This window comes from Hippopotamus amphibius, chromosome 2 (assembly GCF_030028045.1).
Source record: "Hippopotamus amphibius kiboko isolate mHipAmp2 chromosome 2, mHipAmp2.hap2, whole genome shotgun sequence".
NCBI classification, from domain to species: Eukaryota; Metazoa; Chordata; class Mammalia; order Artiodactyla; family Hippopotamidae; genus Hippopotamus; species Hippopotamus amphibius.
In genome coordinates, this window is record NC_080187.1 from 64,315,724 (window position 1) to 64,387,812 (window position 72,089).

The 72,089-nt window shown below is 36.3% G+C and overlaps 1 protein-coding gene across 1 annotated transcript; it reads right to left on the bottom strand.

Moving 5' to 3' along the window:
• Window positions 1-13,840: 13,840 nt before the first annotated feature.
• LOC130845896 (serine/threonine-protein kinase MRCK alpha-like) lies at window positions 13,841-54,819 on the bottom strand. Its single transcript, XM_057723731.1, has 11 exons — window positions 54,749-54,819; window positions 51,839-51,932; window positions 51,333-51,463; window positions 48,158-48,222; window positions 45,460-45,536; window positions 32,213-32,323; window positions 25,028-25,111; window positions 23,595-23,700; window positions 21,893-22,029; window positions 21,116-21,255; window positions 13,841-13,898 (listed from the first exon to the last, which is right to left on the bottom strand). The coding sequence occupies exons 1-11, from the start codon at window positions 54,817-54,819 to the stop codon at window positions 13,841-13,843; spliced, it is 1,074 nt and encodes a 357-aa protein (XP_057579714.1).
• Between the last annotated feature and the right edge of the window lie 17,270 nt (window positions 54,820-72,089).

Consider the following 72,089-nt stretch of genomic DNA (forward strand, 5'->3'; position numbering starts at 1 on the left):
CTCCATCTATACGTATTTTGAAACAAACAAAACAATGGCATTCTGTAAACTATTAAGAGGCCTCCCATCTATTAATCTTACATTTTCTCATGTTAATTTCACAATTGTTAATGAACTGCACAAATATCAATCTGCTCTGATTTTTTAAAGTTAAAAGCGGATGAGTATGGCAAATTTCTCCAGAATATAAACAGAGCATTAATGAATAGAATTTAATGTTCAGTGTGAGCAATACTTAAAAGCAAATTTATTGTGACTTTCATCTATAAAATGACATCATTTCACTAGAAGGAGAGGGCAATCATGTTGGTGTCTTTCTACTTTGATTTGCCCTCACATTTGTATGCTATGTTTTTCTCCTATCAGATTTTTGTGGCTAAAGTGTATCAAAATAGTCTGCCAGGAGGCAGGGTCAAACATCAAGGGCAAGCCTTTCTGTAAATGAAAACAATTTCAATGATTGTAACTGAGCAAAGCGTTTCTGACCCCCACTGCAGGAGGAAGAGGTGCCGAGGTGGGGTAAGGCGACCCCACCTCTCCTCTGCTGGAAGTAAGAGTCAGTCTCTACTTGCTGCCTCTTCTGATCTTGAGGAAGGATGCACTCTTCTTTAGACCCCTATGAGTCCAAGACTTACTCTGTTTTAGTTCTTAATATCTAGAAGTCAACAGAACTGTCACCCAGAAACCTGCAAAATAGGTTAAATTGTCTCCCCCCAAAAGATGTTATCATCCTAAGTGCATGTGAATGTGACTTTATTTGGAACTGGAATCTCTGCAGATGATCAAGTTAAGATGCAATCATTGGAGTGGGCCCTAATCTCATAATGTTCTTACAAAAAGAGGAAATTTGGACACAGACATGCACAGGGAGTACACCATGTGAAGATAAAGGCTGAGATCAGGGGTATTGTTATCTATAAGCCAAGGGACACACAGATCACCAGCAAGTCACCGGAAGTTAGAAGAAAGTCCTAGAAAAGGTTCTCTCCCACAGCCCTCAAAAGGAAGCAACCCTGCTGACACCCTGATCTTGGACTTCTGGCCTCCAGGGCTGTGAGACAATACATTTCTGTGGTTTAAGACACCCAGCCCTGTGGCACATTTTAGCAGTTCTGGCAAACTAATTCTCTGCTGCGCTAGATACTCCATACTACAAATTAAATAAGAAAAAAAGAGAGTGAATCCCTGTGGCTTTTCTCACACTCCAAATCTGCTAGACTCTAAAATGTAGGCAGGAGAAGTTGGAGCAGGGCGATGGGATGGGCTGCGTCTGCTTCCCACACGTGCCCTGAAGCTTGGAGCACATCTGGACACAGAGCCTGCTGAGAAGTGAATGAATTTTCACAGTGTACAATCAGGTGGTTGATTAGTGTTTCCAGGTGCTTATGTCCAACCATCAGTCCTGCTTAAAAATAGCTGCAGTGTGCCACAAGTCAATGCTTTCATCTCTACTGCTATGAGAGGATGAAGGAGAACCACTTTGCCAGGAGCGCATCCTAGGGCTGTGGTAAAGGGCACAGGTATCCATGTCAGACCCTCTCCACTCACAAGCTCTGCAACCTTGGGCAGTCAGCTAGAGACATGGTCTCTCAGAAGTACTTCTACTAAGAAGAAGTCATTTCTTACTTGTCTTCTTATTTTCGAAATATATTAATCTAATTGTCTCCCAAAGTAAAATATTCAGGGATCCTTCACTATTCAAAGGTCTAACCTAAAATAAAGGAAAAACAAGATTACCATTTCAATGAATACTTTTTTAAAATTAAGTTATAAGGCTATTTGCTTACATATAAAGAATTAAGAATAAATATATTCTACTTGAACTCCCTCCTCAGAATAATGTAGTCTCAAAAAAGAAGCAAAAAAAAAAACCACAAAAAAACAATTAAAGAAAATAAATGGTGTTACAAACTCATATTGATAAAATTTCCAAAACACGAATATCATAGATTAAAGAAATCTGAACATTACTAACTTAAATAGAAATACATTTACTTTTTATATTAACTTTTAAAACATTGTTGGTAACTAAAAGATTATCCTGAGAAGATTCATGTGCCTTGTGAATTCATTTTATCAAACAGTAAATGTGACTGGTTCACATTTAGAATCCTACCCTTTCCTGTAGAAACTCCCTTCTCATGCTCCTGCTATGTCTACTTCACGTATGCCAGAATTAACTTTTCTTAAATCTTTAACAAAATAAGTCTTTTACTTCCAAATTTTATGTAAATTTTAAGTTTGTAGTAGAGATACAAAATTTTTATTTTATTATGAATCTGTGAAATTCTAATTGAGAATCCTAAATCCTTTGGCTATATACTTTTCCTTTTTTTTGCCAGTAAAATTTTCCTTCACAGGATGCAAAATTATACTAAGTGAAAATTAGTAATAAATACAAATAACTAAACTGAATGTGGGAATTAACATATTGTATGATATAAATATTCATATTATCTATATAAAAAAATAATACATTTGTTTATACCATGACAAACCTACTTTATATAGTGCAACTAAATATCATAAAATAGCTCTTGTACTAGTAATAAAATTAATCAATTTGGGTTTTGGTGGTTATTTTCACTCTTAGCTGAGCCTTCAAATTACCAACCATACATTAGTAAGTTCGGCAAATGCATAACTGAGTTTCCATTTTCAGTCAGTAATTCATCAGTCACATGATCTCAATGTCAAATCACCTTCTTGAGGGGGATGGTCTGGATCCATTCCATGGAGTTCACATCAAAGATGTCCACTGCGTTTTCACTGTACACTGAGAGATGCGGGGCATTGTAACCTGGGAGAAGGGGAGGAGGTGACAGCAAGCGTGGGCTTCATGATTCATTTTTAACTGGAATTTTTATTAGGATAATTATAGATTCACATGCAGTTGTGAGAAGTAACACAGAAAGATGTCTTGCACACTCTGCCCAGTTTTCCCCAATGTAACATTTTGCACGACTAGCATACTGACATTGATAAAGTTGACCTATCCATCTTAGGCAGATTTCCCCAGTTTTATTAGCACTCATGTGTGTGTGTGTGTGTCTATGTGTGTGTGAAGCTCTATACAATTTTATCACCTGTGTAGGCTCATGTGTCCACTGCCACAGTCAACATACAGAATAATTCCAAGGATCCCTCATGGTGCCCTTTTATAATCCCACTCACCTCCTTTCCATCCTCCCCTCCTTCCTTAATCACTGGGAATCAGTATAATCTGTACGCCATTTCTAAAACTTTGTCATTGCAAAAATGTTATATAAATGGAATCATATGGTATTCATGGTTACTTATATCTGTTAAGCCCAAAAACTATAAAAAAAAACCCTTCAGATTGGAAACTGAAGAGAATCCCATAATAATATTTTAATTATCATATGATGGCTGCCTCAAAATCTTTTTTTGTAGGCAGGGTTAACAAATTAAAATAGCACACAAATGATGCACATGGGTCAAATTATAGAGTACAACACGCATGTAAAATCTGACAAAAATCTTTCTAACACCTTCATCTAACAGCAGCTTTATTAAGAAATTTCATAACATTTCATAACATGGCTCCCAAACCAGGTCAGCTCACAAAAAGAGTATGGTATACGTGGGCAGTGAAATGAATGAACAAAGCAGAAAAAACTTCCAGCCAGTAACATTTTTGGAGCTTTCCACTTTATTAATAATAACCTCTTATGGTGAGTATTTACTCACCTCAATATGAACATATCTCCCCATTAAAGCAACGGCAATATAACCAACAAACCTTCCAACATTCATGCTGTACCAGCTCTTTCCTTTTTCCTATAGCCAGCTCTTCAAAGTGTCATTTACCTTTCACATCTTCCACTTCTCAGCCCTCCTGACACTTCAGTCCATGGCAATCTGACTTGTGTCTTAACCCCTCCATCAAAACTGCTCTCACTACAAGCCATCAACTGTCAATTATTCCTGAAACCAACAGACACGTTTCAGTCTTTCTTACTTGACAGCTCAGCAATACTTGCCTCCTGCAATTCTCCTTCTCAGTTTCCTTTGTGGGCTTCTTGCCCTCTGACCATCTCCCTAATATTTATGTTTCTTGGTCCTCTGACCTATGCCTTCTTCTATTCTCACTCTGTTTGTATGTGGGCAGTACAAACTCAGCATGTCCAAGGAACCAGGCTGATAATGCCAGAAACTAGTAATTAATTTTAGCTTTACCACAAGTGGGATGGCCGTTGTGTGCCCTGATGTTTTCAGTGTGACATACAAAACTGTTAAGAAAATATTCCTATTTGAAGCCTTTAATGCTCATTTTCAGTTGTAGGAAATTCAGGACATAGAGGAAGAAGTTAGAAAGCACCATAAGGAAACAGACAGATCCAGATTATAGAACATCATACAGCAGAACAAATCAGTAGCATGGAAAACCACTCAGGATTGAAGATACTTAAGAGATAACTACAACATGCAACATGGGAACCATTTTTGGATTCTGATTCCAAGAAATACACTGTCAAAAGAGAGGTCTTTGTGATAATCAGTGATATTTGAATATGGACTATTGGATGGTAGAAAAGAATCACTGGTAATTTCTTCAGAGATGATAATAGCAATGTAGTTTTACTAGAAAATGACCATATTTTTAGAGATGTATGTTAAGGCATGTAGAGGTGGAATGAAAATAATGTCTGGGATTTTATTTCAAATACTTCCACAACTCAACAAAAAAGAAAGAATTAAATTATCATACCCCTTCTGCCTCTGCCCATCTGAATCTGTGCCACCTTGTTTTTTATCTCAGTAAGTATCAGTGGCATCCACTCATTTGCTCAACTAGGAAATCTGAGAATCATTCATGATTCTCTGATCCCTGAGCTTCCACTTCTAATCAAAATTTTGTAAAGTAAAGTTTTGTCAATTATTTCTCCTCAGTATCCCTCAACTCGTCTCCTCTCCATCCCATGCATAATTTTAATCCACAATTTCTACAATGACCTCCTACTGGTCTCTGGGGCTCCAGTCTCACCTCTCATTATCTTTAATCTCACCATTGGAGCCTAGGGATTTTTCTGAAATGCACTCTAACCATGTCAGTGCATATGTCATGTGGCTCATGAGAGAACTCCTCTGGTTCCATCTCTTGAACTCTCATCTTGAACTCCATGCCAGAAACACTGAACTTATTATAGTTCCTCACAAAATGCAATGTGAATGGCCTTTTCCAGTTATCACGGAGTTATCTGGTATTGGAATGGCCCTTCCATCATCAATAATTATAAAATTGGACAAGACATATGAAATAACTGTTTTTAGGCATTAGTTAGTAGACAGCAGAGGACTGCCATTCCTAAAAGAAGATAAATACATAAGATGGGTCCCACATTCCCCTATTTTTATGTCTAAGGGAAATTTCCAAAACTGCTATGCAGGAAAATGGAGCCCAAACAGAGATCTGAAGTTTTGCCAAGCAGAGGAAACAGATTCTAACGTGTCCAGAATTTGCAAGGCAGAGTACACAGAGTAAAGAGCAACAAAGAAAGGTGTCCCAGAAATCTACACAGCCGTTCTCTCAAAGTTCCTGGCCAAACCCAAAATTGCACACAGACAGAGCAAGATTCCACAAGACCCACTTGGAGCATTAAGAGATGAACAGAAATTGCGCAGGTAGTACAGTACTGGAAAGATGTTAGATTCCTGAACCAGACAGAGTAGGGAGAGATTGGTGAAAACCCTCAGCATTCAGTTGAGACCCAGAAAGGCCATTCTTTACCATAAGGACAAAAAGAAAAGCCAAAATAGGCCCACCTTAACAAAGCCTAAATCTAAGCCTCAGCAAAATTAAAAAGGTCCATCAGTAGGTTCATTGTCTGTTATAACAAAACACACAGCACTCTCTAGAGAAATATATAATATAACCCAGAGTCCCTATATCATAGCATTCATAATGTACACCAAAGGATTAAAAAAATAATAATAAGACTTGTGAAAAGGCAGAAAAATAACATTTTTAATAAAAAAAAAGTTAATAGAAGCAGACCCATAGGTGCCATATGTTGGAATAATTATAAATAATTTTATAATAGTTCAAGATTTTGTGAAAGAGAGAAGTCCCGCAAAAAAGTGGAAATTCCAAAAACATACTTGAAATTATAGAACAGAGGAATATAATACCTGAAATGCATAACAATTCCTGGACAAAACAAGGGGAAAAGATCAGTGAAAGTGAAGACAGAATCAAAATAAATTATCCAAACTGAAGTAGAGAAGAAAAAAAAGGTTTTTAAAAAAGAGAGCCTCAACAACTTCTGGAACAAAATCAAGAGGCCTAAGATACATGTAATTGGATCTCCAGGAAAGCAAAAATAGGTTACATTTTTTTTTGGAAATACAATGCCTAAAAATTTTCCAAAATTAATGAAAGATGTCAATCTTCAGATCGAAAAAAGTTCTGAAAATCCCCAGCAGAATATATTCAAAGAAAATCACATGTAAACACATGACAGTCATATTGCTGAAAACCAAAGATAATGAGAAAATCTTAAAGGCTGCCAAACAGAAAAAAACACAGGAAACAACAATGAAAATGGTTGATTTTTCATTGGAAATGACGGACATCAGAAAACAATAGAATGACATTTTTAAAGTGTTGAAAGAAAAAAGCACCTCTTGTTTTTTAGCTGGTCTCTCCAGATTCACCAGTTCAGATTAAGTTTCCTTCCTATGTGCTTCTGTAGAATACTGTACTCCTCTATCACAGCACTTGCTTAATTATTGATCTCACATCATAATTATAATCTCCATAAGGATACAGACTGTCTTTTTTACCATGTTTAATATTGTGCCCTTAACTTTCAGCATAGCGAGTTGTTCATATTAAGTGCTCAATTACTATTCTCTAAGTGAATAAAAAAAGGCTGTATTAAATTCATAAAATGATGGTCTGCATCAAAAAAATATCAAATAGGCTGAAATTATTTAGGAACATTCGATGTAGACCTTACATAAACTAAACCTAAAAGACAAAAACTAATTGACTTAGTAACTATTTCTCATGGTTAATTAATACCTATGTGATTTTCAGTTACCATGAAGATATTTACTTAGGAGCTTACAAAAAGCAACAACTTGGATTAAGAATATATTCAAGGTAAATTATCCTATGAATATTGTAAAAAACAAAGGCTAAGTTATTTCACAAGTATGACTTAGATATAACTTCTTTAGAGCTATTCTACTTAAAAAGACATAGACAACAGAAAAACTCTTCAGTGATGTTATTTTCAAAAATAAAATCTGTCGTTAACAATATTTAGTCATAGGATATAGAAGTGTAATAACGAGGCTGGAAAGGTACAGAGAGACAAGGAAATAAATTGTAAGATAGTCTTACGGCAATAAGTTGGAGTTGCTGGCCACATCAGTTCAGCTGGCCTGGATCTGAGGCCCCTGCTGTCAGTGTAAATTCCAATGCTCTTAAAACATAACAGATACTCAGTACTAGAGATCTCAATTGCACAGAGAGCATCCACTGGTTGATGTGCGATAAAAGACAGTGTAGGGTCATGGGAGTGCAGCATCCTGTATGGAATTCCTTCTCTTCTCAAGGCATACCTCAGGAATCCTGATTGGAATCCTACACAGAGCTGCTCACTGAAAATGCCCATCCACTGGACATTGCTTGGGATTTGGAGCTCCTTAAATTTTCTGTGAGAAATTTTCTTGCTCTGAAACAGCTCGTAACAGAAGACTTGGCTTTTCCTAGCCACACAGAGGCATGTATGGGCCCCATGGCACACTGTTCCAGAAGTCATGGTCTGGCACCCTTTGGTTTCTGCCAGCTTGTGAATATCAGTCTTTCGTCCATCCAAAGCTGACATGGGAAACAGCTGCACATGGTGACTTCGCCCTGAGATCACTGCAACCAGCTGGCCATGGGGGATAAGCTCAATCTGGTGAATCTTCTTCATGTCACCAACGCGAATAATTTCTGCACAAACATATTGTAAGTCATTTTCAAATTCAGAATAACTTTTATGTATTTATTTCATCTGTTCTCCAAATTTTACCCAAAGGCAATTAAGAAATTTTACCCAATAACAATGATCTGATCAACCTTAATGTCATTAACTTGAGTACTTTCTCTACAAATAAAAACAGCAAGTCACCTTCAACTAGCAATGTTTTCTTACTTTTTAAATTTATTTATTGAGGTATATTTGATGTATAACATTATATTAGTTTCAGGTGTACAACATAATGATTCAATATTTATATGTATTGAGAAATGGTCACCACAATAAATCTAGTTAACATCCAAAACCATATACAATTACAATTTTTTCTTGTAATAAAAACTTTTAAGATCTACTCTCTTAGCAGCTTTCAAACATGCAGTGTAGTATTACTACCTATGGTCACTACACTGTACCTGACACACCAAGCACTTATTTATTTTATGATTGGAAGTTTATACCTTTCAAACCCCTTCACCCATTTTGCCCATGACCCCCAGCTCTGGCAACTACAGATTGTTCTCTGTATCTATGAACGTGTTTGTTTAGATTCCACATATAAGTGAGGTCATGTGGTATTTGTGTTTCTCTGCCTGACTTCTTTCACTTAGAGTAACACTCTTGAGGCCCATTCATACTGTCTCAAATGGGAAGATTTCTTCCTTTTTTATGGCTGAATAATACACATATATTTTTATGGCTCAATAATATATATCTATTATATATAGATACATACATATATATACACAACATATGTACATATAGTTCACATCTTTATCCATTCATCCATCGGTGGCGACCCTTAGGTTGTTTCCATGTCTCGACTATTACAAATAACGCTGCAAGGAACATGGAGGTGCAGATATCTTCTCAAGTTAGTGTTTTTGTTTTCTTCCAATAAACATCCAGAAGTGGAATTTTTGAATCATATGGTAGTTCTATTTTTAATTTTTAAGAGACTTCAATACTGTTTTCCATGTGGCTGCACCAATATACATTCCCATTAACAGTGCACAAGGGTTCTCTTTTCTCCACATCCTCACTAATGCTTTTTATTTCTTGGCTTTTTAATAATAGCCATTCTAACACGTGTGAGGTGATATCTTATTGTGGCTTTGGTTTGCATTCCCCTAGTGATCTTGAGCACCTTTCACATACCTGTTGGCCATCTGTATGTCTTCTTTGGGAAAATGTCTATTCACATCCTCTGCCCATCTTTTAATCAGATTGCTTAGTTTTTTTGCTATTGAGTTGTATGCGTTCTTTATGTATTTTGGATATTAACCCCTTATCAGCTATGATTTGCAAATATTTTCTCCCATTCGGTAGGTTGCCTTTGCCTTTTGTTGATGGTTTCCTTTGCTATGCATAAGACTTTCCTATTTTAAAATTCTTTCCAATTATTACTCCAATGGATTTAAGTCACCTTCTAATAAAATCACAGACATACACTCAAAGGGTAGGTTTGAGAAGGACAAAAAAAGGACAGGAAGAGGATAAGATATCAAAAGTTATATAGGTTAAAAAAAGATATTCAAGAGATAACATAATTACCTTAATTATAAAATTAGCATAATAAAGCATTAAACTTAGTCCTGAGATTCCAGACAGCAAGGAAAACACCTTTCAATGTCTGACAAGTGGAAATATACTGCTTTTTTCTTTTTTTTTTTTTTTTTTTGGCCTTGCTGCACAGCTTGTGGCATCTAGATTTGACCAGAGATTGAACCTGGGGCCCTGGCAATGAAAGCGCCAAGTCCTAACAACTGGATTGTCAGGAAATTCCCAATATACTGCTTCTTTAGGGAAAAAGCTGTCTTCTTTCTGTTACTAAATTAATTCCTTTATTACACAAATCTCTGTTATGTGACTACTATGTGCCAGGTACTATTTAAGTGCATGGTATACAGTGTTAAAAAAAAAGAGACAAGTCCCTGCTCTCATGCTGGCACCTGGTGGACTTTTCACGGGTCTCCTCACCAGGACTGAGTCACCCACACAGCATGGGAAGCCTTCAATGGAGAAGAGCTAATGTCCTTCAAATGCAGGTTCTCCTTTATCTAACTTACCATGAGAATGCAAGACATTCACGAGAACAGCTGTATTTGCATGACTCCTCTTCATTTCATCTACTCCCCTATTTCTCCCTCAAACAACCTTGAGAGCCAAATAAAAGCAAACAAAACAAAAACAGAAACAGAGACCTCTGCTGTCTTATCTGGGAAATATTCAATTTAAGGTGCCGATGTATTGTGGTGCCAAGGTGCTAGTGGGGGAAGGGGGATTCAAGCGCAGTGTTTCCTTTCACGCACCAACTTGAAGATGGTACACGAAGTTCTTACAGCACACTTATTAGATAAAATCACTTGTGAGATATTTGGACACACTACCATATATAAAATAGATAACCAACAAGGACGTACTAGATAGCATGGGGAACTCTACTCAATATTCTGTAATAACCTATAAGGGAAAAGAATCTGAAAAAGAATGAATACATGTATATGTATAACTGAATCATTTTGCTGTACACCCGAAACTAACACAACAATGTAAATCAACTATACTCCAATAAAATTTAAATATATATATATATATATATGTATTTGGACTCTGGAGGATTATGGATCTCTGAAAGTAGAGAAGTTATTATTTCACTTGAAAACAGATCAAACAGATGTGGAAATTTTCTTTTACAGAAAGAAGAGAACAAATCTGATATTATTATTATTATTAGAGTTCAAAGTTATTCCAGAACAGGAAAGACTCTCCTTACCATCTATGGTAACGTGGACAACAAATAACCCTTCTTCATTTCCCAGGGCGATTCTTTTGTGATCTATATTTGACACATAAATAAAAATGTCAAGGATTTGGGGGGGCAAACATTAAATGAAGCTAATAAGGTAAATTGGACAAGTTTATCAATGTTGAAAAAGTTTAGAAGTCAAATTAAGTATATATTTAGCAATATTACAATGAAAAGAAACATAAGAATAAATAATTTGCACTAAGATCTTTCAGATTACAGAAGTAAGCATAATAAAACATTACTTTTTTCAATAGAAAGATCATTTTATAAAGTCATCTTTATGAATCCTTGGAGAAAGTATAATATTTAAGTAATGATATACTTTCAAATTTGCTATAAATAAGTGATGTTTCATGAAAGGAAACATTTTATAAAATAATTTATCCGTGACCTTTACCTGAGCTGTAACAGCATGGGGGTGTGTGTCAGAACATAGAGAGAACTAAAAGAGTGCAAAGACAGCGCATTAAGTGAAGGCTTTGAATATAAAGCACAGAACTTTACATGTATAAGCTCATTTAATCCTCTCCATAACAGAAAAACTGGAATTATCTGCATTTAACACATAAAGTTTAGTAACTAGCTCCATGTCACCCAGGAGGAAATAGCTAAGTGGCTCTTACTGTCACCATCACCTAATGCAGAAGAAATGCTGTTCAAGAAACGCACGTATTCTTGTTTATTGCTACAACTTTCAGTATCATTTTTAGCAATTCATTCTCTGATTTGCTTGATTTATTGACTATTGGGCTTTGGCATTTGAAAGTCTCTGCCCTCAAGGTAGGTAGTTCACAGTTACACACAGAGTCATACTCCTTATGTCTTTGAGGCCAGATGTGTTTGGGAACTCTTAATTTTCCAGACTTAAAAGGGTATAACGATAGATCAAAGAAACACCCTTTTAGGCAGAGCCTGGGCAGCCATCGTATAATCAAATCTATTTTTGCAAAGAATCTAATGAGTAGCCGTGGGATAGAGGTGGAAGGACAACACGCTCCCCCTCCTCACCACCAACCCCCTCCCCCATCCCCCACCCCCGCCCCGCAAGGAGCCTCATTCAGTCAGGCCTTGCTGACAAATGAATTGTGGATAAAGTTAAGATTTTCAGATTTCAGTGTTGGGACTGTGGTGAGGGGTATGAACCTAGCGGGATAAATGCTGTAAATCCATACCTATGATTGCAGCTGTCTGGGTGGTTTTGATCAGGGGTAGATTGCTGTCATAAGCCTCTTTCAGAACATAGACTGCACGGTCTCTGGAATGACTTTTCCTCAATATCTTGTGCAATTCACTCAGCACACCCACCCACTCACTCTTCTCATTCTTGCTATCGGCTAAGATCGGGATTGAATATCTATTACTAGGTGCTGAGAGCTGGGAAGCTGTGACCTAGAACGATTTAAAGAATATCTAGGTTATAAGAATGCAGACATTCTTTATACCAGCCTGTCTAGCATTTTTCATTAAACTCACCATTGGTAAACAACACTTATAATAATATTACTCTCTTTCTGGTAGTAAAACAGATGATGTGAGTATCCGAAGCAGGCCAAAAGCAAAATGTCAGAATCACTTCTATTTCCATCCTCATAAAACCACCTGTGTTGTCTAAAATCTTCTACTTCATCAAGTGAAAATAGCTACTACTTATTGAATACTGACTCTGTACCAGAAACTGCTCCAAGAAACTGACATGTGTTAACTGATTAAATCCTCACAGAAACCCCAGTGGGTAGTTACTACTATTCTATTTTATCCCTGAGAGAACAGGAGCACAACAGGGCAGAAGGCAGGAAGTCTGATGCCAGAACCTCCTCTCTGAGTCTATTTCTTCAATTCTAACACACAGCTTTGCACTTTTAGATTATCCCTGAAATGGCAACATGTTTTGCAATTGCAATTGTCACAATCAATTGTGATATGACAGAATGCTCAGGAGTTTTGGGTTGTTAAGTTAGAAATACTCAGAAACACTTATGTTTTCCTGGTTGCTAAATGCCTATAACTTACATTACACTAGTAAATGGCAAATCAAACTTAAACTTTAAGACATATAATTAAGCTAGTAGAACTCTAAATTTATACATAAAACTTTCTTTTGTGAGCATCACGTAAGCAGCAATGACATAATAAATTCCCACTCTGTAGGTCAGCTCCAAATGGCCTTTGTATGTCTCTTGGTGGTTGGATAAAGTCTAAATAAATGTCTATCTTTGGACTAAAGAACTAACAATACTCCTGTCTGGCCTTTGTTAAACCAAAATTCCCAGATGACTGTAACTACATGGGTCTCGAGGGGATAACAGTCCTTTGCTTTCTCTGTCACTTTAAGCCATTCCAGAATCATTTTAATTTTTTACATGAATTTTAAAGAGCAGAGTGTCTGTTTTTTAGAGATTGCAAAATGACATCTTTCCCCAATTTTTCCATTTTGTACTCTCGGTTTGCATCTGAATTATGCCTTCAAAATGTTGCCTCAGAGTAGACTTATTTTTACAAAGTGCCTCTAGTTTTAGAAGCTGCACATTCATGTTACTGCAGGTCCATGAATCAACCTCCCTGCATGTCTGACCTGGAAGTATATGGTCTCTCTTTTCTCTGTCACTGTTTCCCCTCTTCTTTCACACCCTCTAACCCAGTACCATTCTGCTTTGTAAGCTTCCCCTGTTTTCAGCTATAATCATATCTATTCTGTTACCTTAGTGTGGAATGAATGGACACCCTCAGGAACATTTGCATTTTAACTCTCAGATTTAACTGTGGGATGAAAGATGTGACACCTGCAGAAAGCTATTTATAGTATTTTTGAATAAAAATAAAGGGTTAGATTTCTTGTGGCAAGTGGGAGAGAGGGGGAAACGATCCCGCAGCACTTCTAAAACCTCAACCTCCAGGTACCTTCACCAGCCCAAGGAGCTTTGACCGCTATGGACAGGCAAAAAGGGATGAAACAAAACACATAAGGGATCCAACGGCAGCATGCGCCTTTACCTTAAACATACGAGGCATTTCCTCTCTCCTCACAGGAATAAAATCAGAGGGCCAGACTGAACTGACAGAAAATGCTCCATCCCTGAAGGAAAAGCAAGACACTGGGAGTGAGCAGAATCAGCTGAAAGTGAAACAATACATAAACAGAATCCTCAATCTTAATTTCCCTGATTTTTAACATTCTTTTTTGTAGTAACTGACCGTGATCAAAATATTGTATCAGCAGTACCCAGCCAGCCACATACTATCAGAAAATCCAAGTTAACTCTGGGCTGTCCCTGACTCACCATTCACAGGGAACTAGGAAAGGAGCACCCGTCTGACTCCAAAGCCATGGCCCCTAGAATATGGGCCATGTACCTTCAGATCAGCTCATTTGTATATTTTTTCAAAGTTACTGAGATAGACTTGACATATGATAAACTTCACGTGTTTAAAGTGAACAATTAGATAAGTTTTGATTTATGTATACACCTGTGAAACCATCACCACACCGGAGATAATGAACACATCCATCACCCCCAAAAGTTTCCTGGTACAGCTTTGTAACCCCTACCCCCCACCCTCTTTCTCCTTAGCACTCCTACCCCCTGCCCCACTGATCTGCTTCCTGTCACTCTAGATTAATTTGCATTTTCTAGCATTTTAGAGAAATGAAATATACAACATGTAGTCTTTTTGTCTGGCTTTTTCTCAGCATAATATTTTTGAGATGCATTTGTGTTGCCACATGGATGAATACCTCATTTCTATTTATTGATGAGTAATATTTCATTGTATGGATATGCCCCAACATATCCATTCACTCATTAATGGGCATTTGAGTTGTTTCAAGTTTGGGGCTATTTTAAATGAAGTTGCTATGAATGTTCATGTATGTCTTTATGGATATATGCTTTCTCTGGGAGAAATACCTAGGAGTAAAATGATTAGATCATGCGTTCTTAGCTTTTTATGAAACTGCCAAACTCTTTTTGACAGTGGTTATATGGTTTACAAAGCAGTATATGAGAGAGCTAGGTCTTCCACATCCTCCCAATACTTGAAATAGACTTTTTAATTTTAGCCTTACGGATGTGAAGTGATTATCTCGTGGTTATTTTATTTGAATTTCCCTAATAATTAATAGTGTTGAGCATCTAAGTATCTGTTATGTGCTTATTTGACATGTGTATCTTCTCTACTGAAGTATCTTTTCAAACCTCTTGCCCATTTTTAAAAAAACTGGGCTATTTTCTTATTAAATTTTAAGAATTTTTTATATATTCTGGATATAAGTCCTTTGTCAGATAATTTGATTTGCCCACAGTCTGCAGCTTTTATTAACAGTGCATTTCAAGAAGTAGAAGTTTTAAATTTTGATGAAGTCCAATTTATCAATTTTTAAATTTTACCTGTTGTGCTTTGGTGTTGTATCTAAGAAATATTTGCCTTATCCAAGATCAGAAAGATTTCTCCCATGTTTAGTTCTAGGTGCTTTATAGTTTTAGGTTTTACATTGAGTTCTATGATCTATTTTGAGTTAAATTTTGTATATAGTAAAATGTATAGATCAAAGTTAATTTTTTTAAATTTGCATACCTAAAATTCCAATATCATTGGTCGCTAGCTTTTGCAACTTGTTGAAAATATTGTATATATTAAAGTAACAGAAAATTCAGAAATATATTTTAAAATGTTTTATTTATGAAAATATATTTTATATATTTTATGTGCATGTTATAAATATATTATATATGTAAATATATTTCATATGTATATTATAAATATTATATATATTTGTATATATATTTCTGGTTTTGTTCTTTTTTTCAAAGTTGTTTTGGCACTTCTTTTGCATTTTCCTATGACTTTCAGAATTGGCTTGTCAATTTCTACAAAAAGAATTAAGAAGTCTATTGGGATTTTGATTATGATCATGTTAAAACTATAAATTTTGAGAACACTTACATTTTTCAAATATTGAGTTTTCCAATGCATAAACACAGTCTCTCTCTCCATTTATTTAGATCTTTGTTAATTTCTGTCATCAATATTTTCAGTGTACAAGTCTTGTACCATCTTTTGTCAGATTTATTTCTAAGTATTTATCATGTTCTGATGTTATTGCAAATGGCATTACCTATTTAATTTTGATTTCTGATTATTCGTTGCTAGTATAAAGAAATGCAATTTATTTTATATATTAATCAAGTATCCTGGAAACTTGCTAAATTCAATTTATTAGTTCTGATAGCTTCTTTGTAGATCACACTGAATTTTCTACATAGATGTTCATTCTGCCTATGAATAATTTTGCTTCCTTCTTTCCAATCAGGATGTATCTTATTCCTTTTTCTTCCCTGGCCTGGATTTCCTATACAATGTTAAATAAGAGTGGTGAGACCAAACATCTTTGTCTTGTTCCTGATCTTAGGGAGAAAGCACCGAGTCTTTTGCCACTGATTATGATGTCAGCTGTGAAATTTTCATAGATGCCCTTTATCAGAATGAAGAAGCTTCCTTCTAAGTGTCCATCAAGAATACATGATTTTGTCAAATATGTTTACTGTATTTATTGACGTGATCTTCTTCATTTGTTGATATGGTAAAATACACTGATTTTTTAATGTAAACCAGCCTTCCTGAGATATACCACACTTGCTCAAGATGCAGTATAATTTTTACATAATGTTGGATTCAATTTGCTAACATTTTGTAGTTTTCCTCACATGCAGTGCTGATCAATAATCTGCTGAATCCTCAAGCTAGATCCTCTGTAGATCCATGCAGAGCTAGTGTGCACTCTCAATCTCTCTCTCTCACTCTCTCGCTCTCTCGCATTCTCGTCTCTAGCTCTGTATTCTGTCCTGTGAACTCTGGCTACTAGGTCTCTCTCAACTCTCAGCTCCATCTCTTCAACTCAGGGAGTTCACCTGGGTCTGCCCAGGGTTCCGCTTTCTGTGTTGTAAGTTGGAAACTCTCACAAGGCAGTAACCTGGGCCAAGTATAGAGCTCACCTCATTTATTTCCCTTCATTATCTGATTCCAGCACCTAAAATCAGGGTTTTTTTGTTATTTCAGGGGGAAGGTTAAATATAAATATGGCTCCTGTTACTCCATCTTGGTTGAAAGGAGAAGTCTGTTTCAGCTCATTTGATAATTTTCGGCTTCTCCAACACTTAGAAGAAACCCATTCCCTTCCCCCAATGCTATCATCTCCATTATATCCTTACAGCTGTCAATGTGACCCTCAATTTCTCAGTCTTGATGACTTAAAACCTCAGTACCATCTGGTGTTGTTACTCTTCATCTTCCTTTTTCTGTCATTCGCCTTGTCCCATGAAGTCACTTCAGTAATATTTCCTGCCCCTGTCTCTTCTGTTGTAATTCCCGCAGCCACCACTTTAATGCAGACACTCATCTGCTCTGAAGGATGGAAAATTGCAAGCTGGACTTCTTAGCTACAGCCCCACTTTAATTTTCCCTGTCCCCAACACCAAACACACACACACATATAGACACACACACAAACACACACTCCCAAACCAACTTATTATTAAAAATCCACATCCAGACTAACCTTTCTAAAGTCACCTTCAAGATTATCTAGTTTCCTGTATCAGTTATTCAAGGTAATACCAAATTTCTGACAAAGGTGACATTAGCTGAGGTGAGCAATATGGAACAAAGTTTGTGGGTAAGGAATCAAAATAAGATAGGATGAATATAGAGACCCACAGAACCTGTGACAAGGAGAAAGTTCAGGCTGAGCAAGCACACGGTCATCACAGTGCAGGTTACACCTGGAAAGGAAGTATAGGGGAATACTGTGAGTAAGTGACTCACTACCTGGAGCCACAGGGAGTGAAAGAACCACTCAGGGAGTGCGCAGAGAAGGAAGAAAAGAAGGCCAAGGACAGATGCTCAGAGACACTAAGAGAAAAGTGTAGAGGAGCCGAAACGTTACAGAAGAATCAGGAGGAACAGAGAACATACTGCCTTTCCCTCAACAGGACATATTTGCTATAAGTTCACTGATTTAAAATTCCTTATGAAACACTTAAGGAGTGTCTGGAGTGACATCAAAAATGGCAGAGTAAGGACTGCTGAAGATTCTCTCCTTCATAAAAAAAAAAAGAGAAAACTAGCAAAGTTCATCAGAAACAACATTGTTAGAACTCTATAAATTAATCAAAGTGTGTGGCAATCTGAGGAGGATTTATTTTTTAAAAAACAATAGCCGAATCTTGGTAACAAATATGAGCTTTGTGGTAGTTTAACTTGCCCTAGTACTACGCTCCATTTCCAGCTCCTCGATAGCCTTGAAAAATCGCAGCCTGCATACACAATGCATCCTAGAAGCCACTGGACACCGGAGGGAGCTGGAGAGAGGAGAAGGAAGGAGAAAGGAGCTGGTGTATTAGAATGGACTCAGAGTTCTCCCAGTGAAAAGTCTATTCCCCAAGGGGCAGTTATAGAAGACAATTTCATGCAAGCATTTTAACTGCACAGCTGCCTATGCAGTACTTAACAATTGGACATAAAAATAGATTAACCAAAAATCTTAAAAGGAAAATTTAGAAACTGAAATATCCATAGGGGTTTTGAAAAGGTCTGAGATATTGCTAAGAGTCTAGATCATCACGCACATGCATAAAACTGTGAACAAGCTTAGGGCCATGCATATGCTCAGAAAAGACCGGAGAAGGACGTAAGTTCTCACCCCTGGCTGACACTGGATGTGGAGACGAAAGTTTTTCATCAAATTTGGGATATTTTCTGCCATTATTTCTTCCAATATTCTTGAGACTTTACGCAAGTATAAAGTGTGGTCAACTGCCCGGCTGAGTGTTGAAGAAGTGCCCCCATGTGCACACAGAGCCCTTCAGCAAAGTCTGGGAGATTCACTGGTTCCAGACGTTTAAAGAAATCTCTGCAAAATAATTAGCTAACTACTAAGCTAATAAAGACTTCAGTAACTACACATGACTACGAATAAAGACTTCATACGTAAGTTCAGAAAAGTCACTGAACAAACAAACAACAGTTACAACACACAACAATAACAAATTCTGGGGAAGGGGTAGAATTTGATAACCAGAATTGACAACTATATTATTTGAAATGTCCAGTTTTCAAAAAAAAAAATATTATATGACTTGCAAGGAAGCACAAAATTATGACCAAAACACAGGAGAAAAGCAAACAATAGAAACTATCTCTGAGGAAGCCCAGATGTTGGATTTACCAGACAAAGATTTAAATCAGGTATTTTAAATATGTTTGAAGACCTAAACAAAACCATGCCTAAAGAACTAAATGGAAGTGTGAGAATGATATCTCCGCAAATAGGAAATAGAAATAAGGAAACAGAAACAATATAAAAGAACCAAACAGAAATTCTGAGGTTGAAGAATACAATAACAGAAATGAAAAATTCACTAGAAAAATTCACTAGAAAGGCTCAACAACAGATCTGAGTAGGCAGAAAGCATAATCACTGAACTTGAAGATAGGTCCATCAACATTATCCAGTCTGAGGAAAAGAAAGAAAAAAGAATGAAGAAAAACTGACAGAACCTCAGAGTCCTTTGGGACACCATGAAGAATACTAACATATATATGTATATATATATGTGTGTGTGTGAAATGGGAGTCCCAGAAGGAGAGGAGAGAGAAGAGGGGACAGAAAGGATAACTGAATGAAAACCTCAAATCAAAAATCAATATATAATCTAACTTTCCATCTTAAGAAACTAGGAAAAGAAGAGCAAACTAAACTCAGAACAAGCAGAAGGAAGGAAATAATAAAGTATACAGTGGAAATTAATAAAGCAGAGAATAGAAAAATAAGAGAAAATCAAGAAAACCAAAAGTAGGTTCTTTGAAAAGATCAACAAAAATGATAAACTTTTAGCTAAACTGACCAAGAAAAAATGAGAAAAACCTCAAATAACTAAAGTCAGAAATAAAGTAGGAACATTACTTGTGAACTTACAGAAAGTAAAAGAAGTATAAGGGAATACTATGAACGAACAAGTGTATGCCCCCCAAATTAGATAATCTAAACAAAATGGAAACATTCCTAGAAAAACACAAGGTACAAAAGCTGACTCAAGAAGATATAGAAAATCTCAATAGATTTATAGCAAGTAAAGAGATTGAACTAGCAATCAAAAAGTTCCCATAAAGGAAACTCTAGGACCAGATGACTTCACTAGTGAATTCTACCAAACATATTTAATACCAATCCTTCACAAACTCTTTAAAAAATAAAAGAGAGAGTACTTTCCAATTTATTCTGAGGTCAGTATTATCCTAATACGAAAACCAGGCAAAAATATCACAAGGCAAAAAAGCTATAGACCAATATCCTATATTAATATAGATGCAAATATCCTCAAAAATTCTATTGAACCCAATCCCAACAGAATATAAAAAGATCATACACCATGACCAAGTGGGATTTATCCCAGGACTATATGACCGGTTCTATATACAAATATCAATTGATGTAATACATCATGGGAATTAAGGGGAAAACAATTATATGATCTCAACAGAAGCAAAAAAAAAGTATTGGTCAAAATCCAACACTTTTACAGAAAAAAACACTCAACAAGCCAGGAAGAGAAGGCCATTTTCTCAACCTGATCATCAGCCATGAAAAATGGTGAAGTATTGATACATGCTACATGGGTGAGTCTTGAAAACATTATGCTTGGTGAAAGAAGCCAGTTAAAAAACTCCACATGTTGCATGATTCCATTTATATAAAAATTCAGAATAGGCAAATCCACAGAGGCAGAAACAGATTAATGGTTGCCAGGGGCTGGGGGCAGGGGTGAGTGTACAGTTACTGCTAATTAATGAGGGTTTCTTTTTGGTGTGATGAAAATGTTTTAAAATTAGATTGTGGTGATGATTTTACAACCTTGTGAATATACTAAAAACCAGTGGATTGAACATTTTTAAATGGTGAATTTTATAATATACGAATTGTATCTCAATATAAAGAATGTCTGTTTTTGAGACTGTATTTCCTTTTCTGCTACATACATACACACACACACACACACACACACACACACAAAGACAATAAACTTCTGACTAAAAAATAAAAATAAAAAAACTCATAAATATTGCACAATTATAATCCATACCTAAGAGGTAATGAAGCAAACTGTAGGCAAAAATCTTCTATTTTAAAGTTCACATGGCAATGAAGAAAATTATAAAATTAAGTTAAATGACAACACTATTTTAGAAAATTTCAGAAGCTTTTCTTATCTTCAGATTTTTTTTTGATAAAAATATTCACCCTTTCAACACTTACCTCATGTCAATCACTTGACTCACTACAACATTGGGTTTTGAGTCTTTTTCTTCATCTATATCATACAGGAAGAGTTTGAAGTCACACACTACAGCCAATGCCCTCTGCCATCCTTTTTTCATCCCTGCTTTCTTTGGGATCTTTAGTTTTTATGTTTCAAAAAACAAATAAAAGCAATCCAAGCTGAAACATCGAATACTACCCAATTATTATATATAAAATTAAAATAATAAAAACATGTTACAAATTTGTCACTTGGTAAAGGTTGGAACAGAACTATATAACATAATTCCTTTGAGGACTAAATGATTCCTGTGTTGTGAAGATAAGATTAATACTATTTCAATTAACACTAGCAATTCATTCAAATAACAGTCACAGCTTTACCTCTATACAACATTAAATTCAATTTTGGTAGCCTCAAATTCAACTCAGATTTTAAATATTTCTCAAGAAGATTTTTTTCACTAAAAGCCTCATAATTTATTATTACTGACTGGAAGTCAAAGTTACATCATTAGAAGGGATTTTAGCATTTGTTCATTGCAAGGTAAGGTCTAAACAGAAAACTTTGGGAAATTTGAAAATATCCTATTGGAGACACTAAACTTTGTTCTGAAGTCACATTCTTCAGGTGGAGAAAATATTTTCAATTGCAATATAATTAATATTATATAGCATATCATAAATATTTCTGACAAATATTGTGTACACATTGTGAAAAGTGATTAATAAACTCTTTAAGAGTTCATCCGAAACCAAAATATTGACACTTACCCAGACATGGCCTTCATAGGCTGTTCCCATGCCTTTCTGTGCGTCTAGACAGAAGGCACCTTTCTTCCGATGAAAAGGCACTGGACAAGCTTTTGGAGCTTTTTCTACACAGGTCGTGTGACATGAGAACCCACATGCTTTTTGAGGGAAATAAAGAGATAGGATTGTGGTGGATACAATAGTTTGACTCCCTCAACCCCACTGCAATTCTGTCTACTATTGTAGAGGTCAACATGCTCAAAACTGCATTTCCCAGACTTCCTTGGAACTAAGTTTTGGACCTGATGTAAACCCCACTAATAAGGCAACTTTCTGTGAGACTTTGAATTGAGTCAAGCTGGGAGAGATGCAGGATGCAGCACATCCATTTTACTGGCTTGGATCTTAACAGAGGGAGTGAGAGGTCACAGCTGCAGTGATGGCTTCCAAATTTGATGGAAGCTCTCTTAACTCTGCAACAGCAGGGTTTCCTGATTCTGACAGGAGCTGCAAGGTTCAAAGAGCCGCAGCAGTGGTGGCAGCTTCCAGATTCATCATCTTCTTGCGATACTGGTGGAGCTGTCCCAGGCTCAGCAGAGACTCAGTGCTACTGGCAGCAGGAAATGCTGCTGGGATCTCAGCTCAGAGCCTGCCTCTGCTACCCTAGGAGGATTGTATGAGCACATAACTCCCCGTTTAAAATCCCATTTTCTTTAATATGCTAGAACACGTTTATGGTTAAGGTATCTCTGACTGTCACAGTGCTGAGGACAGGAAAGTTGTCCAACTAAGCGCTATGTGTCCGGGTGGGCATTTGACAGACTGGCTGAGGAAAACAACCAGTACAGAGTCTGCTTCCTAAGGATGAGATATAAGGTGTCTGTGTGGCACTGTGATCCAGATATTTCCAAAAATGTATTTCTTTCTTTCAACCATATCTACTGTAATAAATTCAACACGTAAAATAAGAGGATTACAACTCAAGGATAGCATCCCATTTTCCTGTCACATAGTTTGTGAATGTGGTCCTCATACTCTACTAGTGCTACAGAGAACAGAATTTATCTAAATACATTTTCCTAATAAGTGCGGCCTTGCCTGCAGGCTACACAGCATGCCTCGCTGGGGTGCTGTTCACACAGGCTGTGAGGGCACGAGGCTATTTGGAGTTGCACAGTGTGAGGTCCCCCCCCAAATGCTCCCAATGACCACCCATTTATAGAAAACAGATTCAGAAGGATTTTTAGTAAAGTGATCAGTTCACTGTCATGCTTCTACAATTCACAGAAAACGAAATTTCTGCTTAACAACTAAATGCAATGACTGAGTGGTTGTGTTGCTTTCAAAACTGACATGTTGCAATCCTAATCCCCATGCAATGGTACTTGGAGGTGGAGCCTTGGAGAAGTCATGGGGATGGAGCTCTCATGAATGGGATTAGTGCCCTTAGCAAAGAGACCCCACAGAGCTCCCTGGCCCCTTCCACCACATGAGAATACAGCAAGTCAGCAGTCTGCAACCTGGAAGAGGGTCCTCACCAGAACTGGACCATACTGGTGTCCTGATCTCAGACTTCAAGCCAGTGAGGAATATATGACTGTGTTTAGAAGCCACCCAGTCTCTGTACTTTGTTATGGCAGCTGACTAAACTGCTGAGTTGACTAAAATGCTTAGGTACAAGTATTATGGCTCTGACTCCATGTGTCCCTTCCTCAGATCTTACCGTCACAGGTGCAGCCTTGTCTTATTAAACCCACCATCAGAGACGTGCACTGGTGACACTTGGTGGGAGCAGTAAAGGACGTGAGGAAAAACTGGTGGGTCTTATGCTACAAAACAAAGAGACCAAACACACATTGATGGTTAAATAATTTTGAAAAGGTGATTCTGGTGATTCCTTCAACCCACCCTGCCCAAAATATCATTTTATATGCCAAGAAAAGCAGTTCCATCTTTTCTCACCAGCATTTAAGATTCTTGTCCCTAATTACTTCATAATTGGAAAATACTGATTAAAAGATCTAAAAATTACCAAGAAGAGAAAGGGGAGGAGGAGAAGAAGAAGAGGGAGAAGAAGAAGGAGAATCATTTAGGTGGTGATCAAATGTTCATGACTATTATTTGGAACCAAATAAATAAAGCCTGGCCTTTATTTGAGATGATATATCCTGAACATTTAAAAATTCTAGATTGATAACTTCTTCAAATGATTCTTTAACAATGAATGGAGTCAGAATTGCCTATTGGGGAGGGTAACAAAAATAATATGGTTTTTATACCTTTTTTAGAAAAAAAAGAATAATCTTAAATTTTATCTCTATAGAAAAGTATGTGTTTCATTTTTTACTATCAATAAAAAAATAGTGTGCTCCAGAAATTGGAACGCTCCTATTAAGCAAGCCATATTACATTTTCAAGACAGAAGGTACTCTGAAATTTCTAGCTGAAATCCCAATAACTAAAACTGCAGATGTCTTCACAAAATTATCAACAGGTTGACAATCCACTATGGATTTTCCATTTCTGTATCATGCCTTTCTGACCTGAAATTATTGTCATCGTAAATTAGCAATATGTAAATTATAACAAAATCTTGTTTCTCCAAATACTAGTTGGCAAAATTTCTCACCTTCATTGTGTCTCTGTTTCCTGATTTGTGACATGGACAGGCTTGCAGTCCCACAGTGGGCCCTGTGTGTGTATAGGGGCTACCTGCTTTTTCTCAGATCTTCAATTTACTCCCCTCTTTTCAGCACTACATGTCAACCCTGCCTCCTGAAGGACCTGTTGTCCCTAATCTCTGAATCCTTCTAGGTTTCCAAAATATTAATTATCTTATGACTTTTGGGCAAGTCCTTTCTAAGCACCTGACATTCAGATTTCTCAGCCCTCCTAACTCCTCATTCAGGCTCTTCCATTTTTCAAAATGATGTTGACTTATTTGTCTACTCTCTTTCTCTTTTTAGTCAGTTTAACAAGTTTCATTAGAAAGCAAAAATGCGTTTTTGAACCTGCTTTGTTTAACCAGAAGTCTCCAGGAAAAAGGGAAGGAAAGGAGAAAGGGAGAGAAGGAGGGAGGGAGGCATGGGTTAGAGACCAAAACTAACTTACTCTCATTTTTCAAAGACCTGCTAAGTTTATAAATAAATCAAGTACCTTGGTTGGAAAGAGGATTCTACTATGATATTCCTTTCTCTTTATTGTTGGTGTGTGAACTGGAAGGTGAGCAGAATCAGTGATCTGAGTCAAAGATATAAAAATTAATATAGGCATTACCCATATCACCAAAATTAGAATTAAATTATTTCTCAAGTAAGGCAAAAGAATTATACTTGTTAGACAAACACAGTAAACTAAACACAGTAAAACTAAAATTCTCACAGTGTTGAAAATATATTTTAAGTAATTTAAATCTATGCTTTTATTTAGTTTCTACAAATAAAATATATATATTCATATACTTTATATCAATTTGGCTATTTTAAAATGTGTGTCATAGCATGTGCATGTAGACTACATTAAGAGGAGAATATTAATCATAAACATATTTGAAAGATACTTTCAGTAAGTAGATATATGAGCAGAATCTTCAAAAGATTCCCTGAACTACTTGTCTAATAAATGTAGAAGGGATATATGGCTGTAAATATGTAGAAATATATGATATCAATTACAGAGGGTTCAGCAAAATTTTGTGAATACTAATAATCTAAAAACGGGCTCAGGTAATTTAGATTACATTTCTTAAATTAGACTTCAAAACCTTATAATATTTGGCTGTCTATATGACAGAAAATTTTTCTTTCCTAGGAAATAGTAGAAAATACATTCTGAAATGGAAGGAATTGATGCTTATGGATGTTACTGGGGAATAAAGTTTGATTGTAAGTGAAGATGCTGCACAGTTGAGCTGAGCTTATACGTATATAGACTTGAAGAATGGGAAACACCATGGAGAAAAAACACAAGAAATTGATAGTAAATGCAGGAGATTCAGGACATTTGCCAAACTTTCAAAGATATGAAGAAAAATTGTCTCTTTACTATGCTTCCCAATAGACTTTTTCATCTGGATTCATAGAATGAATATAATGAAAATTCCTTCCTAGGAGGCAATTTATTGATGAATTTTAGTTTTATTTTATTTAAAAAGAGACTATCTTCAGTCCAAAGGGGGGAAAAAACATTATATCAGTTGATGCAGAAAAAACATTTGACAAAATTCAACAATCATTCATTACAATACTCTCAACATGCTACGAATAGAAGAGACTTCCTTAACCTGACAAAGGGCATTTACAAGTAAACAAAGGCAAGCATTACCACTAATGATGAAAATCCAAATGCTTCCTCCTAAGAATGGAAACAAGGCAAGGATGTCCACTATCACCTCTCCAATTCAACATCAACCTGAAAGTCCTAACCAGGTCAGCAGGCAGAATAAGAATAATAATAGGCATACAGATCAGAAAGGAAGAAATCAATTTGCAGACAACATGATTATTTGCACAGAAAATGCCTAGGAATGTCAAAGAAAAAGAAAACCTTTAACTGTTAAATGAATTTTACAAAGTCACATGACACAAAGTTAACACAAAAATTAACCATATTTCTACATAATAGCAATAAATAATTGGAAACTGACTTTTTTTATTGAGACTTTTTTTTTTTTAGAACACTCTAGGGCTCACAACAAAACTGAGGGAAGAGTACAGATGTTTCCCATACAGCCCCTGCCCCCACACAAGCATAGCCTCCCCCATTATCAAAATCCCCCACCCGAGTGGTACATTTGTTACACTTGATGCACCTACATTGACACATCATAATCACCCATAGTTTACACTATGCTTTACTCTTAGTATTGTACATTTTATGAGTTTGGACAATTGTATAATTACATGTATTTATCATTGTGGTACCATACAGAGGAGTTTCACTCCCATAAAACTCCTCGGTGCTCTGTCTGTTCATCCCCTCACTCCCAACCCCTGGAAAATACATGACTTTTTTTATCGTACATAGTTTGGCTTTTCTAAAATGTCATATAGTTGGAATCATACAGTATGTAGCCTTTTCAGATTGGCTTCTTTCACTTGGTAAGACGCATTTTAGATTCCTCCATGTCTTTTCAAAGCTCCATGACTCATCTGTTTTTACTGCTGAATAATATTCCATTGTCTTGATGTACCACAGTTGATTTATCTAGTCACCCACTGAGGGACATCTTGGTTGCTTCCAAGATTGGGCAATTATAAATAAAGTTACTATACGTATGTATGCACAGGATTTTGTGTAGAGATAAGTTTTCATTTCATTCGGGTAAATACCAAGGTGCATAATTGCAAGATTGTATGGTAAAAGTATGTTTAATTTTGTAAGGAATTGCTAAACTGTCTTCCAAAGTAGCTGAATCATTTTGCATTTCTACCAACAATGAATGAGAGTTCCTATTGCTCTACACCTTTGCCAGCATTTGGTGTTGTTATTGTTCCTGATTTTGGGCATCTAATAGGTGTGTAGAGGTATCTCATTGCTGTTTGAACTTGCATTTTCTGATGACATATGACATGGAACATCTTTCCATATGCTTATTTGCAATCTATATATTTTCTTTGTTGAAGTGTCTGTTTAGGTCTTTGACCCATTTTTTAATCGAGTTGTTTGTTTTCTTATTGCAGAGTTTTAAGAATTCTTTGTATATTTTGGATAACAGTTCTTTATCAGATTTGTCTTTTGCAAATATTTTCTCCCTGTCTGTGGCTAGTCTTCTTAGTATCTTGACATTGTCTTTTGCATAACAGAGGTTTTTAATTTTAATAAAGTCAAGCTTATCAATAATTTAGTGAGTCATGCTTTTGGTTTTGTATTTAAGAAGTCATTACCAAACTCAGGGTCACTGAGATTTTCTCCTATGTTGTAGTTTTGCATTTTACATTTAGGTTTATGATCCATTTTAAATTAATTTTTGTGAAGAGTGTAAGGTCTGTGTCGAGGTTTATATTTTTGCTTGTGGATGTCCAGTTGTTCCGGCACCATTTGTTGAAGAGACTATCTTTGCTTCACTGTATGCTTCTTGGCTCTTTATTATATTCCATGTATCTATTTGTCCATTCTTTTGCCTTAAAAAGGACTGAAATTCTGACACATGCTATAACATGGATGAAACATGAAGATATTATGCTAAATGAAATTAGCCAGACAAAAAGGGGCAAATATTGTATGATTCTACTTATATAAAATATATAGAATAGGCAAATTCATAGAGACACAAAGTACTTCAGAGTCTACCAGGGACTGAGGAGAAGGGAAATGACAAGTTATTGTTTAATGAAGATAAAACTTCAGTTTGGGGAGATGGAAAAATTTGAGAAATAAACACTGTAATGGTGATGTTTGCAGAACATTGTGAAAGTAATTTATGCCACTGAACTCTACACTTAAAATGAATAAATAGAAAATTTTGTTATGTATATTTCACAAATAAATAAATAAATAAAGCTTGTATGTAACAGAAGTGATGTTACAAATTCTTAGGGAAATGATAGACTAGTCAATGAATGGGACTGGGAAAACTAACTTTCATGGTATCATGGTGGCAAAAATTAGATTCCTATTTCATAGCAAACAAAAACATAATTTCCTGGTGATTTAAGGACCTAAATGCAAAAAGCAAACCTATAAATCTTTTTGGAACTTTGAGGACAGAAGGATAGTATAGAAACGGATTACTCAGAAAACGAAAAGCTCAAGTAATAAGAGGAAAGACTGATAAAATGTTAGTAATCAGATTTTAAAATCTCTGCATGACAAAATGAAAGCAATAATTATATCCATCAGAATTACAAAATTTCAAATGTCCAGTAGCTGCAAGTGTTGACATAAGTATAGGAAAATGAGAACTCTTACATGCTGCTAAGAGTGGGAATTGGTTTTTATATTGTCCAGCAAGGTGTGAAGAGTGTGCACATAGAGGGTGACCTAAGGCGGGGACGCAGAGCCCATGTAGTGTGAGAAGTGATGGGTTAGCTGCAGAAATGACAGACTGGTCACAAAGAACAAAGTCACTCGAATAATAAGTATATTGAGATTAATAAAAGGCAAGTTTCTCACTGTCACAGAAAGGAGTTACAAATATGGAAAGGGAGAAAACTAGAATGAACTCTATAATGTTGGATTGGAATTAGACGTATGAATGTGTGTATGAACTCACAGTTTTTATAGGTAGGTAGGCAGAGATGATAGATGGACAAATAGATGATAAATAGATACATGTAAAGAGACTGATATATATTTTTCTCCATCTCTATCCAATAAAAAGGCCTGGAATAGTGACACCCCAATAGCAATAAGCATACCTAACACACAGATTCTGACATCTAAATACCATTTTCCACTAAAAGCAATTAGTGTTCCTTGGAGAAATGGCTAAATCCAGAGCTAGGAAAATACAGATCAACTGTACAGCCATTTGAACACCAGAATAAATTGACTATAATGGATTATTAGCCATGGAGTAAAATAAAAAAAACTATATGTCCATACAGATATAAATAAACTTCAAGTTTGGTAAGAAACGGGGTACTTACTGTTTCAAAGTACCTCTCTACAAAATACTTATTAATTCCAAAGGAAAAAAAGTAATTTAACGAAGGAGAGGCCTGGAAAATCACACTTTAGTGCAGAGGTCAAAGTAAACATCATCAGTAGTGGAATAAATCAAAATCATGTACTACCTGATAGGATACAGAGCGAAGACCACAGCATCACTTCTGTGATATTCTTGACAAAGATGCATAACCTGAATCAAGCCACGAGGAAACATTTGTAAAAAGAGGGACATTCTATTCTACACCAGCCTGTGACTTTCAAGAGTATCAGGGAAAGAAGGTCAAAGAAACACGAACTGGTCTATATGGAAAGAGACTAACAGAGGTGACAACCAAAAGCAAAATATGATTTTGGATTGCATCCTTTTGCTATAATGGACACACGGGGACAGTTAGTGACATGTGAAGGGGTCTGGGGATTAGATGATAGTGATGCATCGATGTTAGCAATGATGGTTGTACTGTATACATATAACATGGAAGAGAACATTTTATTTGTAAGGAGTACAAGATAAAGTATTCAAGGCGATGGAAAATCAAATGGCACCTTTCAAATAGTCTAGGAAAAATAAATTTATATTCTACTTGAAATATTTCTGTAAAATTTGTGATCGTTTTGAAAAATTAAGCCATTCAGTTGGCAAAATTTTACATTGAAAATATCCATTTTAGACTTCCCTGGTGGCACAGTGGTTAAGAATCTGCCTGCCAGTGCAGGGGACACAGGTTTGATCCCTGGTCCACATGCCACGGAGCAATTAAGCCCTGTGCCACAGCTACTGAGCCCACGTGCCACAACTACTGAAGCCTGTGAGCCTAGAGCCCATGCTCCACAACAAGAGAAGCCACCACAAGGAGAAGCCCCACGCACCACGACGAAGAGTAGCCCCTGTTCACCGCAACTAAAGAAAGCCTGCACACAGCAACAAAGAAAATATGCATTTCACCACCCAATAAATAACATATTCTCCCATGTGTATATAGGCAAGTGAGTCTCAACAAGTTCACTATAATATAGAAATTTAATGAGAAAAAAAAGGCATCAATCCATCAAAAGGAGCATGGTTATGCAAATCCAAGTATATTTACATACTGGAATATGACACAGCAGTTAAGATGAATGAACTGTTTTGACATGAATAGTGTGAAAATAGTAAGTTGTAAAACAATAGGGATAATATTTGTGTGTTTGAAGCAGACCAAGAAATCCTGTGAACTTGAAGGATACATGCCTATAAGGTATAAGAAGGTGGATGGAAGAACGCACATCATTTCAGAATATCTGATCAGCTCCCAGGAAAAAGAATGTAGTTAGGTGGTCTCAACTGTTAAGTATTATTTCAATTTTCTTTTTATCTGAAACTAAAATGGCAAACTGTTTTGCTAAATTTGTGGGTAATACGTATATGGGCTTGTAATAGATTATTCCTCTTGTACCTTCTTCCATGATGGAAATATTTTATTATTAAAATTTTAAAACAATAAAATAAAATTGCTTTCAAAATTTTAGAGGCTCTGAGCGGAATTTGAAAACAAAGTCGTCTGGCCCGGCTATAAACCACACTGAAATTTTCCAAACCAAACCGCCTGTCTCCAGGAGAACACTCCCCGCAGTCTCCAGGATTCCAAAGCGGGCAGCAAAGCAGCCCTGCCCAGATTACTCAGGGTAAGTAAGATGCAGAGAAGGAAGGAAATAGCATTTTTGAAGAGGGAGAATATGAGCTGGGAGACACCAAACCCTCTGACTTCTGGAGGAAATATTTTCTTCTGCAGAGAGTTATGCTCTCTGATTAATCTGAAGGACCAATAAAGAGTTGTTTTATGTGCCATTATGGAGAAGATATGAAACTGTCTTTAATTTTAGTAAGTGCAATTGCAAATATATTTTTTGTTTTGCTTTTGTTTGTGGGTTTTTGTGTGATGGATGTCCTCTGAGGGCTATCTGTATTTTTCATTTGTTTTGGTTTTAATTTTATATTAGGGTACAGTAGATTTACAATGTTGTGTTAGTTTCAGGTGTACAGCAAAGTGATTCATTTATGCATATACACATATCCATTCTTTCTCAGATATTTTTTCCATATAGGTTATTACAGAATGTTGAGTAGAAGTCCTTGTGCTATACAGTAGGTCCTTGTTGATTATCTATTTTATATATAATAGTGTATATTTGTTAATCCCAAACTCCTAGTTTATCCCACCCCTGCATATTTCCCATTTGGTAACCATAGCTTTGTTTTCCAAGTCTGTGAGTCTGTTCAGCAAATGTATTTTTATGCCTTACCTAACACCACACTCGATGTTATGATATGATTATGTAAAATATTCCTGTTATAGCATGACTCCGTAATGTTAATTAAAGCAAAGCAAATGATGAGAGAATTGTCCCTGCCAGACCATGTCCCGTCATGGTTTGCACCACAAGTTTTACTGACCATTCACCTAACTGTGCTCTCTGCTCTTTTAAATCCTTGATTCATAGACCCCATCATTAACTTATTCGTTCAAGTGAAGGTAGAATTTTGTCTTCTTTCACTGGTTTTTCAGGAGCAGTTTTCTCATTTGAGTCTCAAATCTTCCTGTGTTATCAGTTAAACAGTATTCTCTATAGACTGTTCCTAACTAAGCAATGCATCTGATTAGAAGAGAAATGGCACTGGTTCTGAATGGGATTAAGGCTCCCTTTGTTGCAAGAGAAACGTTCTGAAGCACAGCTACCCCAGAGAGGCACCTTCACTGGGTCTGCTTCGTCTCCACTGTAGGAGGACGGAGATGTGGATCCGGAACTGATGTAAAACTTGATCTTTAGATTCTGTTCAAACTTGTTCTCAACTGGATCAGCCTAGAAAAACACGTTAGGGAAAACAAAAATTCAAGAGATCACTGTATAGAATTCAGGACTCTTAACGGAAGTTGTCAACATTACAATACTTCCCAATAATGGGTGACAAAACTATAATTTTAGTATTTGTGTTAGAAATATGTCAAAATACAAAACCATAGCCATAATGCTTCAGTAGTGGACGCAGCTGCCCGCACCTGCGCCTCTAAGCAATTCTCTTCAGCATGTGCTGTTTACAACCATCATTCCATTCCCTGTGGAAGTACCGCGACATTAAAAAAAAAAAAAAAAGCAGAATTACTTAGTAAACCATAGAACTGAGAAATAAATTCAGGTGTGTTTTAAACAAACAAACAAACAAACAAAAAAAAGTCCATAGTATGTCGCATAAAACCCGTCATGACTTGGCCTTTGCAGTTTATCTATCCCTTGACCAGCCCCCCAAATACTCATCTCCTTGCCATTCTGAACTATGGACCCCCTTGCTATCTGAACAAAATAAACTGATTTAAATAAAATGTTTGAGAGAGAAAAAAAAAATGAGCAGGCAGATTCCATCCACGGTGGGTATTAGAGAAATGAACTAGGAACTAAAGATAACAATTCTATCCCTGAGGGTACCTAGGAAAGACGCTCGGAATACATCACCCCAAAATATGCCACTTTGGCATATTGATTACTTGAATTAAAGTACTTGAGAATCAGCCATGCAGGGACACTGACCCTCCTTTGTCCTACTGAAGACAAGATGTAAATCTCCCCTGGGAAAGGTACCCTCCCTGCACCTGGAGGAGGGAAGACATTCTTATCACCAGACACAGGGAATTTAAGGCCATGAAGGCTGGAGAGATTAGAGAAAGGCTAGCATAGCCCCGAGCACAACTTAGTCTTAGACTCTTGAAAAGCCATGTGGGTTTGTATGAGCACGTTTTGGGCTAACAGAACAAATTCTCTTTACAGAATAAGGCCAAATAGTAAGGAAGAGAAATAACTGACAATGCGCAAAGCAAAAAGCTTTCTTTAGGAAATTATTTCTTAAGCTTGTTTTCAGTTCAAGGAGACATCAGACATGTGGCTTAAACCCCCAAATGCCCAGTCCATTTTCTCTGGTTGGAGACACTATCTTCCATTGTTAATTCATGTGGCCACTGTTGTGAAATATGATTTACTATTCGTAAAATATTTGATTTTTTTTTTTTTTTTTTTTTTTTTGGTGTGGAGATTTTAAAAGTCTGCTTTTGGGGTTGATTCCTGGTACCATTTCCTATGTGGCTAATACTTCAGAGATCAACAAGACTCCCAACAAAATAGTTGAGCCTAACACAAGGCTGGAACTTTAAAACCAGCAATACTTGTCTGTCACTGCTAATAGACGTGTTCCCCGGTAGGGCCATGAGCTTCTCTGGGGCAGAGTCCTCACCCACCGTGCGTGTGCAGCTCTTATCACGATGCCTGGCACAAACTGACACTCAAATCCTCCCACCTCCATCAGCTGCTGTCTCTACACGCCACCCTCCCAACCTCAGACCACAGCCACATCCTTCACACGCACTACCTTCTACTTCACCAGCTAGTACGTTTATATCACCTCTCTCAACTTTAAAAAAAATTATTTTTATTTTTATTTTATTTTTTTGCAAACTGGTTTTTCAGTGTGAGTAGCAACCACACAGAAAAGGGCATAAATCAAATCTATAATGTTAATTATTATTATGCAAACAACCACGAAAGTACCGATGATGGCAAGAGAAGAAGCCCCTCTAGTGTCCCAGTCACAACTGCCTGCCTTCCCCAAAGGAAACTACCTTTGTTCACCAATTTGCATTTAGTACCTTAAGTATGCATCCCTAAAACACTATTGCAGTGTTAAGTGCCTGACATTAAACTTGAGTGCTGGGGCATCCATTTCAAAAGACATCCGTTTTCAGTAAACATCTTGCCAGCTGTATGACACAGCTATCAGCATAACAACCAGATAAGAAGTTAAGTGACCCCAACCCATGAAGTTTCCTTTCAAACAGCTCTGAGTAACCTAGGTAACTGACCACTTGCGCAACCCCTTTATCCCCTCCCATGCCCTGAATCCTGCTCTTAAGCTTTAAATTAGGCAATAAAGAGTGAAACTCTGAAAGCTGAAACAGCCCACCCTCCACCCTAATAAAATCAGAACCCTGGGTCCACTTTCTCTCCCATTCTCTCTACCTGCCACCTTGTTGTGTGGCCCTTGGGTGTGCCATGCACCCTCCAGGACCTGTGAGTGATTAACAATGTTCCTCAAAGTTCCCTGAGGGCTTTCACAGAAGCACATCCTGCTATCATAATAAGAACCACAAGGCTGGGTCCAGCCACAACAGTGACCCCTATGGTGGTGGACAGGAACGTCTGTGGGACTCACTTCAAGTACTATGGCCCAGGAGAGTGCCTGGGCATTCCTAGCCAAGAGCATCACTACCAATAGGCTGAGACTAATACAAAATCATTGTTTAATTTTGCTCATAGTGTGTTCTCTTTTGTGCCTGGCTTTTTTTCACTCAAATTATGGTGATGAGACTTATTCATGGTGTTGCGCCTAACTGTAATTTATTCTTTTTTTATATATTTATTTATTTGTTTACTGGCTGCATTGGGTCTTTGTTGCTGCACACGGGCTTTCTCTAGTTGCAGCGAAAGGGGGCTACTTTTCATTGTGGTGCGCAGGCTCCTCATTGCAGTGGCTTCTCTTGTTGCAGAGCATGGACTCTAGGTGCATGGGCTTCAGTAGCTGCAGCACATGGGCTCAACAGTTGTGGCTCATGGGCTCTAGAGCACAAGCTCAATAGCTGTGATGCATGGACTTAGTTGTTTCATGGCATGTGGGATCTTCCCAGAGCAGGGCTTGAACCTGCGTCCGCTGCACTGGCAGGCAGATTCTTAACTTAACACTTACACCACCTAGGAAGTCACTGTAATTTATTCATTTTTATTGCTATAGTGTATTTCATTATATTAACATAATTTCTTTATTCATTTCACACTTCGATGAACATTTGTATTTTAGCTGTTACAAACATTCTTCTACATATCTCCTGGCATAAAATGTGCAAGCATTCCTATAGGATGTATTTCTAGAAATGGAATTATAGTATATGCAGGTTCATATTGCTTCAAATACTCACCAACACTTGCTTTTGTATTTTATTTTAACTGTTTTAACTAGTGGCATATCCTGAGGTTTAGACTTTTAATACATTTATTGTCTATTCGGATTTCCCTTTTTTATGAATAGCCTGTTAATTTTCTTGCCACTTTCCCACCAGATTGACTGTCTTTTTCATATTGACTTATAGGGCTCTGTGCATATTCTGGATATGAGCCTTTGTTGGTTTTATGTGTTACAAAAATTTATCTCCACTCTAAGGCTTGTGTTTTAATGGTCTTTTTCCCACTGTTCTACACTACTAGCATTATAATAAATTAAGTATTCCTAATACATTTTTCTGGGAACTGCTGTGTTCCACTGGCCTATGCGTCTATACTTTTGCAAATACCATACTATTTTAATTACTGTATTATAATGTATTGATATTTTACAGTGCCAATCTGTTCTTCCAAAAGCATTTTTACTTTATTGGCTTTTTGCGTTTCCATATAAATTGCAAATGCAATGAAAAGAATTAGGATTTTTATCAAGATTATATTCAATCTTGATATATTATATTGAATCTTCAATCCTGATGGAATCTTGATTCAACTGATATACAATCAGTTAAGGGAGAATTAATATCTTTATAATATTGAGTCCTTCAATCGAGGATTATAGTGTTACTATTTAATTTAGGCATTTTCAAATGTCCCTCTTTAAATTTTATAACATTTTTTCCTAGAGATCTTTTAGCTATTGTTAGATTTGTTTCTAAATACTTTCTTATGCTATTGTAAATGATGTGTTTGAAAAGATAATTATTTAACATTTCTTCTTCATATAGAAATACATTTGATTTGAGTATATCGAAGATATATTTATTTCTGTATATTGACACTGTAGTCAATATATTCTGTACATACAATATACTCGTACTCTGTATATTGATTTTTGTATACTGACATGGTAGTTAGCCACTTTGCTAAACTCTTTTATTAATTCTAATAATTTATTGAAAAGACCTGCCATTTCATAATGAATAGAAATAGTCATAGCAGACATCTTTGTCTGGTTCCTAAATATAAAAATGGAAAAGTTTCGGTATTTCACTATTAATTACACTGTTTGCGATGAATTTTGTTGCTGGTACTGATACCTTCCATTAGATTAAGGAATTTCTTTTCTATTTCTAGCTTGGGAAGAGCTGTTTTGCTTTTGTTTTTGTATCGTAAAAGGATGTTGAATTTTATCAGATGTTCTTATGCTTTTATTGATTTTTATTTTTAATCTGGTACTACGTTATGTTGATTCATTTTCTAAAGTCAAACTTTGTGTATCAGGGATAACACCAAATTGGTCATTCTGTGTTATTCTTTTTATGTATAACTAGATTCTGTCTAGCAATGTTTTTCTAGAGAATTCATTATGTTCAGCATTTCTTGGGCATTCCCATTGCATAGCTAAGAGTGTACAAAAGGTCACATTTGGTATGTGTTTTAGGAAGATGTTTCCATCATTGGGCAACAATGATGAAATATACTGAAAATAATGTATATAGTCTTTCAAGTGTTCCAAGGAATGCGATTGCTATCAGCACAGCTGAAGCCATGCATGTTCTTGTTAAAACTCAAACTGCAGTTCAAAGAATGCTTCTGTATTTTCAGCCAAAATCCTGGATTGTATACCTTCATCTTTAACAGCCACAGGAGCATTGTTACCCTAGCCTTACCCTCAATAATCGTTTAAATCAGTGGCTAAAATTTAAAGTTGTGTTTTCAGTTAAGACAAAACCTGTATTTTTCACAACAGTTATAAAACCAAGAAAATAATCATTAATGTCAAAAGAAGAATTCTGTATGTTCACAAGTAAGATTAGACTATAATCTTCCCTTCTGATATTGTCCTTATCAGGTTTTGGTATCAGGTTACATGAGCCACATAAAATAATTTGGGGAGTGTCTCAGTCAACTACAGCTGCCAAAATGAAATACCATGGATTATGTGACTAAACAACAGGAATTTATTTCTCATAGTTCTGGAGGCTGGAAGTTGCAGATCAGAGTGCCAGCATGGTTGGTTTCTGGTGAGAATTTTCTTTCTAGTTTGCAGACAGCCAGCTCCTCACTGTGCCCTCACATGGACGAGGCCACCAATACTATCAGACCAGGGTCTCACCCTATGACCTCATTTAACCCTAATTACCTCCTAAAAATGTTATCTCCAGATACAGTCACACTGGGGATCAGGGCTTCAATATGAGAGTTTAGCAGGGGACAAAATTCACATCATAGTTTTCTGCCCCTTCTCATATGAAAAAATACATTCATTCCAGCACATCAGTCCCAAAGTCTTAACTCATTTCAGCAGCATCCCCTAGTGTCTGAAGTCCAAAGTCTCATCTAAATATCATCTAAATCAAGTGGGTTTGAAATTTAAGATACAGTTCATCCTGAGGCACAATTCCTCTCCCAGCTGTGAACCTATGAAACCAAATATATTATGTGCTTCCAAAATACAATGTTGCGACAGGCATAGGATAGACATTCCTACTCCAGAAGGGAGAAACAGGAGAGAAGGAAAGGGTGGCAGACCCCAAGCAAGTCCAAAACATAACAAGGCAGACTCCATTAGATCTTCAGGCTCCAGAATAATCCTCTTTGCCTCAATGTCCCATCTTCCTGGCCCACTGAGGTGGCAGCAACACCCTCACCCCCGATTCACCCTGCCTCTTCAGCCATGTGGGACCTGCCCACAAGGTTTTCTGCAGATGCTCTGCCTCTGAAACTGAGGCTCAAATAGTCTCTTTCCTGGGCCTATGATGGGAGCGGCAGCTCTTATGATCTCTGAATTGCCTTCAGGGTCACTCTTCCCTTTCCTTTAAGAATAGTGCAAGTTCACAGCCACATAGTTCTAGGTCTACTTCTGTAGAACCCAAGAGTCTGAAAGCCTTCCTTCATTCTGCCTGGCTTTCTCTGTCCTCTTTACATCAAACTGGCAGTAAAGTCCCTGCTGGTTTAACACCATCTCTATTCCTGGCCTCTGCCAAGATGACTCATTAAGATCCATGAGTCACACTCACGATCTTGTTATCAAGTGGTTGTTCAGCCATACCCTTAGTGTTCTCTTCAGAACAAGCTCTCTTGTTTTTTGCAATATAACTAGATTGAGAGTTTTCCAAGTTTCTAATTTCTGATTCCTTTTTGCTTAATAATTCCTTCTTCAATTCATATCTCTGCTCTTGCATTTTACTCTAAGCATTAAGGAGGACCCAAGCCACACCTTCAATACTTTGCTTAGAAATCTCTTTTGCTAAATGTCCAATCTCATCGCTTGCAAGTTCTACCTTCCACAAAACACTAGAACACGCTTCAGCCAAGTGCTTTGCCACTTTTTAACAAGGATCACCTTTCCTCCAATTTCCAATTACCTCTTCCTCATTTCTGTTTGAGATATCATCAGAATGGCCTTTAATATCTACACTGTGCCAACATTCTGTTCATGACTATTTATATACTTTCTAAGTAGATGGAGGCTTTCTCTCCAGCTCTCCCTTTTTTCTTTCTGAGCTCTCAGCAGAATCACGTTTAATGTCCATATTTCTACCAACAGTCCCTTCACAGCAAGCTGGGCTTTTTCTAACATGCACCTCAAAACTCTCACATCCTCTATCCTTTACCCAGTTCCAAAGCCGTCCACATTTTTAGGTATTTGTTACAGTAGCACTTCTCCTCTTAACACCAAAATCTGTCTTAGGGTTCTCCAGAGGAACAGAACCACCAGGATATCTATATCAGTATCCGTATCTATGTATCTATATCTCCTATTGGTTTTGTTCCATAATCATGTGAGCCAATTCCTTATAACATCTATAGCTTTTTATGTATCCTTATGTATGTTTATATGTATATGTTTTTATCTTATATAAATATGATATATTTATATGCATATTATATATATTTATTTATTGCAAGGAATTGGTTCACATGATTATGCAGGCTTAGAAATCTCAAGACCTGCAGTCAACAAGCTGGAGACCCAAGAGTCAATGATATAGTTCCAGTCAATTCTGAAGGACTGGGAACCAGGAGAGCTGATGATGTAAGTTCCAGTCAAAAAGCCAGCAGGCTTGAGACCCAAGGAGACCTAAGAAGAGCCAAAGTTCCAGTTCAAATCCAGAGGCAGGAAAAGACTGATGTCCCAGATCAGCAGTCGTTCAGAAAAAGTGTTCTCTGACTAAGAGAGCTGGGGGGTTATAACCCTCTGGAGGGTTATTCATTGTGATCTAGTCATGTCTTCAACTGATTAGACAAGGCCCACCCATATTGTGGAGAGCAATCTTCTTGACTTAGTCTCTCAATTTAAGTTAATCTTATCCAAAAATACACTCACAAACACACCCAGAAAAATGTTTGGCCAAATGTCTGAGCACTCTGTGGCCTACTCAACTTAACACATAATATTAACCATCCCAGTGTGTTCCTTCTTTTCTTAATTTCTGGAAGATTTTGTGCAAATTAGAATTATTTTGTCTTGACTGTTTGATAGAGCTATTTTGGCCTGAAGTTTTATGTGTAGGGAGATATTTAAAAACAGATTCAATTTCTCTATGATTATAAGAATATAAGCTTTTCTCCATTTTTTCTTGAGTTGATTATGGTAAGTGATACTTTCTAACAATTTGTCCTTTTTTTATATATTGACTTTTTTTTCATATTTTGAAATATTCTAAAGTTATGCACCTTATTATCTTTAACTATCTGCCCCAGATATAATGTCTCTTTTATCATTTTTCATATTGGTTTTATATGCCTTTTTTGTTTGTTTGCTTCATAATGAACCATGCCAAACTTTTGTCACTTTTATTAGTTTCATCAAGGTTGAAACTACTGGCTTTACTGTGCCATTCTATCTTATTTTACTTTTTTACATCATTTTTTTTTACTACTGTTTTTCACCTTCTTTGGGTTTAAATCACTCTTCTTTTTGTAACTTCTTAAAATGGATGCTTAGGGTATTTTCTAATTCCCATTAGAATTTCTTCTTTGATTCATAGTTTACTTAAAAAGGTATGTCTTGATTTACATTAGGAATTTAACATATATTTAAAAACATTTATTTATAACTTAGCTTTCTCATGGTCAGAGAATATCTCTCCATGAGTCCAATCCATTGATATTTGTTGAGTCTTAGTTTGTGGTCCATCTGCTTTTGTTAATGTTTTTGTGATTTTAAAAAGAAAATGCAGTGGGATGAATTGGGAGATTGGGATTGCCATATATACATTACTAATAAGAAAAAAATATCAAATTGTACACTTTAATTATATGCAGTTTATCATATGTCACTTGTATCTCAATAAATGTTCTTAAACAAACAAACAAACAAAAAAACCCAAAGACTCAGCTAAAACTAAATGCAAACAAATAGGAAATAACAAAAAAACCAAATAGAACTTATTAGATGGGAACAATTTTGTAAGATGAAGCTTACAATTTACAATAAAAGAGTAAAACCATAAAAAAAAGAAAGAAAATGCATTCAACATCTGAACTCTTGTATATATGTCCACTTTTCCATATTTGTCCACTTTTGTTAGCCATTTTATTCAAATATTGTCTGTCAATTACTGAGAAATGTGTGTTCAGATCTTCCACTATAGCTGTTGGTCTGTCTATTTCTTCTTGTAGTTCTGTCAATTTCCATATTATTTATATCTAGACCATAGTATTTGGTCAATATATATTTAAGATTAGTGTGACCTCCAGGTAAAAGTAACCTTTATTATATAATTGATTTTCTTTACCTACAATATTTTTTTTGCTTTAGATTTTATTTTATCTGATATTTATGTAACTTCTTTTAATGTTTAACTGATATTAAAGCTTTCTACATACTTCTGTTTCAGATGTTTCCCTTATGAACAATGCATATTAGATTTTATTTTTATCTACTCTGACAATCTTTATTTTTCCACTGGAGTAATTTTCTTCACTTTGAATCATTTTAGTTACCAGTTTACTGAGATTTATTTCTATCATCTTGGTTTGTGCTATTTATCCCATCTATTCATTGTTTCTTTTCCTCTCCTTCCTTGTCATGTTAGATTAGCTAAATATGCTTATAATTAGTTTTTCCCCTTTGAACTTATTAATACTGTTCCTATTCTATTTGAAGTTTCCCTAGAAATTAAAGCATGCACAGTTAACTCCACAAATCTCAATTTGATCAAATCCTTAGCCTACTCCTAAGCAATACATGGAACTTGGAATACTTATTCATTTACCCCCTTTAGAATTAAATGTTATCTCCATTTTAAAGTCCATCTTGTTTTGTTTTTTAATCCTCTGGAAATTATTATCACTGTTTTATTCAGTCAATGCTAATGTACATTTGCTTATATATTTACCACTTTCTTTGTTCTTTTTTCCTCTCCTATCTTAGACCTACCATTTGGGATCAGTTTCTTTCTGCCTACACTAAACTCTTTAGGATTTCCTTTAATGAGATTTTGCTGCTGACAGATTTTCTTCTCTTAGTTTTCATTTATCTGTAAATAAAAGAAATTCACCTTCATTTCTTGATAGATAGGTTAACAGTTATTTTCTTATAGTACATTGAATATATTTTTCCTCTTCTAGCTTCTGTTTAAAAAATGTTAAGAATTCAGCTATCATTCCACCTGCTATTATTTTTAAGGTCACCTACATTTTTTCTCTGGATGACTCAAAGATTTTGTTCTTCACCATTTTCTGCAGCTTTACTATGTATCTAGATGTGAATCTATTCTCCTTTATCATGCTTGGGATTTCTAAGCTTTTTGCATCTGTGGATCTAGTCTTGAGTCTGAAAAAGTCTCCACTATTACATTTTTAACTATTGCTCTGCTCTCTCTACTCACCTTTCAGGACCTGGGCCAACTGCTGGTTAAAACTTCTCACTTAATTCCTACAATTTTTTTTTATTCTCTCTGCTGTATCTTCTATTTTCTCTCTCCAATCTTATTCTGGTTTGTCTTTTAATTCACAAATTCTCCCTTCTGCTGTCTTTATTTGCTGCCAGTTATGTCCACTGATTCTTTTTTTAAATATGCCATACCACATTTTATTATCACTTCCCTGAAGTTATTTTCAAGTTTCTCATTGACTGTATTTTACAAACTCTAAGATGCACATTGTTTTTACATTTTAACATCTCTGAAATAGCAATATGCCTGAAAATCACTATTATCTTACAAATATCATCAGCCAAAAAAGAAGCCAAATCATTTTGTACACAAAACAGAACTTACACATTGGTATAAAAGGAACAAAAGCATTTGTAAGATTGGTAACTATAAACCAGGTGCAAGAGTTTCTTAAAATTTTTCTTCCATAAATATACCAGATATGGGATAGAAGCTACAATTATAGTCACCATTTGATTAAGCTTAAATCAACTACTACATTCTCCAACATTTATGTGCTTCTGCACAGGCAAACAGGTGATTAAAGGAAGATTGAAAAAGACAACCAGCCCTGCATTTTCCAAATCTTTGCACTTCAACTGCCCCCAGGACATTGGTATTGCTTTTACTTTACTATTTGCTTTAATTTTCTATTGCTGAGTAACAATTTATCAAACTTGGCACCCTGAAACAATACCCATTTATTATCTCACAGTTATGCATGTCAGGAATCTGGGCTTGGCATGGCTGGGTACTCTACTCAGTGTCTCACAAGGCTGAAATCAAGGTATCAAAAAGGCTGGTGTCCTATTTGAGATTTGGGGTCCTCTTTCCACTTCAGGTGGCTATTAGGAGAACTCATTTCCTTGTAGCTATAAAACTCACAGGGGCTACATTTTCAAGGTCAACAGAACAGCATCTCTCTGACACTCAACCTTCTTGTAAAGAGTTCACCTGATTATGTCTGGTCCACCTAGGATAGTCTCCCTTTTCATGAACTCAAAGTCAACGGATGAGTAACCTTATCATGAGAATGATATTCTATCATTTTCACTGATTCTCCCCACACTCAAGGGGAGGAGATTTTACAGGGTATGTACAGCAGGAGGCAAAAACTATTTCTAAAGGTCAATAAGAATTCTGCCTATCAGACTATGCCAGAGAGAAGGTCTTAGGGCTTCCATTTGGCTCTTCCTACCATAACAGGCCTCCCTCATTCCCCAGGCTGCAGAGATCATGCATGCGTCATACCAGTTTTTTAATATACTTATTCCCATTACATATTCAGTAACCACAGGTTAGATCACGATCACACTGAGTCCACTGAGAGACAGTCCCAGCCCCAAATCTCATTTATCACCTGTATGATACAGCTGCAAGATGACTTGTGGACATGGGTGTTACTTTGGGTCCCAGAAATTAGCACTGACAAGGAGCCAGTGTTTATCACCTCTCCAAAGCCCGGATGCTTCCTCTTGTCTAGTGCACAAGGACTCTGTAATTGCCCACAGAGCCCTTCCTTCTAGCAGCAGTGGGTCCTGGTCTGCAGTTTCCTGCTACACTGTGTGAACCAGTCCCACTTCCTAAGCTTCCAGGTTCTGAAACCACAACCCCTTCCTTCTGTTTCTCAAGCTCCAGAGATGGTAGCTGCTCCTGCCTCTGTGTCACCTCACTGTTTGCTTTTTGCATTTTTAGTCCTCCAATGTCTGTTTAATCAATTCTCTGCTTTAAAATGTCTCCAATAACTGAATGAACCCAGAGGACGTTATGCTAAGCAAAATAAACCATTCACAGAAGGACAAATACTACATGATTCCACTTATAAGAGGAATCTAAAATAGTCAAACTCATAGAAGCAGAGAGTGGAATGGTGGCTGCTGGTGACTGGAGGGAGAGGAAAATGGGGAAATGTCTGTCAGTGAGGGCAAAGTTTCAGTTATGCAAGATGAATAAATTCTAGAGATCTGTTGTACAATGTTGTGCCAATAGTTAATCATATGGTATTGCGCACTAAAAAACTTGTTAAGAAGGTTTATGTCAAGTGTTCTTAGAGGAATTCCCTGGCAGTCCAGTGGTCAAGACTCAGAGCTTCCACTGCTGAGGGCCAGGGTTCAATCCCTGGTTGGGGAACTAAGATCTCACAAGCCACGCAGCGGGGGGGGAAAAGCATTCTTACAAACAAAAAAGAAGCACAAGGAAATTTTTGGAGGTAATGGATATATCTATTACCTTGATTGTGGTGATGGTTTCATGGGTGTATGTGTATGCCCAAAGTCATCACATTGTATACAATAAATATGTACATCAGTTGTATACCAACTGCCCCTAAATAAAGCTTTTCAAAATAAATAGACAAAATAAAATGTCTCTATTAAAATAACTGTTATAGTTCCTGTTTTCCTGACTGGAGCCAGACACACATCCGAGAGTTCCTCAACAACAGAATGGGTACATCAGCTACTGTATGTTCACATAGTGGACCACCACATATGCTGAAATACAGTTGAACACATCATTGCCATACATGCATGAAACCCACAAACTCAATGCTGTAACACAAAAGGACATATACGGTATGATTTCACTTACATGCATTCTAAAATTAAACCCTCTTCTGTAGGGATGCACACATCAAGTGTAAACACGTAACAAAAAGTAAGGACGCTTTTACCATGAGCAGCAGAGTAGCAGAGGCCCAGAGCAGAAAGGGAGGGCTGGCTACTCCAGTAGAAAAGGAGGGCACCCTTCTGGGGTGTCAACCCTGTTTCCAATCTTCATCTGAGCGCAGGTTACAGAGGTGTTTTATGCACTTTTCTGTATGTGTCACAGCTCACAATGTAAAATATTTTATTTTAATTCTAATACAGATGACTTTAAAACTTATCAGTACATAAACTTGCAGCCTTTCTTTCCGTGAAAACTGTTTCTTTCCTATGTGCTTATGTCAAACCTTCAATACTCTCCAATGGAATGATATTAAAACAGTTTTATTGCAAAAGGAAAGCGCTACTCTGAGAACATCAGTGACTTCTGAAGTGGCTGTAGAACATACTCAAGAAGTTTAGTACTTACTTCACACTGAGTTACGGCATTGGTAGTTGTATTAAAAAGTGCCAAGGAAGGTGAACTTGGGTCTGGTAGCACTAAACCTGGAAGACAACAGAAAACATTTTTTTAAACTTAGAAAATTGAAACGAACGTCCGTGCCTTTTTCAAACTTAATCTCTTTAAAATGGTTCTCAGAAATAATCTGATTTATTATGCATACTTATTTAAATCAAATTATGTTTATATTTATTTTTGTGTGTTAAATACATTTAATATATCTAAGCATTCTGCATCTCAAATAAAACAATTTTTAGCAAATTTATGGTAACCTTACAATGGAAGTATATAAATAAATTATAAAAGTTTTCATGAATTAACTCCCGTGTGTCAAATCATTGCTTTCTTTTCCCTAACAGTATTACATTTATATAAAACTTGAAACATTTTTGGAAGCCCCAGAGGAATTTCAGCAATATGGTCATGCCAATGATGGCTGCCTTTTCTGTGTTAGTTTCTCCCCACTCCAGGAATCAATTTCAAATTATTCCTCCTAGGTACTTAGTACAATTATCCCTCAGTATCGACAGGAGATTGATTCCAGTACCCCCTGCAGATACCAAAGTCCTCTGATGCTCAAGTTCTTTATATAAAATGATGTAGTATTTGCGTATAATCTCCCCACATCCTCCTGTATACTTTAAATCATCTCTAGATTACTTATAGTACCCAATACAATGTAAATGCTATGTAAATAGTTGCTGGCAGGTGGTAAATTCAATGTAAATTCTATGTACATAGTTGTTGGTACATGGCAAATTCAAGTTTTCCTTTTTGGAACTTTCTGGGATTTTTTAATTTAATATTTTGATCTGACTTTGGTTGAAACCACAGATGCGGAACCCACAGATATGGAGGGTCAAATGTATGCATTTCTTAACCTAAGTTATCTATAAGAAGAACACAGGCAGACAAAACAAATATTAATCATACTTAAAAAAAATCATAGTATCACGTTTAATTTATTTAGACAGAATAAAGTATCCAACTTCAAGGGTTTTTTCCTTAAAGGAATTTTAAAGAAATTCCATACATTACCATTTAGCAAATGTACTAACTTCACATATATTCAAAATGAAGTTTTATGGTATGATTATAATTTTACTTAAATATGAGAGAAGAAAAAGTACAAATTCAGACTTTTTCTAACAAGCACACCCTTAGCAACTGACATTGCCAGGAGTGTGAATTTTCCAGCTATAAATCACTAAACACAATTGCTTCTCAGTCAAATAAGGAAATGTGCTCACAAAAGTCACATAATACTGCACAAGGATTTTACTGCTCTGCAGCATTTACAGAAAAAATAATGGTGAAAAATAAAATTCCAGGTTAAAATGTTAACTTCATAAAGTATTGTGATAATATATATATAGTCTTTCTCTTTTAGGTTCCTTCTAAAAAATGTCAAACCTATCACTACTTCCACCTATCAATATTTTGGTACCCAAAGTACCCCATCCGCTGGTGCTCTGTAATGAACAATACTCTCACCTTGACTTCTTTGCTGGAGCATCTGCCCCGGGGCCACCACCACCTGAATGCACTACATCACTGATCCTACATTCAGTGCTTCCTTACATCTCTCTTGAATTAGAACCTATCTAGGTTCTCATCTGTGCAAGGGTGCTCAAGTTCTCTTTCCTTGTTTCTTCAATGTCCATAAAAGAAGTCCACTCACAAATATTTACTGGAAAAATACTTCTTCCAGTGTTTGCCTATCCTGAATTCCTTATGAGCCTACTCCCTCCCCTCCAGAATATTCATCAGCTGCAGGTGCAGGCCCACCCCCACTCTGATCCAGTCCAATATGAGCCAAAAAACAGTGGAATGAAAGGAAAGGGGAACTCAGACAGGTAAAAGCTCCACTAACTCAACTGCATAAGAAGTGGCTTTTTGTTAAGAAAATAAAATATCCCTTCAGTTAAAGGTAACAACCACAGTTTATTTTTTATTTAATTCTTATATTATTAATACCCTCATAATGCAAAAAAAAATTAAGAAATTCTTGTATTGAAAAGGGTGAGACATTCTTAGCTTCCAGATTCATGGGCAAACATCCAGGAAATCGTAATGGAGAATCAGACGTGGAGGAGGATCACAAGCACCCTGATGCAGGTCTGGGGGAGCCTCCCATGACGGCTCCTCAGCTGCACTTTGCCTCCTACAGCTCTGAACACACAGACACGTGTTGCCGCAACCCTGTCCAGCTTGACAATATCAGACTCTTACATCATCAGAGTGGCTTTGCCTCATGCTGTGACATAACAGAGCTTTCCAAAACTGGGACATGACTAGTATGAAATGAAAATTTTTTATCAATTTCAAAAATGTTTTTATGAAATATTTCATGATGCTGGAAAAAGGTAGTTCCAACTAAAGCAAAATATTTTGCTTTTACTGTGATAGAGAAATCTCTAAATTGTATAAAATAAAACCAAACAAAATGGCTCTCCAAACATTTTATGAAATAAGAGTAGACACACACACACACACACACACACACACACTAACCTTGGCTCCAGGCTTGCTTCTGAGAGCTAATCTCCCACCTGCATAGTAAACTGGCTCCCATGTAGCCAACTGGACCCATGGAAGTGGAGTGCAATAGGTCCTGATTTAGGCAACAATTAGCCCCATACTTTTTTAGATCTGAGCTTCTCACCTTTATTCAGGTGTTCAATTTCTAACCACAGGTCGGATTGGTACTTCTCTCTGGCTTTCATTTTACTAAAAGAGGCAGAAAGAAGGGAAGACATCATTAAGTGCCAAGTGCAAGAGACTGACCTATAATTGGATCCCACACAACTGGAATGTGGGGCTAATGCAGTTCGAGGCTTCAGTCAAGCTGAATGTCTTACAACATTGCAAATATTCCTTGTTTCATAAGGAACCAAAATAATGGAGCAAATATATATATTACATATATATAATATATATATATTAGTTTCAATCTGAATTCACATGCCTGCTTTTGAGCATATGTGTGAACTGAGATGCCCTAAGCATAAGATGAAATAATATGTTTATCCTGGAAGATTACATGGATGTTATTTGATAGCTCTTTACACTGTACATTCACACACTAGAAATGTTTTTCCCTTTTCACACACTGAGAAATGTTTAAATAAAGTATATTGGTCTTACAATTAGAATCTTGACGGAATCTTGATTGAATTGATATATTATCAGTTAACAGAGAATTAATATCTTTATAATATTGAGTCTTTCAATCTAGGGTTATAGTGTTACTCCCTATTTAATGCCTTTTCAAGTGTCCCTCTTTAAATTTTATATTTCTTCCTAGAAGCCTTTTAGCTATTGCTGGAGCTGTTTCTAAATACCTGATTTCTTATGCTATTGTAAATAGTGTTTTTAAAAAGGTAATTATTTAATATTTCTTCTCCATATATAGAAATACATTTGAGTATACTGACGTAATGTATTACATATTTATTTCTGTATATTGATATCGTTTCTTCTATTGTCCATAAAAATGTCCATTCACAAATATTTACTGGAAAAATATTTACTTCCAGAGTTTGCCTATCCTGATTCCTTATGAGCCTACTCCCTCCCCCCTAGAATATTCATCAGCTGGTGCAGGCCCACCCCTACTCTGATCCAGTCCAATGTGAGCCAAAAAATTGTGGAATGAAAGGAAAGGGGAAGAAGCTCCACTAACTTATTTGCATAAGAAGTGGCTTCTGTTAAGAAAATAAAACATCCCTTCAGTTAAAGGTAACATCCACAGTTTATTTTTTATCAAATTCTTATATTATTAATACCCTCATAATGAAAAAAATTTAACAAATTCATGTATTGAAAAGGGTGAGACATTCTTAGCTTCCAGATTCATGGGCAAATGTCCAGGAAATCGTAATGGAGAAAAAAAGGTTAATAGATAGTTGAAAATGGCTGAAAGCAGGCACCTGGAGAATCAAAAGTGGAGGAGGACCACGAGCATCCTGATGCACGTCTAAGGGGGTCTCCCATGACGTCTTCTCAGCTGCACTTCACCTTCTCCCGCTTTGCCTCCTACAGCTCTGAACATGCGGATACACGTTGCCTCCACCCTGTCCAGTTTGAAAATATCAGACTCTCACATCGCCAGAGTGGCTTTACCTCATGCTATAACACATAGGAGCATTCCAAAACTGAGACGTGACTGGTGTGAAATGAAAAATTTGCATCAATTTCAAAAATGTTTATTTATTTATTGGCTGCGTTGGGTCTTCATTGCTGCACACGGGCTTTCTCTAGTTGCGGTGAGCAGCAGGGGCTACTCTTCAATGTGGTGCACAGGCTCCTTAGTGCGGTGGCCTCTCTTGTGGAGCACGGGCTCTAGGCGCGTGGGCTTCAGTAGTTGTGGCACATGGGTTCAATAGTTGTGGTTCATGGGCTCTACGGTGCAGACTCAATAGTTGTGGCACATGGGCTTAGTTGCTCCGTGGCATGTGGGATCTTCCCGGAGCAGGGATCGAACCCGTGTCCCCTGCATTGGCAGGTGAATTCTTAAACACTGCGCCACTTAGGAAGTCCCTAAAAATGTTTTTATCAAAATATTTCATGATGCTGAAAAAAGGCAGTTCGACTGAAAGAAGTTTGACTTTGCATCAGGGTTTGTTTCCTAAGGAACCAAAATAATAGAGCAAATACACACACACACACATATATGAAATGAAATTTTAAGTATACATATTATGAATTTTCAATCTGATTTACATGCCTACTTTTGAGCAAATGTGTGAACTGAGATGCCCTAAGCATAAGATGAAACCACATGTTTATTCTGGAAGACTACATGGGTGTTATTTGATAGCTCTTTACACTGTATTATTCACACTGAGAAAGGTCTTTTCCTTTTCATGTTTAATAAAGTATACTGGTTTCATAAGTGGATCATTTGTAACATATAAAGCTTTTGGTTTTAAGTAATTCAACGTTTGCATTGAAGTTGATCCAAATGTTAATGATTACAGTTAAGTGAATAAGGCTTCAGGCATGAAAGTGGCCCTCAGAGGCTTATATTTCTTCCCATCTCACTAAAATGACTCTTTTGGAGCACGGTGATGTAGGAAACATATGCCATATTTATATTTTCACACTGGTTTGAATTTTCTTTTGTTCCTTTTACTCTCCAATATTACACCACCTCACCTACACTGATGTATCCATTAGCTATGTTTAGTGACTACTTGTGTGATTATCATACTGTCATCCACATTGTTGGAGTTTAATTTGCTTTATTTTTGTGGTAAGAATGAAACAGATCGCTCCACTAACCAGAAAACAGAATGGAGAGAGGCACCCTTTTAAAAAATACACATATTGCAATATGCAAGTTACAAGATATAATTAAAAATATGTGGAAATCAACCTCAATAGACCCTTTAGAAGTTAAAGGTCTATGGGAAATAGGCCACATTTTGAGTTTGCCTTATTTTATTTTCACTCAAACAATTTTTTTTCTACATATACAAGTTATTTCTTCTTAGAGAATTTTGGGTGCCTATGAATCGAGGAAATTTTGCAAATAAGGAGAAAACAACAGAAACTTCATTCACATGTGATTCAGTTTTCAGTATTATTCATCATTATTGATATCATTTTGTAGAGATGCTGGAATCAATTAAAGCCTGTTGAAAGCACATATGTTAAAAGTAACTAATTGCTTTCAAATTTTCATTACTTTTCATTTCATAGAAAAAACTATTCTTTAAAAAGAAAAAAAACTAAACTTTGTGTCATAGAAAGAAACTAAACACATAACTTTGCTTTAAGTACTTGCAGCCAGATTATACATCATTCGTTTTAAAAATGGTATCAGTCCGTCTCACCTTTTCAGAGCGAATGGAGCAGCCTCTGGGAGGATCTGTCTGGAAATTCGCTCTCTGTCCAAAGCTGACTCCAACTTAAGCATAGCTGAAATATCCAGTTTATCAAATTGCTTCATTGTCCCTGGCATTTTCTACAAAATCAGGTAAGCAGGTTTTAATTTCCATCTTATATTTACAAAATTTTAAATCACTTCTAGAAAAACTTAGGAGCTGCTGGGGACTATTAGTTTTCTTGAATAGTAAATAGAAAAACTGATTGTTAAAATGTATTACTTTTCAATAAATTTGGGGGTAGTATTAAAGATTCACATGAAGTCTCATTTTTATGCTTGTAACTATGATAGCTGCCTCCCCTCCCCAAAAAAGCAGGGCTGATCTCTTATGCAAAGGCATTTTTTAGGTTGAGATCTAGATAAATTGATATTATTCAGCAACTTGATTATCGTCGTTTTTAGCTTTCCTTTTTTCCATTCTACGAGCCTTCCTGGGCTGTGACTAATACTCACTCTTGCTCCTATAACGAAGCTGGAATTTCTTAAAGACTCCATTTCTTTGGTTTTTTCTAAGATCAAGTCCTGGGCATCCTTTTCATCCTTGATGCTAGAATACAGAAAGTAAAAGACAGATATAAAATGCAAACATGGAAAAACATTAATCAACCTAAATGAGGATATAAGAAACATACTTGAAAGCAAATCTTAGCCTAAGACTCTTTAAGGAGTCATAACAAATAATTTACAACCAACAGAAAAGAGTAAAAACCTAGAGATGCTACCAAAATATATAGTCCTGGATTTTCACAATGGTCTTAGAAACTTTGAAGTGGCTAGCTAGATTTAAGATGCATTGGACAGAAGCAGACAGCTTCCTAGGTTCAGCTCCTGTAGTTGGAGAAATCATTAATTCAAGGCAAAGACAGTTTTATTGACTTAAGAAAGGTCACTATTCCAAACTGTTTATTCCTAAGTAGAGATTAATTTAAATATTAACATAGGCACTGAAAACCTACACTACGCCCATCTGTGAAATAGCTTACTGGTAAGCATTATATACAGTCTACACCACTTATTAATGTAGTAGCATTAACCCTCCATTCCCAGAAGGATGGCTCAGTTAATGAGACGGTTAGCCCCATCACTCCCTAGCAAGTCCTGGGTTGGCAAATACAATTTTGGGTGTAAGAGCAAATGAAAGAAACTTTTGGACATAAAAAGAAAGAAATTTTACAGCACAAAGATTTTTCTGAAGAATTCCTCCAGGATGTTCTCTAGTGCAAAACAAAAACGGAATTCAAGAGAGGGAAACGTTGGATACAAGAAGAGTGGCAACATAACTAGTAACTCGTGATTAAGTCTAAAACACTGTCAACAGATAGTAATCTGTACCCAAAATTCCAGATGATACCAGCATTAGAACTGGAGTGGAACTATCAGAGTTCTTGGCCAAATGCAGGGAGAATAAATACAAGGGCCCTACTCTCTGTGTCTCCACTGGCCACTCAGTCTTCGTGAAGCAGCAGTGCTCATAGAATAATGACTTCGCTGAATCAAAATCAACACATACCAGTAAATAAGCACCTTAGAAAAGATGTGCCTGATAGAAACAAATTACACAAGTTTGAATATTTTTATTGTTAATGAAAACTTAGAGCATCTTGTATCCTTACCATAAGAGGTAATATCACAGATTCCAAACTTAACGTACTTGAAAATACATTTCTTCGAGTCTCATCTACAGAAACTTTGTTAGGGTCAATTATGAGGTTTTTGTATTGTGTGATTATAGTGGAACTTGTTGAAATAAAGCTGCGTCTCACATGTACTTACATGTGATACATGATATGAAGGGCTTTTAGGAGAAAAAATATTTTCTAATGTGGGCTTTCCTGCATGTTAATGATCAAAGAAGCAAACTGGGCTCAACACTTGAACAAATTCTTAGGGAAAAAAAAGAAAATAACTGCCTATGAACAATTCACAATTAAAAGAGTTTAGACAAGACAAACACAAACCAAAACATGTGCAGGGAAGAAACATAATAGTGAAACTAGTGTAGGCATTGAGTCACATATTCCTGGGAACCAATTTGGCTCTAGCTCCTAGGATTTATGTGAATCCAAATAGGTTAAAAGTATCTCTGAAATAAGACACAAAATGGAGCATTAATATGTATTTAACTGGCAGAGTAGTTAGAAGCATCTGAAATACATACATTAAAAAAATTGTGTGTATGCATGTGTGTATACACACATCAGAAGACAGATATATAGATATACATATACATACACACACAAATATTTTACTCCATTAATTTTAACTCTTGCTCACTCTCTTTCTCCATAAGTTTGGTTTTTTTTTTGTTTTTTGTTTCCTGAGTCATTGGGAAATCAGTCGCAGACACTAGGCTTTATTACCCCTTAAATATTTAAGTAAAAGAACACTTTTTACATAACCACAGTAGAAGAATAAAAACCTGGAAATTCAACAGCAACACAACACTTTTTTTTTCAGGTCAAATATTTACTTGCCTATCAATCCCTTTCACAGTAGTCAAAGCAAGTTTCACAAATTAAATACTCACAGCATAAAGTCTCCAAGATATTGTTAAGAAGAATGTATTTGCCATTTTATCATACAGAAAACTGAATTAAACTAAATGAAATGTGAAACATTTCCAAAGCACACAGGATCTGTGACAAATCTTACATTAAACTGTCTATATCAAGCTGTTTCTTGGTTATGAGGGAATAAATTAAGTGCAGGAAATGCCTGCTGTCCACATTTCTGATGCCAAAATGTTCTATTTCTTTTCTTTTCTTTTCTTTTTATACAATTTGATATTATTTTCTTATTAGTCATCTATTTTATACATATTAATGTATATATGTCAATCCCAATCTCCCAGTTCATCCCATCCCCCCGACACAGCACTATTAACTAAAATATAGCCTGTATTCAAATTTCGTTAATTGTCCTAATATGTGTATGTGTATGTGTATTTGCACATGTTGAACACACAACTTTTTTGTTGTTGTTGTTAAATATACACTAAACAAATAGTTAGCTTCCAGAAACTGTCTTAATTTTAAGTCTCAATCAAAACTTTAGACTTGATAATTCAGGAAAGTGAGCTGAAGAATGTTTAAGAGCAATAAACAGTTAATTTCCTTATTCATTAATTTCATAATGTATTTAAACACAGTGATACCTGTATTTCAAAGCACCATTTCCTGTTATAAATTGTTAGAGAAGAAAACAGAAATTTAGCTAAAAAAAAATAAATATTCTTTTGAAAGCAGAAGCCCTGAAATCCAGCTCTAAGTATAAACAATATTTAGGATATATTTTTCAAAAGTGTAATTGAGTTATTACTGGTAAATTAATAGGAAAAGAACTACAGACGTGGGCCTTATGTACCTTCCTGAGGTATTCTGTAGGGGCTTAAAATTGTTCACCCTACAGAATAAGGGAGTTCTGTCTTTGCTCATAATGATGCAAACAGTCCCAGAGCTTCCCCTCCTGTAGATCTTGGTGGAGCAGGAAGTCCTGTGAGTCTAGCTCCAAGTTCTCCAACTGTCCAAAGGAGCTGCCAGTGTGAGGCCAACTGCTGCTCCCTGGGGCTAGAAGGGTCCTGCCCCAGGATTCCAAGGATGCTCCGGCTTCAGTGGCAGTTAAACGTGAACACTCAACTGTGCAGGCTTGAGGGACTTCCATATGTAATGGCCCAGCCTGTGGGAAAGGAGGAAATCCTTCCCTGAATCACAGGGTGGGAGTAATCCAGGAGGGCATTCAGGTGATGACACTGTGACACTGGATCATTCAACACAGCCTTTCAACTTTGAACTTTCATACATATACATATATATACAAAATGCATACGATTATATATATGTATTTTATATATTATATCTATATTTTTAATATATATATAGGATGAGCAGGGATTGTTGTAAGTTGTTTTATATGTTTTTTATTCTTTTTTGTTTCAAACTTGCAGAAAAGCTTCATAGACAAAGAGCTACTGTAAATTCTTTATCAAATTTACCATTTTAAATATTTTGCCTCATTTACTTTATCTCTCTCCATTTTTTTTTTGAATCATTTGAAAATAAGTTACAGATGTTAGGCTTTATTATCCCTTAAATACTTAAGAACACTTCTTACATAACAACAGCACAAAATTAAAAACCTGGAAATTCAACATCGATACAATACCATTAACTGAAAATTAGTCTCTGTTCAAATTTTGTTAACTGTCCTAATAGTGTCCTTCGTAATTACTTTTCTCTAGGTTCAGGATCAAATCCGGAACTGCTCGTTGCATTTAGGTGACATATCTTTAATATAGAGATGTTCCACAGTCTGTCTTTGCCTTTTATGACCTGGAGACTTTGAAGCATACAGACCAATTATTTTCAGTTTGGTTTCCACATGATTAGATCCATGTGAGCAGCTTGGGGAGGAAATCCATAAACCTGACCTTCTGTCCTATTGTACCCTGCAGGATGGCACATGTGCGCTGTAGGATGGCACATACTCAACACCATGCGCCCAGGGACACTTGATGTCTGTTTGTCCCATTGTTGGTGATATTCATGTTGTTCGGGTAACCAGATTGTTTCTTTCCTGCAAATTTTCTTTTCTCCATTTCTAACTAATGAGCTGTTTTGTAGGAAAATATTTCAAAACTAAGCAGTTATCCTGTTCCTCATCAAACATGCATCCACTGATCATTCCTGCCTGAATGTTATTAATATGCTCTGAAGACAGGGCTCCAACGCCATCACTCCTTCTACATTTGTTAACTGGCATACACTGTAAGAAACAACTTTTCCTTTTCTCTCATTTATTATGTATTCATTAATTTATTCATATTAGTATATACTCATGGCCTCCTATTTCATCTTATTCCTCATTTATTTTGATGCTCAGTTGTCTCCTGTATTAGTCAGCTCAGGGTACGATAACAAAATACCACAGACTGGGTGGCTTAGACAACAGAAATGTATTTCTCACAGTTCTGGAGGCTACAAGTCCAAGAACAAGGCGTCATAAAGGTAGGTGTCTCCCTGAGGCTTCTTCTCTTGCCTTGTAGGTGGTGCCATCTCCCTGTGTGCTCATATGGCCTCTTCTCCATGTGCACTTGGAGAGAGAGGTGGGGGTGGGGTTCAGGTGTCTCTACTTACTAGTGCCTCACTCTCAGGACTACATCAAACCTAGACACCTCCCAAAGGCCCCACCTCCAAATCCCATCACATTATCACATGGGAGGTTAGGGCTTCAACATGTGAATTTAGGAGGGGACAAAAATATTCATCCCGCCTGGACAATTATCTCCTACTGGCCAGAGGGAAACACTTCAAGCTGACTCAAGTCCTTTTCACAAGCTCCAATATTATTTGAGGACTTAATTGTTTTCTGGCCTAAGATGTACCAAGGTCATCTTGTTCTTTCACTGTCCTAGATATGGAATCAAGAATTTTCCAAGGACACCTGTTTCTTTTTATGGGGAGTGGTATTAGGAAACGGTAGGCTATATGTGTTCATTGCTACTAGCTTATCAATGCTTCTAGCAGAAAGAGCTAGGTGAACGTACAGATACACGCACACACATATACATATGTAAGCATACATATACAATATACATACCACTCAAATACACATACCTATCACACACATGCCTGTACACATACCACACGTGCACACACTTACACTCACAGACACAGAGGCACAGACATATAAGCTTTGTTAAAATAATAAAATGAAATACAAAACAGACACTTAAATCTGATTCCTGAGCCTGACACTATCACAGAAACTTCTCTCTTAGGGAATGGAACAGGAGCTGAGCAACATGCTGGACAAACCTCGTAGAATCAGGAGCTACAGTCTCTTGCCACACCTGTTCACCTGAGAGACAGCTGCGAAGCATGCTAAGCTGAGGGGCTGCTGTATCTCTGAGCAATTCCTTGAGTCTTCAAGGCTCTGTGTTCAAAATCTCTACTCCTAAAGTCACAAAGGTTATCCACATTTACTTCATGTTGGAATAAATACAGCTATATAATAACAACTCTTAGTCTGTAAAACATAGAGATGAACACCTGCTTTCTTGGAGACTTTGCTAGTGCAGAGCCCTCATTTGGTTGGGCTCATAAGCAATGATGCACAAAGAGGCAGGCAGTCAGTAAAGGGAAGGCAAGGCTCCAAGGCCACACTCTAGTCCCTTAATCTCAATGCTAGACCATGTGGAAATTCTCATTTAAATGAGAATTAAATCAGTTCATTCAGCACTCTTAGTTATATTAAATTAATAGGTAATATTCTATATTATAAATCTTCCTATATGTAATCTCTCAGAGCAGGATTGATACACTCATAGTGTTTTAGTGGATTTTCTGAAATCCACTAAGAGAAGACTGGAAGGCAGTGTGACAGAACGCTGTATTAAGGCTTGCTGAATGATGAATGTTATTAATGGGAACATCCAGCATGGGTCATCTCAGGGACACTCCAGATGATGGTTTCCAAGACAAAAGTAAATAAGCACCAGTTGGTCTGAAAAGTGTAACTGGAAAAAGTTCCATACACACCAAACTGTTTAAGAAAAGTAATTAATTCAAGGAAGATAAATGACTATGTGCCTCCATGTGAAGTTTTCCTTGTTAATGAAGGATTACACACACACACACAATATTATTGAAAACAATTTAACAATGCTTCTTTCCAAAATACTGCAGTCACTAACACATCTGGGTAAGAGGAACTGTGTAGAAATTCTATACAAAGCACCTCTAATCTCTTCCAACAAACTCAAGATTCTTCCCATCTTAAATCAAAAATAAAAATGAAAATATTTCAGCTCTCAGCTAAAATAAAACTAAAAAACACAAAACAAAAATCCAAGTCTTTGAAGCCATCGGAGGACAACAGAGGCCACCAAGATACAAGTCTAAAGGGAAATACATAGAGTGGGCCTTATAGTCACCACAACCCTTTCCTTCAGAGCATTTGTTAGTTTACCATTCTGGACACAGACACAGAACAAAAAATAGCAGCCCAGAGCTTATAGTAATCTCACTGGGCTTCAGGAGATGACAGCCAAAGTTTGAGAAGGAAGGGAACCAAAGAGGACCTGACATTCTGCATTCAACTTCCTTCTGCATAGGGCACGTGATAAGTCCTATGCTGGATGTATACATATTAGAAGACAAACAAAAAGCAGCCTTAAAAGAGTATAAAACTAAAGCAGAGTTTCAGCTACCTGATAGTGTTGGAGAAATAGAAGTTGGAGTTCAGAGCCTATCAAAGAGCCTGGTCAACATTCTAGGCTTTCATTTGAGACTTCAGAAAGTCTTCACCATGGGAGTCAGAACAAATGAGAAAACGCCCAGCTTTAACAATGTCTGAAATACCATCTGAACTGGACTGAGGTGAACTACCCACTCTCCATCTGCCTACCAGCAGAAAATCCCATCTAAGGTAAAAGAGTTTCATCCTGAGCCTCTACAATTGCTTATCAAATTTCTGCTACTTAATGGAAATGCAGTGCACTAAGAATTCAGGAAACATGATTAGGTAACAAAAAATACAAAAGTAAAAACAGAAAATAGAGAAGACCCACAGGTATAACATATGTTGTCATGTCTCAGATCCCCCAGAGGCCAATTCTGAGTCAGAGTTTATTCAGAAATGTGCTTGTGGGCAATACTCATGGAAGGAAGGGTACAGGGGCAGGAGTGGGAAGAGAGAGAAGTTGAGTCATCATGAAGACCCAATTATAGTCTAAACTGATTCCATGGGGAGCTCTAGAGCAAGAATGGGCTTTCAGAGTTGTGTCCTTTGTGCTAAGTTGGGCAGGATTTCAAGCTCCTCATCAGTCAATGGATGTGGGCTCCCCTAGGGGATAAGACCTTGGCAAATTGTCTTTCTGCAGCTGAGGCAATCCCTGGAGTTACTGAAAGCTGAAAGTTGTCTGCTGACAGCTCTCCCAGATGTGGAGCCAGCAAATCTTTCAGTGAAGACAGAATCTGGGTACATATCACATGTTTGAGAGGATATATAAAAGATGAAAGATAGATAAAACTGGGATTTAAAAAAGATGTGTTATTGGGACCTACCAAAAAATCAAAATCCAAGAAAAGATTGAATGTGCAAGATATTTATTAGGAGAAACACTTGTAAGAGTGTATTATTCACATTTATTATTTTCTATATTTTATGATGCTTTGACATCTTTAGGCCTTATGCACCTGGAGAGGGACTGACGCTTGCAGAGTTAGCTAACTCCTAGAGACAGCAAATAACTTGCCTGCAAGCATGCCTTTGATATGCAAACCAACTAATCCAAAGCCTATACCCCCAACCCCCTCGTTTATCTAACACTCACACACCAAGCCAGTACTCCTCCTGCCCTACATCACCTCAGTGCCTGGAATCAGATGACTAAGGATGACATCTATAGCCCAGAGCCCATCAAAATCATTCAAACTATTCAATCTTAGAACTGCTCAGATGCTCATCCTGTCTTACCTCTCCTCCCTATGAAACCACAATAAACTCTCTGGCCCATGGTTTCCTCTCTCCTTTTCCCTCCTGACTAACCCTGGTGCTTCCCCATGTGGCCCTGAAAGACACAGCATGCTCTCTCCCCTTGGAAATTGTAAGTAATAAACTCCTACTTCAAGGCAGTCATCAGTCCATGTCTGTCACCTGACCATACCTGATTAAACCAAATCCAAGCTACCCACCAAAGCAGAGTGGAAATGGAGAGGGGCTCTGGAGAACCCAGATGTGACCCCAGGAGAAGTAAAGAGAAGAAAGGAAAATGTGTGGAAGGACCTTGTATTGAAGTGCAGTTCTAGGGGATGCTTGGCAAGGATGCTGGAGAGACCTTAAGGCAAACTCTCCTGGCAAATGAGTCCTCCATTCCTCAAGACCAGCCTGGCCTTGCTACTCCTGCTAAGTTCACTGGCTGGGAGCAGCCTGTGGGAATCACAACCTCAGCACAAACACTGGGATGAACTTCAGAATGCAGTAGCTGGGACCAATGACCAAGTAATTATTTTCCCTACATTGGGAGGTGACAGAGGCATTCTCATGGCCACAACAGATGGTAATTCTAGAACATGAAATATGTAATTTGAAACATAAATTCAATAGAGGGGTTTAACTGTAGGTTGAACGCAAAAGAAAAGAAAATTAGTGAACAGGAAAATGGGTCAATAAAATATTTTCGATGGAAAAATTATGGGGAGGGAGAAGGAGAATACAGAACGTGTGAAGATTGTGTATGAAAAGCAGTAAAAATGTAAAACAAAAGTATTTATAGAGCAAAAATAATGAAGAGAGAGAATTGGACAAAAGCAGTATTAGAATAGGTACTGACAAAGAATTTTTCAAAATTAATATCAAGTCATAGATTCAGAAAGCTCTACAAACTCCAAATCTGACACACAAAGAATAAAGCAAATCTAAGTTCATCTTACTAAAGTTGCTGATAATCAATGACAAAGAAGGGACAAAAACATCTTGCTTTCAAAGTAACAACAATAAGACTTTTCATAAAAATTATGGGAGTTTCTCTCTCATTATTTGTTCAATAATGGAATGACATTTTGTGAGTGCTTAATGAAAATAACTGCCGACTTAGAATTCTATACCCAGTAAAGAATATACTCCAAAGCTGCAGGTGGTTATACTAAAGATGTAATGTGGAACATGATGAGTATAGTTTACACGGCTGTATGGTATATTTGAAAGTTGTTAAGAGAGTAAATCTTAAGAGCTCTCATCACACAGGAAAAAAATAAAAAACATTCTTTGTAGCTATATGAGATGATGGATGCTATCTGTAACAACTGCAAATTCACATATTTTTTACTCAGCTGTTCCACATCTAAGAATTTATACTACAAATAAACTCTCAAATGTTTGAAAGATTGTATGGATAACATCATTATTCACTGTGGCTTTTTTTCAAGGACAGTAAATGTTTCAATCAATTTTGGTACTTTCACTCAATGGAATACTAAGCAGCCATATCAAGGAAATGATCGTGTATTGATAGATTGATCACCATATTCTTTTTTTTTTTTATGTTCTTTAAATCATTATTTAATGTGATAACAAAGAAGATGTTAGAACCTGCTGGAAGAACACCTGAGAATCTTGGATATTTAGGTAAATTAGCAAATAAATGTTAGGATAATGTTGCTGAGTTAGATATAAATTGGTTAGTGTCCAACAAGCCATACATCACTGGAATTATCTCCTCCACCAAAATGAAATGATTGCATTTCAATTGGACAAAATTCTCCAGGTTAAGTCACTTCACTAAATCTGGAACCTTCAGTATAATGCTATAAACAATGAGATAAACTCTATATATTCTCTCCCAGATAGTCAATGGGAGGACTTTGCATCTGTATAACAGAATATGCCACCCAAGTTTTTATTTTTTTCTCATTTTTAGATACATTTTCTGAAAGGGGCAATAAGACATTTTGTCACTTGGAAAACATACAATATTGGATAGTTATTTTGAAGTCAAGAATTGCTAAATAGCAAAATAAACAAACAAGTGTGTGTGTGTGTGTGTGTGTATATATATATATATATATGGCAAGTAATTACATAGAAGAAAGAAGGAAAAGAGATGCCCTGTGAGTAGAAAGAGAAAGACAACTATGAAAATACTTCACTTTCTTAAATAATAGTTTATAATCTTTTTATTTTGTATTTTTAAAGAAATGAAAGAAAACTAGACTATATGGAGAATGGAATAGTTAAGATGAAAAAAGAATCTAGGTAAATTAAGAATACACTGGACACCCTCCTTCAACTTTAAGACATAGAAATGTTAATGAAATATTTTGAATAGTTATAAAATATACATAGTAAAGCCTGAAAGAAATGGAAACATCAGTGCCCCAGAAACAAAGAGGTATTGCATAGTTGTGAACATAAATTGAAGATAAACTGACCACAATGGGGCCAGGATAAAACACCAGCTTTAGGACCTAGGGTTTATATGCCCCCATGGTAATGATAGTAAATGACACAGAAGTGCTACAAGGAAAGAACGTTTTTAAATGAATACAGAAGCTGAAAAAACACTCCCTCCATAAATGGAAAACTTGAAATTTCTGCAAACCAGCCCATGGTCATAGTTAGAATACAGATATCTGGACTATGCCATAGATAAAAAATGAATCAGTGACTGAATATTAGCATTCCAAGTCAGGAATGTATTAATCTTGAAGATGGAATGGTTGGTAGGGCAGAGAAATAAACTGTAACTCTAATGCATTAAGATCACTGTATTCTTAAGTGAAAAAAGCAAAATGTATAACAGAGTACAGAGTACACTATCTTCAGTGAAAAGGCAAGTATAAAAGTATATATTAGTATTTGTATCTTCCCTAAATTAAAGCATAAATTTTCTTTGAACAAATAAATTAGAAAGTTATAATATTGCTTGCCAGCAGGGAATGGAACTGATTAGGTGGGAGACAATAAAAATAAGGAAGATTTCCACTCTGTGTGCTTTTGTATCATGTAAATTTATTATCTATTCTGTTTAATTACTAATTGTTTTTAAGTAAATAATGGAAGTTTCTAGTTCTGGTAAAGATGGAACAAGCACACTCCATCCTACTGAATGCAAATAAAATCCTTGGACAGAATACATGGAACAGAGATCTGAGGACTCTGAAATGTAAATGGTAAAAGGCAGACTGAAGAAAGAAACCAGAATCCAAGTAAGAGCAATCCAGCAGTGAGGTTCTTAGATTTTGTTTCCTCTTTGGTGTCTCCTGACCTGAATTCAAAGTCAGCTTGAAACCTGAAATTGCACAGTTGTAGAGAGAATAAATTCCAAGAGAAGCCTTTTCTTTCTGATCCATCTTTAACAATAAAAAGGGATGACTCAGAGGGGAGAATCAAGATCAACAGGTAGAGCCAAGGGCCAAGGAGAGTCATTTCTAGGACTTGCAACCTAATTGAGTAACCCTGACATTTACCTGGCTAGATTTCAGAACGTATATGGTAAAGTGACTACTTTTTTTACCCTCCATTTAACCCCTTTTTGAATCAGAATGTCTAAAGCTGCTATCCTGTGCCTGCTAACATGCCCTTGTATAATCCCATCCTCCTGAAGGTGTATGGGCCATGTGACCTACTTTTAGCCTACAGAATATGTCAAAAGTGATAACATGTCACTGTATTGCACGTAAAACTCTATCTTCCTAGCGTACATTCTCCTTCAGGGCATGATGAAGTAAGTATCCATGCTGGAGAAGCGCACATGACAAAAGCAAATGGCCTATAAGATCTGAGGGCACCTCCAGCTGATAGCCAGCAAAAGTCATACAGCTGCAAGAAAATACATTCTGCCAACAACCTGAATGAACCAGAAGTAAATGCATCCCCAGTAGAGCCTACAAATGAGAATCCAAATGACCAACACTTGGATTACAGCCATATGAGACAGTAAACAGAAGACTCATCTAAGTTGTGTCTGGACTCTCCTGACCCACAAGAACTCTGAAATAATAAATGTATGTGCCACTAAGTTTTAAATAAATGTGTTTAGCCACTAAGTTTAAGGTCATTTGTTATGCCTCAATAAAAAACCAAATATAGTGGAATAAAATGCACTGAACAACAGAGAGAAAAATAGATTGGAAAACAAAAAAAGGAACAAAGCCTCAGACTTATTAGACAACATCAAAAGGTTTAATATTTTTGTCTATGTAGTCTTAGAAGAGAAGAGAATGTGTGCAGAAAAAATATTTTAAGAAATAATGACTAAAAACTTCCCAACACTGGCAAAAGATATAAACTTCTATGCTGAAGAAACAGTGAATCCAAATAAATCCTTGCTCAGATATATCATGAGCAAACTGCTTAAAAAAAAAACAGAAAGAAAGAAAGAAAGAAAAGAAAAGGGGAAAAAACATGGAAAAAGAATGCATTACACAGAGAGGAACAGTGATTTGAATGATGACATAGTTCTCATCAAAAACCATAGAGGTCAGGAGACAGTGGAACATATGTTATGCTGGGAGAAAAATCCATATGCATTTAAAATGTTATTAAGTAAAGAACTCAATATAGACATATTTTCAGATGAAGGAAAACTAAGAGAATTTATCACCAGCAAACCTGCTCTAAAAGAAATGTTAAAAGAAGTTCTTGTGAAATGATACCCAAAGAAAATGTAGAATTTCAGGAATAAGAAAAGAGAAAAAGAAATAATATGTATCTATTTAAATATTTTTCAATTTTCTCTGCTTAAGTTCTTTTTAAATATGTGTGACAATTAAAATCTGAAACTATAACATTGTTTTATAGGATTTCAAATATATGTCTACAACAAAAATGGAAAAGAGTTAATGGACCTATATGGTGGTAAAGTTTTTGTATTAAATTTGAAGTGGTAAAATATAAAATTCTTAGTATAAAATGAAATGTTAAATATGTATATTATAATACTTAGAGCAATCAATAAAAAATTACAGGAATATTATTTTTTTAAACCAATAGATAATTTAAAATGGAAGTCTAAAAACAAATACTCCAAAATAAGTCAAGAAAAAGTAAACAAGAACAGAAAACAGAGAGAATAAATAGAAAATGAGTGATAGGACAATAGACCTAAATACAGACATACCAATATTATGTTAAATGTTAATGTATAAACACACAAATTAAAAGACAGAGATTATCAGAATGGATTTTCAACTGATTATATGCTGCTTGCAAGAAATGCACTTGAAATAAATGATACACACAGGTTAAATGGAAAAAGATAAAGCACGCAAACTTTGGTGAAAGCAGGAGTGGTTACACTAACATAAGACAAAGTAGATTTCTGAACAAGAAAAAAAATAGTGTGGATAAAGAAGAACATTACACAATGATAAAAGTGTCAAATAATGAAGAATACATAACAGTCCTAAATATGTATGCACCAAACAACAGAGATTCAAACTACATGAAGCAAAAACTACAGTTTGAAAGAACAGGCAGATCTAGAGTTATAGTAGAAAACTTCAATATTCCATTCTCAATAATGGACACAACAAGCGGAGAGAATATCAGCATGAATATAGAGAAACTTAACAACATCATCTACCAACATGATCTAATATTTATAGAACACTCCATCCAACAAGGGCAGAATTCACATTCTTTTCAAATACACATGGAATATTCATCAAGAGAGATCATATCCAAGGTCATAAAACAAATCTCAACAAATTTAAAAGAAGAAAATCATACAGAATGTGTGCTCTGATCATAATGAAGCGAAACTAGAAATCAATTACAAAAAGATAACTGAAAAATCACCAAATACTTAGAAACAAAAACCACACTTTTAAATAATCTATGTGCCAAAGAGGAAGTCTCAAGGGAAATTAGAAAATATTTTGAACTAAATGAAAATGAAAATACAGCTCATCAAAATTTGCGGAATGTAGCCAAAGCACTAGAGAGAAATTTATAGATTTAAAAGAAGAAAAAATTCAACTCAGTAATCTTAAATTTCCAACGTAAGAAACTAGAAAAAGAAGAGGGAAAAAGTGCAAAACTAGTGTGAAAATAAGAATTAGTACAGATAAGAACAGAGGTCAGTGAAATTGAAGACAGAAAAACAATAATGAAAATGAATAAAATCCAAAACTGATTCTTTTTAAAAAATTAGTAACTTTGATAAACCTCTAGCCAGAATAACCAAGAAAAAGAAAGAGAAGACACAAATTATTGATATCAGGAGTAGAAAAAAAAGAAGGATATCACCTCACAGACATTAAAAGGATAATAAGTGAGCTATAAACAATTGAAGGCACATAAATTAGATAAAATAGACCAATTTCTTGGAAGCCATTAACTATACCAAAGCTCACCCAAGAAAAAATAGACAAGCCAAAGAGTACTATATCGAACAAGGAAATTAAACTCATAGTTTAAAAATATCTCCCCCCAAAAAACTATAGGTCCCAATAGTTTCACTGGAAATTTCTATCAAATCTTTAATGAAGAAATAAATCTTCATACATAAATGGTGCCAGAACAATTTGTGATTTGCATGCAAAAGAAAAAAACCCTCAAACTAAACATCACAACTTATACAAATATTAACTCAAAAATGTATCACAGATGTAAGTGTAAAATGTGAAACTACAAAACTTTTAGAAGAAAATATAGGAGAAAATCTTATTTTCCTTGGTTGAGCAAAGTGTTCTCGCCATGTTTTAAAAGAAAAAAAAATAATAAATTGGACTTCATCAAAATTCAAAACTCTTGCTCTGTAAAAAATATTATTAATGGAATGAAGAAACAAGGTATAGACCAGGAGACAACATTTGGAAAACACTTATCAGACAAAGGACTTGTATCCAGACTATATATATATATATAAATTCCCAAATCCCAACAGTAATAAAACAAATAAACCAACTTTTTAAATGGTGAAACATTTGAACAGATATTTCACCAAAGAAGATATATTGTTGGCAAATAAGCTCATGAAAAGATGCTCAATATCATTAGCCATTAGCTATTTGGGAAATGCAAATTAAAATCACGAGATATAATTTCACACCTATTAGAATAGCTTAAATTTTTTAAAATGTCAATACCATGTCTTGCAAGAACAAAGGGTAATTGGACTTCTCATACATTGTTAGTAAGAATACAAAATGATACAACAACTGTGGAAAATAGCTTGGCAAGTTCAATATACAAACACTATATGAACCAACAATCCTAATCCTATATATGTATTACCCTTGATAAATAAAAATATGTTGACAGAAAATCTACACACAAATGTATGATTCCATTTATATAGTACTCTATACACATGTTCAATACAACTGTACACAAAAGAAAGCTGATTTACTACATGTAAAATTTTTAAATAATATAAATTAAATAAATAATGCAAATTAAGTTGTAGCCAAGAAGCATAGGATTCCTTGAAAACATTTAGTTGATAGTGTGTGTTTTGTCCTGGAGCTTCTCTGAATTCTTTAAAAAATTTGTTCCCACAGTTGTGAGTAAGCTAGGAATCATTCCCCATTTGGCTCATTCTGGTTCAATGAACCAATCTCATAATTTGCCACAATAGAATGGAAAATTAGCCTTTCCTTTTAGCCTTGTCCAAGTATCCTACATTTTGATTGAGTTAAAAGATTACTAAATACAAGAAAGGAAAAGGAGAAAGGAGAAATATACTAACTTGTGCATGTACCATATTCTATACAACTATCATCAATCTACAGGAGGGCCAGTCCCAGAGCTAAGGTACTAAGGTCTCCCAGAGCCTTCTGCTACAGCCCAACTGCACCAGAAGGTTTGAGGTGAACTGACTATATGTAAGAAAGGTTCATTTCTCCTGGTAAGGTAGGGAGCAAAAGATGAAGTACAGCAAGTGAGGGACTTCCCTGGTGGCACACTAGTTAAGAATCTGCCTGCCAATGCAGGGGACACAGGTTCACTCCCTGGTCTGGGAAGATCCCACATGCCAAGGAGCAACTAAATGCATGCACCACAACTACTGAGTCTGTGCTTTAGAGCCCATGAGCCACAACTATTGAGCCTGTGTGCCACAACTATTGAAGCCCACGTGCCTAGAGGCCATGCTCCGCAACAAGAGAAGCCACCACGAGAAGCCTGCGCACCACAACAAAGAGTGGCCCCCACTCACCACTAGAGAAAGCCTGCGCACAGCAACAAAGACCCAACACAGTCAATAAATAAATACATAAATAAATTAAAAAAGAAGAAAAAGAACAGCAAGGGACAGGCACTGTCAGAAGAATTTTTCAGCAAACTTTAATTTTCTACTCAACATTAATAATAATCAGATATTCTGTTGGTGATATTTCCTTCCCTTGAAGGAAATAGTCACCACCCACCTCTGCTAGGACAGGCAGACAAAGAAGCAGACTTGTGTCCACACAACTCCATAAACATGACCTGGAGGCTAGGCCCCTGCCTCGCTCACTCATGTCTGAGATGACTGATAGCAGTGACATCTGATTCTAACTCCTTCTTTCCCATTTGGGACTCAGGGAAGTGGGCCACCTCTAAGAGAAATATCACCAAGTAGGAAGCATATAAAAGTTCTCATGACAAAGAACAGATACACAGACTTCACCAGGCCTCTCATGCTTTTATTCCCTCTCTTGTAACTTATGTAAATGGCCTTTTGGGAAGACAATGGTCCAGCCTCATGGTATTCTCAAGTGACAGCACAGCAGATCTCTCTTTTCTGCAATGAAAGAAGATTTGTCACAGCACAAATGGCCAAAATTCTTGTCTTGCAAAGTGGTATTTTCCAAAGGTCCAATGAATACCAGGCAGGTTTGAATTTCCTTAATAAAGTCCCAAACCATTGTCAGTGTAGCTATAGCCCAACTCAGCTACAGCCTTGGATCCTGTCTTCATAGCCCCCCAGCATCCAGCAGGCACCCTAGACACTCACATCTGTCCAATGGTCCCCACTTTTGTGGCATTTTCCCAGCCCACACATTTGCTTTCATCTTTCCCCTTACTTCATATTTGCCCCCGTTCATACCCTAGTGTCCTCCAGCCTTTTCCTACCCAGTCCCTATCACTTTTCCCTATTCCCCCGCTCACTTCAGAATTTTTACTCAATCCCTTTTCTTCTCAACAGTTTTTTTCTGCTTCTCTAGTTCCTCCAAGTCATTTTGTCGTTGATCAAAAGATACTTACTGAGAGAGACAATAAGTGTTGGCAAAGATGTGAAGAAATTGGAACCCTCGTATAATGCTGGTGGGAATATGCGATGGTGCAATTATTGGAGAAAACAGTCTGGCAGGAGGGAATTCAGGGAACATGGTGAAGTAGGACACGCCAGGGATCTGTCTTTCCATCCAGACAAAAACTGCACTGACAGAATCTGTCTGATGTAACTATTTTTGAAATCTGGAGCCTATTGAAGGCTTGCAACTTCCAGGGAAAGTCTTGGATGGCAAACTGCAGTCAATTTTGCACAATTTCAGCTCTTAACACAGTAGCAGCTACCCACCCCCAACTCCAGCTATGTGGCAGGTAACTGTGCATGTTTTCTTTGAGCAACTTGAACACAGCTCGTGGATGATGGGATGAGCAAAAATGTCTCTACCCTCCAAACATGGGGGATCTGTGCCCTGACTGTCGATTGCTACTTCTGGGCACAGAGGCACAGATGAAGGGGTGAGCAGTCATTGCTGCTGCACCTCCTCCTATTGTTGCTCCTTTGGCTCCCACCTCCTCCTTTGGCTAATGTGATTTCCAGGAGATTTCAAGGGCGGGTCCCATTTTATTCCCCCTACATGTTTTGCTTTTCCTCATTCAGAAGCCAGACATTAAAGACTAGGACATTCAAAAACAAGTGCACATACAGGAAAAAATTAGAAATGGCTGTGCATGCCTAAAGAAAGAATCAGAAAAGACAGAAGAAAACATTAAGTTTATACCACAGGCTGATGCTCAGCACAGAGAGGCTACAATAGTCAACAAAAACAAAACCAACAGGCAAAACAATGACAAAAAATAACAAGCGTTGGGGAAGTGTGGAAACCCTGATTTCAAGAATTACCAAATTATTAAATTCAAGAGTCCCATGTTGAAAAAAATTACAAGGCATACAAAGAAACAAGAAAGTATTGCCCATTCAAAGGAAAAAGATAATTCAACAAAATTTGTCCCTGAAAAAGACAACATAAGATACATTAGAACCTCAGAATAACAGCCTTGAAGATGCTTAAAGAACTAAAGGAAGATGTGGAAAAAGTCAAGAAAATGATGTATGGAAACATCAATAAAAAGATAGAAAACCTTAAAAGAAGCCAAAGTGAAATTCTTGAGCTAGAAAGTACAAAAACTAAAATTTTAAAATTTACCAGAAGGATTCAAAGACAGCTTTGGGCAGGCAAAAGAAAGAATCAGTAAACTTAAATACAGGACAGTGTAAATTATCAAGCCTAAGGAACAAAAAGAAAAAAAAAAGATTGAAGAAAAGTGAACAAGAGCCTAGGAGAAATAGGGACGCCATCAAAAAAAACTATCATGGGAGTCTTGGAAGAAATAAAAGGGAGAGAAATGGGCAGAGAGAATACTCGAAGAAATAATGACTGAAAACTTCTCAAATTTGAAGAAATACATGAAAATAAACATTCAAGAAACTCAATATACTCCAACTAAGATGATGGCAAAAAGACCTACACCTAGACACATTAGAATCAAACTTTCAAGAATTAAAAATAAAGAGCAATTTTGAAATCAGCAAGAGAGAAATGAATCACCACTCTCAAGTGATCCTCAGTAAGATTATAAGCAGATTTCTCATCAGAAACTTGGAAGGCAAGACGACAGTGGGCTGATATGTTCAAAGTGCTAAAAGGAAAAAAAAAAAAACTCTCGAGCAAAAATACTATATCCAGCAAACTGTTCTTCCTGAATAAGGGGAAAATCAAGACAGTCCCAGAGAAACAAAAGCTGAGGGAGTTTCTGACCACCAAACCTGCCCTGCGAGAAATGGTCAAGGGAGGGGAAATGAAAGGACAAAAGACAGTAACTCAAAGCTGTATGGAGAAATAAAGATTTCAATAAAGATAGATACATGGACAAATATAAAAGTTAGTATTATTGTGACAATAGTTTGAAACTGTACTTTTTGTTTGCTGTATGTTTTAAGAGACTAATACAGTGGGATGAAGTTAGAAATCAGTAACATAAAGAAAACTGGAAAATTCACAAAATTGTGGAAGTTAAACAGCACACTTTTAAACAGCCAATGGATAAAAGAAGAAATCGCAAGGGAAATCCAAAAATAATTAGCGATGGATGAAAACAAAAGCAAAACAAAAGCATACCAAAACGTAGAGCTTCCAACAAAAGTAGTGTTAAGGGGGAAGTTTATAGCTATAACTGCTTACGTTAAAAAAAAAAAAAGATTTCAAATCAACAACCTAACTTTACAACTTAAGGAACAATAAAAAGAAGAACATACTAAAATGAAAGCTAGCAGAAGGAAGGAAATAATGAAGATTAGGCCAAAGATAAATGAAATACAGTATACATAAACAATAAAGAAAATCAATAAAACCAAAGGTTGGTTCTCTGAAAATAGCAACAAAATTGCCAAGACTTCAACTAGATGGACCAAGGAAAAAAGGGGAGAAAACTCCAATTACTAATAAGTGAAAGTGGGGGCATTACTACCAATTCCACAGAAATAAAAAGGAAAGTACTAGGAATGATTTTACTAAAAAAAAATTGAATAACATAAATTAAGTGGACAAATTCCTAGAAACATAAAACCTACCAAGACTAAATCACAAAGAAATAGAAATAGAATAGACCTGTAACTGGTAAGGAGATTGAATCAGTAATCAAAAATCTCCCAACAAATAACAGCCCTGGATCTGATGGCTTCACTATGAATTCTACCAAACATTTTAAAATGCACTAATAACAATCCTTCTCAAATTTTTCAAAATATTAAAGAGGAGTAAACAATTCCTAACTAATTCTATGAAGCCAGCATAACTCTAACACCAAAGTCAGACAAAGATACTGCAAGAAAACTACAGACCAATATTCCTTATGAACGCTGATGCAAAAATCCTCAACAGAATACTAACAAACAAACTGAAGCAGCATATTAAAAGGATTATGCACCTTGACTAAGCAAGATTTATTCCTGGAACGCAAGGAAGGTTCAAATATGAAAATCAATCAA

Coding starts and splice junctions, on each gene's coding strand:
- LOC130845896 (XM_057723731.1), bottom strand. CDS start 54,819: ATGAGCAAAGACAGAACTCCCTTATTCTGTAGGGTGAACAATTTTAAG. Junction 45,537..48,157: donor AATTGAACACCTGAATAAAG/GTGAGAAGCTCA, acceptor GTTGTCTTCCAG/GTTTAGTGCTACCAGACCCA. Junction 23,701..25,027: donor GAATCCTCTTTCCAACCAAG/GTACTTGATTTA, acceptor TTTGTTTTGTAG/CATAAGACCCACCAGTTTTT.